The sequence below is a fragment of the Diceros bicornis genome, chromosome 17, assembly GCF_020826845.1.
Source record: "Diceros bicornis minor isolate mBicDic1 chromosome 17, mDicBic1.mat.cur, whole genome shotgun sequence".
NCBI classification, from domain to species: domain Eukaryota; kingdom Metazoa; phylum Chordata; class Mammalia; order Perissodactyla; family Rhinocerotidae; genus Diceros; species Diceros bicornis.
This window is the reverse complement of record NC_080756.1, coordinates 16,279,145-16,348,205: the sequence shown is the minus strand read 5'-3', so window position 1 is coordinate 16,348,205 and position 69,061 is coordinate 16,279,145. Positions and strand designations below refer to the sequence as shown.

The window sequence follows — 69,061 nt, the reverse complement described above, 5'->3', positions numbered from 1 at the left end:
ACCTAGCCATCCCATGGTCACTCGGGCCCCTGCCTTCCGCCCTTTCGCTGTCTGATTTCTGTCCTTGGGCCCAGCTTCCTCTGAGCTGCATCAGTGCTTAGCGCTCAGAACTCACCATAATCATGAAAATAATGATAATAATAATAAATCTTTAACATACTACCTAAAGGGAACCTGCAATAATCTTGAAAAAATAAAGAGAGAAATTTTTAAAAATCCTAATATGGGAGAAAAAAAGAGAAAAAATTAAAAAAAAAAAAAAAGAAAGAAACCTCCAACGTATTTTATCACTACCTATAGAAAGAAATCCTGCTTTGAGAGTATTCGTAATGCGGTTTTGTTGTCGTTTCTTGCTGCTTATTTCACTAAGAAAAACCCAACAACTGAGACTGCCTAGCCCGCCGGTCCTGTGCGCTTTTATTGTGCTTCTAACCCCAGTAGAGTAGAACTAAATTGCACTGAATGTATAGTTAACTCTGTCTTGAATTCTCTGTTTATGCAATGTGCTCGAAAGAAAAAAACGTTAAAAATATATCTATAATAATAATTTTTGGTCATTTGTCTTTATGTCCAGCTATGAATGTAGATTTTGTGTCCCGGCAGCCCTGTTCCTGGTCCAAGTACTTTGTATTGTATACGTGAGTCATAATAAAAAAGAAAGGAGAAAAAAATATTTGAAGCTGGAATGACTTGCTCTTTCTCCAGTGCCCCCCTTCCTTCTCTACCCCCTTTCAACATCCTTATCTTTCCTTCCCAACACTCTGGAAAGGTCTCCACTGATGTGACTTTGGGGTAGGGGGAACTCACATGGAGAGGAGCCTGGGAGTTGAGAGGACAGGCTGGGCTGGCAGGGCAGGTGAAAGGGAGGGAGGCGCAGAGGAGGAGGAGGAGGAAGAGCAGTATGGTCTTAGGAGAACCTTGGCTCCAAACAAAGTTTGGGTTTCTGGATGCCAGGACCCCAGTGGGAAGAAAGCATCTCCCCGCTTATCCACCTTCCTCCTCCTCAGCCCTGGGCTGGGCCCAGACAAAAAACCTGCCCCCATGCCCCTCCCGCAGCTAGGCCTTTTCCTTCCAGGGCTGGGGCTGCAGATGAGGCAGTGGGGTTCTTTCTGATCTCCACATGCCCCTCGTGACAAACCCTTGGCCCCCAGCACCCAGCACTAGAACAGGCGGCCTAGAGGACTTGGCTGGAAGATGCCTAAGGGTGGGGGCTGAGGAAGCTTAAGCCTGGGGGAAAGGAGAGAAGGGGAAGGTGAGTGAGCTGGTACATCAAGCGGCCTGGGTCCACATTCTGAAATTCCAATTTGGCCAGCACAGAGCCACCTCTGTCACCCAGCCCACTTGCATCTGCTCCAACCTCTGTTCTGGCTGTTTCAAGCTCACTCCCGGCTTCACCTTGGCAATTGGGCAGCCTGCCCTGCCCTCACAGTGCTGGCCATTGGCCTGGGGGGGATGGGCCTGCTGAGTGGACAATCCCCACCCCAGCCACAGCAGGGTAAGAAGAGTCTTCATTGGACTCCTCATTCCCCAAAATAAGGGGTGGAAACCTAAGGGACACAGGGGTTAAGGGGTCTCTTATTCACCCCTAGAGGGTCCTACACTGTTTATGCCAGGAAGATTCTGGTCAAATAATACCAAATTCCAGAGATACAAGTCATCTGACTCAGTCAGGAGAAGGGGAAAGGGGAGGGGATGGGATCTTCTGGTCTTAAAAACCAGACCAGACCCCCAAAGACTGAAATGTTTTTGAGGCCAGATCTTTCTCTCTCTCCTGGTCACTGATTTTCCCAGACTTAGGCCCAGGCCGACTCTTGTGTAATTTCACCAGTGTCTGGGTCCCTGGCTCACACGCAAAGTGGTCCTGAACACAGGACTGGGTCAGGCATCGTTGATCGGAGACTCCTGCAGCCCGAGGGAGGCTGCCGGTGGGAAGCACAGGCTGCGGGCCGCCGGAACGGCGTTGAGCAGCTTTGGGGGAAATCTTTACGAACCCGGGGTCCCTGCTGCGAGCCGCGGCACCAGCCAGGTAACGCAGTTTGCTGCGGGAGACACCAGCTACCCGCCGGGGAGGCCCGAAAAGAGAGCATTTCACTCCGACCTCCGGCCTTCCCACGGGCATCCCCTCCAGACTCCGAGGGCCGGCTGAGGGCGTTTCATTTTTAAATGGGGAATTATGATTGCTATTAATAAAAATCGCTGGCACAGTAGCAGAGTGGGTTGAATCCTACACTAAGTGTTTCTGTAGGACCTCACCGAATTTTCCCCACACCGAATATGCCATTCATCCCTGGCCCTACTCAGCAATGCCCGTGGCCCCAAGCCTGGCGTCGGAGGGCGGGGTGCGTCTGGCGCCCGGCATCGCTTGAGATGCGAAGCATCGGGTGGGCCAGACCAAGGGAGCTCCAGCCGCCCCCTCTTGCAGCACCCACTCCCCCATCCTTTCCGCCCACCGCCTCTGTTTTCTCGTTTGGAGAGAAAAGGAGGTAAAACCGGTTTTATGGGGGAACTTAATTGCGAGCGGGATGCGCTGTCTTTAGAAACGCGTCCTCCCAAATGCTCCCGCCGTCCCATTACCGGAATGGGGACCATTCGGCTGCAGCAGATAGGACTTTCTCCCATTCTTTACTTTTTTATTAGCCAATCAAAGTGGCTTCCGAAAGCTATTTGTGATTTGTGAAAAATAGTATCTTTCAAAATGCTGAGTTGAAGCATCTCGCTCATTTCGCCTTGAATTTATTATTCTAATCTCAACCGCGGAGACGGGATAATACAGCTATTAAGTTGGGGGGCAAATTCGTTTCCTGGAGTTTTTTTTTTTTTAATTCTCGGCATTTTCTCTCCCTCCCCACTTCACTGCAGAGGCCAAGGGAGGTGCGGGCCTGCAGGGGTTCTGGGGGGTGAGGGAGGTAGTGAGTGCCCTAAATGGCTCCTTGGGAGACCCTAGGATAGGAGAGTGGATTGGCCTCCCCAGCCTCACCTTCCCCAAATGAGATGACCCAGCGGCTTGGTGCCGCTGGAGGGTTACCCCACCCCAATTAGAGCAAACTCAGGACAGGCTGTGCCACAGACTAGAAGTAAAATTTCCGGTGAGCTGCCCGCAGCGCTGTCCCATTCTCCCTGAGGCCCATTGTGAAAAGCTGGGCCAGCGCTTCCTTGTCGTAATTTTTAACTACCTGTTATAAAATTTATGGGTGGGTTTGTAAAAGAAACGAGGTCCCTGCATCCGGCTGATGGAACTGCTTCGCTTACTGTGGAGGAAGTTTGGGGAGGGGATGAGGGACCCCCTGTTGGTTGGGGTGGGGCACCCAGCCATGGAAGTCCCCATCCCAGCTCCATGCGGGACCTAAGGGAGAGCTTTGGGCCTTCACATCTCCAGCTGGCGGGGAGAGTGGCTGAGCTTCTACTGGTTGGCAAATAGTCTCTAAGGGGGAACTTATTCTGGAACCCACTGGACTCATTGCCAAAATTAGGGGTCTGGAGAAAAGGGGCACCTCGGTGCTCAGAATTTAGCACTGAAGGTGGAATTTAGGGACAGATAAGGTTCTTTTTTCAGGGGCCTCCAGGGTGTATCCCAGCTGCCAGGACACTGGAATTTTTCTGAAAAAGGCAGGCGGGTGTGGGCCACCTGACAAGACAGAAAAGGCTTCAGATCGCCTTGCACCCAAAAGAAAAAGAAATGGGAACCAAGATCTTGGGCTTTAAGTTTATTTTTAATTTTAAAATGATTGGGAGTAAGCTGCCACCTGAACCTAAGAATTGAGGAGACCTGGCACTAGGGATGGACTATGGGAAAATGTCATTTTCTCTGAGAAAGGAACCTGGGGCTGAGGGGCACTCTGAGGGTTCTGGAGGCTGCTCTCAGTTCTCACCCCTCCTCCTGCCTCCGCAGGACTGCCCAGGGCCGGTCTAAGCCCTCTCCGCTCTTCAGACCACGGCCAGGTCAGGCTTTGCTAGGAGGCTTCCAGCGGCCTGCCCCTCCCGTTCTGTCTGGCGTGGAGTGGGGGGCTGCTGGTGGCACCCCATTGGGAAAGATGTCCTCTTCCCAGAAAAACACGTAGGGGTAGGGAGCGCATCCCTTCTCAGTCCGTCCACCCTGCCAGCCGTCACTGCCCCAATGCCACAAACCTTTGCAAAGCTTCGTTTCCCCAGATCCAACCTTAATACCCCATTTATTAAGGAAAATATATAAAATTCGGTATGGCAAAGGGAGGCAGCCGACTCAGTGCCAGAATCCTTCCTTCTCTCTTCTCTCGTCCTCCCTTTGCCCTTTCCGCGCTAGCCTGGAGCAGCCCGGCCCATGGGGAGTGGGCGGTGGGTGGGGGTGGGGTGGGGGTCGGGGGATGCTCCCTCTTCGAGAGAATTGGGTAAACATGGCGACCGCGGCGCCCATTTGCACACGCTACACAAATGCATCGCATTCCCGGTTGTTTGCAGAAAATTTACAGCTGAGTAATAAAAGTTTACGATCGACTCACAAGTTGGATTGGCCACAAGAAGTCATGTGGATTCCATCCATGAACGTGAACTTTTTATTGTGGTTTGTCCGTTCGGAGCGCTCCGCAGAACAGTCCTCTCTGTAAGAGCCTAACCATTGCCAGGGAAACCTGCGCTGGGCGCTCTCTTCATTACCAGTATTTTTTTTTAATTAATCTGATTAATAATTATTTTCTCCCCCTATTTAATTTTTTTCCTCCCAGGTGGAGTTGCCGGAAGCTGGGGGCACCTGGGGAGGGGGGATGGGCGGGGAGAGGCAGGAGTTGAGGGCGCCTCTCTCTCCCTTCCCGACCCTCTAGCCCCCCAAGGGGCAGGAGGAATGCGGGAGCAGGAGTTGAGATAGGGAGCCGCAGATGCCTCCGCCCCTCCCCTCTCCCAGGCTCTCCCTCCTGCCCCTTCTTGCAACTCTCCTTAATTTTATTTGGCTTTTTGATTATTGAGACTATTCTTTTTTATTTTTAAATTTATCTAAAGTATATATGTGTGTGTGGAGCTGAGACAGGCTCGGCAGCGGCACAGAATGAGGGAAGACGAGAAAGAGAGAGAGTGGGAGAGAGAGAGAGGCAGAGAGAGAGGGAGAGGGAGAGTGACAGCAGCGCCCGGTAAGTGTTTCCTTATTGGTTCAAATATGTAACTAATGGTCCGTAGCTGGGTGGCGGTTTCAAGATAAGGACAGCAGCGGCTTGTCTTGGTTAGGGAGGAGAGGGGGCTGGCGAGAGGGTGGGCGCGTGGGCAATTATGGGGAGGAAAAGTGGGTGGGGGGAGAAATTGCGTTAAACCGGAATATGGTAGTGGGGGAAGTGTGCAGTCTGTCCTGATATCACTGTACGCCGAAGTTGGGGTCGGGGGTCAACAGGACTGCGCCTGTGGGGCTCAAGGCCGGGGTCTAGTGCGCTGACCCGCTGCCTGAGCCCGCCCCCCCGCCGTGTCCTTACCTGTTATAGATCTGCGGCCTCTTGGCTAATGGGACCGGGACCGAGGGGGCCCGGAAGCTCAAACTCCAGGGCAGGAGAGAGAACCTGTAGGCTATAACCATTGCCCCCTGAGCAAAGTCAGCCCCCCAACCCCCAAACAAACTTCCCAGCACCCCCTCCCTGCTCCGCAGCCCCCTCCCTCGCGGACGGCGCGACCGCTAGAGTGACACATGCGCAGTGCCGGCCCAGGGCCGGGCCGCGGAGCAGGAAGAGAGCGCAGCTAGGCGGGCGGTGGGGCCTGTTAATTGGCAATTAGAGGGGAGGCTGGTGGCTGGTGCGCGTCAGCGGAGGGGAGAGCGTCTGCCCACCCCCTGCTCCCGCCCCCACTCGAGCGGATGGAAAGATGGGAGGCGCCCTGCACTGCGGGTGGGTGGGGGTGAGAGTGGGGGTGGGGGACGCGGTACTCAAAAGCCATCTTGTGCTGGCAGAAAAGGGGGCAGTCTGCCTTCTCGCCCCCAGCCTGGTGTTCCTCACCCCCAACCGCGGCCACCCCACCCAGGATACCCACTGGGCTGCTTCGCCCGCCTCGCCTGGCTGCTCTGGGCTAGAATCTGCCGTGTCTGGGGCGGAGGTGGGAATTGGGGAGGGCCTAGGCCTCGCTGGCGGGGCCTCTTGGGTGAATGGAGGCAGTGAAGACTCGAGGCGCGGCTGGCTCATGGGGTAGGAACCCCAGAATTGGGCGCCCCGGAGGGTCCTGGGCGTTCGGGATCTTCTTAATAATTGGTGCTAATGACGTGTTGTATAGTCTTACCCGACACATATGGTTTCATAACACAGTGGCTTAATTTTTTCCAAATGTACGTGGCCCTGAATGTGTTGCAGTTTGATATATGACCCCGCCCTGCTCCCTGGCCTGGGTCCGAGGCGGCCCCTATACGTGTGAGCTGCTGTTTATAAAGGGCAACGCACACACAAACGCGTACACACCCAGGCAGACACACCCCAGAGCTGGGGGGGGTGCATATTCCTGGAAAGGTCTGAGAGTCTAGGGGCCAGACTCTCCTTCAGTCCGAGTCCAGAGCCCCCGCCCCCCCATCCTCTGCCACCAGCGCGACTGGGCTTCTCCGCCAAGCCTGAGTGGGGGAGGGGATCGCTCCTCGATTTCCTGTTTAAACCCTGACCCGTCTCCTGGGGTGGGTGGGGGAACCTGTTTTTATCAAATTCTTGAAAATATAGTTCGACTGCATTCAAATCAAAGCCCTTGGGCCTGAGTTGACGGTGCATCTTCCCTCCCCTCCTCCTACAACCCCCTTCCCTTCCTCTTCTGCCCCCCTAAAAGTCCCCTTTCGCAGCCGACATAAAGGCCTCCGAGGTATTCTCCCGGGGGAAGAAATGGCATTTTCTCTCCCCCTTCCCCCCCCCCCCCATAGGACTGGTGTGTCGGCAGAGGCGTCTGCCGAGGGGCTAATTTCGCGTTCCTTGTTTACGATCGAGAAAAGCGCTTGGCTCTCCCCAAATGGGCCCAGCCCGCCGCCGGCTGCGGCTGCGGCTGCCGCGCGCTCTGCCGCCGCTCGGAGCGGCCCGGGCGCTGACGCCCCGGGGAGCCAGGCCGCGGCCGCCGAGCCCCTGGCCTGCGAAGGGCCCGGGGAGTCCGGTGGGCCGCTGGAGGGGCCCCGGAGGCCTGAAAATGGGAGCCTTTCTCCTGGCGTAATGTGGGAACCGCCGACTGGTGAGGCCTCTATTTCTCTCTTTCGCCTGTATTTTGTTTGCGCCCGCTGTCTGCCCTCACCCCTGCAGATGGCCGCACTGATTTGGGGGGGAGCACAAGTCTCCTTTGTTTGCCCCCGAGGAAAACAGTTTCCGGAGAAGGCCAGTTGGGATTCACCTGGGACATTGGAGGGACCCCCTCTGTTCGGAGGGGTGGGCCCCGCAAGGCTGAGGTGTTTCTCTTGGCCTTCAGGGATCTACTCGAATGTGCTGTTGGCGGAGATTTCAGGGTGCTAGGGTTCGTGGTTGACGGGTTAACAGCACCATCCTGAGATGTCCTTATATAATATTTTTATCAATTGATTTTCTGTCCCTTCCTGGCTAGGGTCCTGCAGACCCCCACACCCTTCACCCCTAGACTCCTCATAGACAGAGGCACTTAGAGACAGCACAGCAGCAGTGACTGGCCCTGGTTTTCCAGTTTCCTAGTCTGGCCCCAGACGCCGGCCCCCTCCTTCCCTCCTTACTTTCGATTTTCTTTCTCTCCCTCTCTGGCTTGGAACAGAAGCACAAGAGGGGCAACCCTCAGCCTCCTTGCAGGCCAGACTCCCTGTAGACATGGTCCTTAGAGCAGGAGGGCACTGCTGTGATTATCTAATAATAGCCAGGGCTGCTGAGAATAGAATTGGGCTCAAGGACTCCGCACACGCAGGGCTGAGGCTGGGCAGAGGCACTGAATCTGTGGGTCAGGGTCTGGCAACACTCCCTAGAGCCCCCGGCCCCTAGCATTCCTGTCATCGAGCCCCTCAGGCCTGCCCCTTACGGGCTTTGTCAGCCCTGCCATCGGCTGTATTTCATGTGCCAGTTCCTAGCTAAGGAGAAATGGGCAGAGCAAACCCTTTCTCTCTCTGGTCTGACAGTTCTGATCCCCACGAAGACTGCGACCTTGTTTGGAGAAGGCGGCCTTGTTGGGTTGGCTGTTGCGTTCCAAACCCGGGCTTGATAGCTTTATACATTTATTATGTACAGGCTCAAATGTACAAAGTCGGACTTATGCGTGAATATATACGGACTCATATTTCCTCGGTGGTTAATTGTATATTACCATGCCTTTATTCGCTCAAACACCGTTTTATGTGCATGCAAAATTTTGTTAGCCCTCACTGGATGTGAATGGGCTCAAGGAGGCACTGGGTGCACCAAGAAGGCCCGCTGCATGCTCTGCTGGAAGTGTGTGCGTGCTGGAATCGGAGTATGCGGGTTCCAGTAACCAACAGATGCCACAAAGGCTTTCTCAGACCTTATTGCCTTTGCTGTCCAAGCAGCTGGGCTGGGGAAATACTGAATTCCTTCCACTTTCTCTGCACACCTCCCCCTAGACTTCCCCAACTCAGAGACTGTTTTACCGTTGGAACCCAGTTGTGTTGAAAGTGAGATCTGTGGGAAACTCTTCCATGGGTGCAGTGGGCCTACGGGCAGCTCTGAGCAGTCGGTTGGGCCCTGGTGCCCGAAGTCTTGCTGGGGCGCTGAAGGGTATTGGAGTGGAGATTAAGGTGGCCTCTGGGCAGTGGTCTGAGGTGGCTTCTAGCTGGGGTGCTTGGAGGGGCTGGTGGAGAAGGCGAGCTAGAATAGGTAGGAGTGCGGTGAACATCTGTCCCCCACCGCTGCTCGCCCTGGGCGCTCATCGGGCCCCAGATTTGCCTGCGTCTGTGGGGCAGATTAGGAACTAAATTCCCCAAATACTTAGATCTGGTTACTGGTGGGACTGCACTTAATCCTCTCCACTACGTAAACCAGGGAGCAGGCTGGCCAGGCAGTGCCAGAGAAGAAGCTGGGTCTGGCTGCCTGTGGGCCTGGAGCACTGAGTATGGGCCAGGGCTGGGAATTAACCAGCCTCTTTTCCTGGCCTTTCTCCCTTCTGGAGCCAGAAAAAGTCAGAGCAGGGGGAGATATAAATGTCTGTGAAAAACCCCATGAAAGAAGGAACAGGAGAGGGGCTGGTGGGTTTTCCTCCACTCCCTAGGCAATCAGGTTCCTCCCAGGACTCTCCTGCCCAGACACGCTGCGGGGCCTGAGGCGCATCGCTTTCTTCCACCTTCTCTCCGCTGGCATCAAGGGCGGCCTCGGGCTTTTGGGCCTCGGCCACCCTGGGGTGCTATTACCCCCAAATTGTGCCCCTCACCCAGCCCACGGCCTCTGCCATGGCGCCCGCAGCCACCCCTGTTTATTGTGTCTGTGAGTTGTTTACTTGTTTTGTCTGCTGCCACCCTGCGTCAGAAACCCGCCAAACCAGCAAACTAACCCAGGAGAACAAAGTGCAGCGCTCTCCTGAACTCCCTCCCCTTTCCAGCACCCAGCTCCCGCCATTACCTCCACCCTCGTTCTCCCTTTCCGAGGAGAGGAAGCAGAAATCCTCCTAAAATAGGGCAGCTGTTTGTAGGGTTGGGGGAATTATGGGGACACCATAAACCTCCGTGTGTCCTGGTGGCAGAGAGACAGAGCAGCCCTCCCCTGGCTTTTCTTTTCTTCCTTCTGCTCGGCCAGTGCTCCGTTAAGGGGGCCACAGTCATTGAGCAAGTCAAGCCCCTCACCCCACTCCCCCACTCCTTTCTGCAGGAGTTTTCCCTGAGACACAGGTTGTTGGGTTTTAAATCAGGGTAGTGTTGGCGGATTCATAAAGCTAGATAAAGCGTGTCACTCTCCCCTCACCCTCCCTTCTCCTCAGCCCCCCAAAATAGCGGTGAATTTAAGCAAACCCTACAAAATTAAATTGCCCCTTTGCTAAAGATCCTATAAATCTCCAATCCCGCCAGGTGTAGAGTCGGAGAGGCTGGTGTTCGCCTCTAATTTTGCTCCTGGCTATCAAATCTAAAAGAGTATCATCGAAATAAGTAATATTCTCATTTCTGAAATTAATTTCCCCCTCCCCGTCTCTCTCCTTTTTTCCACCAGCGCAGATGAAATTGTTCTTTTAGATCTGCAAACAAGAAAGGATAAAATTATTTATAGGGAAATGAGGATGATGTTTCATTGTTGGCTTATTGTTCCAGAACATAATAACATTTTATGTTCAAGCGGGAGAACTTAGACCAGGAGATGAAGAAGAAAAGGCAAAAAAAGTGAGGTGAGGCAGGGCACCCACACACAAAACTCCTGCTATATATAACTTTTGTGACATTTACAGTTTCCTCATGACAACTCACTGTGACGTCATAAATGCCGAGTTCTTGAATTTTACAATTCTTGTAAACCTCCAGAGTGGGTCCAAGCAGTGCTCTGTGTGGAGGGGCATAAGAGAAGCCAGGAAATTGGGGATCCTTTGGGCCAGCACAGAGCAGCACACCCACTATTGCCCCTCCTTCCTCATCTGACATCCTCTAGAGGACTCATTCTGGGTACCAAAAACATTTTCAATATTCTGGATTTTGATTTTTCCTCCTGGGCCAAGCAGGGCCACTTGCTTGGCCTCCCTAAAATGTCACTCAGCGTCTGGGTTCCGTCCTCATTCCCCATGGGGATGAGATACTGTGTCTGAAGGCTCTCTGCATGCCCCTCCTCAGGCCCCCAAAAGCCAGAAATGATTTCTTCCAGAGGGAGCCAAAAGGGGCTCAGGGCTGAGTGGATGGGACAGAGATACTTGGGATCTATTTTACTTTTAACCTTCAGCCATAGAAGTGAATTGAGGAGCCAAATAAACGCAGATGTAGGAGTTTGTGTCTGCAGACGTTGGCAGCATTACGTGGGGTGTCGTAAGGAAAGGTCAGGCAGGTATCTGGAAAGAGAGAGGGAAGGAGGAGAGAAAATATGACAAGAGGTAGCAGAGCCCCTCCATCTACCTTTCTTCCCTGTATAATTGCAAATAAAGCAAAAGCAGCTCGGGCTCAAAAGAGGAGTCGCCAGCCCAGGCCTCCGAGGTGTTTGGGGCAGTTCTTAGGTGCTTGACGTGCCCCATCTGGCCTCTTCCGCTTCCTCCCTCCCTGCGGACCCCCAACTCCATTCAGCTGGCCAGCCTGGCCCCTGTCCCCAGAATATCAGCACCCCCAAATGGGATCCATTTCCCGGTTGGGTGTGTCAAATTTCACTTTTCTCCAAGTGACTCCATGCCTGAAGTGTGAAAGGAGAAGGAGCGTTCTTTTTTGGAATGCAATATGTACGTGGGGTGGTATGGGCTCGGACAACTTCCTCACCAGATCTATGAGAAACTGGGGGCTCCTTGGGGGAGTTGTGCTTTGCTGTCCCCAGGTTCTCTGCGGTCAGGTTCTCTGGCGGACTGGGAGACTCTCTTTGCAATCCTTTTACTCCGGATTCTGTGGAGATCAAAGGAGCTCGGACACAAAACACTAGGCATTTGAAGTAGGGTTTATTTTTGTAATTTTTAAATTACAAAATCTAATCATAAGCCAGTCAAGCCAACCGAGCCGTTGCTCCAGGACAGCAAAGCCTTAATCAAACAGTGCAATTGTGAGGTGAGCTGAGCAATTATTGAAACTCGGCTTTCTCTGCAAGAGGGATTTCAGTCCTCGCCCAGTGGCACAAAAGGGGCCAGTGGGGCAACCGCTCCTCTCCCGCTCTGGAAATAGAGAATTGGAGGGTGGGTCGGGCAGCTGCAGTGGTTTCCAGGCAGCCAAGCGCCCAGGCCAAGCGCTGCTGAGTCCTGCGGCTCCGGTGCCCGGATCCCTGAGCAGCCTCCGGAGGCGCCGAGCTGTAGTTGGTGGCGCCGGCAGCCAGGAATGGAGTGTGTGTATCTGTGTGCGAGGCCGGGTGAGTCACAGACATCCTCGCAGAGTTGGGGGATCTGGGGAGAGAAGATTGGCAGAACACAGACTAAGCGGAACCTCTGGAAAAGATTGTCCCCAAATAAAAATTCCAGATTCTCCTCCCCAAGAAATTAATATATTTTCCAGAGCAGAGTGGAAAGCAAAGGCAGGCAAGGTGAGGCCTGCCCACGGACCCCTTCAGGGCCAGAGTCCAGTCCCACCCACCCTCTCCGCAGTTCAGAGCTGCACAGGCCCCCAGCCCCTGGCCTGGAGCGGGTAAGGCTGGCGTAGGAGCTCATTACTCACCCTGGGAAACCCCCAAGTGCCCACCCTCCAGTGCAACCCTTAGCCTTGGGGACTCCAGGCCGGTGACTGGCCCCCACGCAGGCCCATGGCGCCTGCAGTAAGTTCCTCTCCTATAATTAGCGCTCATGAAAAGCATGTGTTTTGGGTTGGGGGGGCACTGGAGCAGCGAGCGGCAACTTTCCCCCTTTATTCCTTTTCTGTGTTTTTTGAATTCTGTCTTTGAATCCACTAATTACAGCTGTGAAAGCAAAAATCTGCTCTCGAGCAGCCAAACCCCCTCGGAATGCCGATTCCGGAGGCCGAAGGGGCAGAACAACTCGGAGACCTGCGGGCCTGATGGGGGTGTACTCTGATTTCTCTAGGCTTGTTTTATAGAAACAAAGAACAAGTTCTCCCTCCCTTCCCAGGACTTGTGCATATTTACAGAGCTCAACTGCAGTTTTAATAAAACATCTGTTCTTGCTTCTGCTGATGAGTTTCCATAATTGTTTTCAGACAAATTTAACAGGAAAATAGAAATATATTTAGTAAAACCCAAGTCCCAGCTTTTCCCCCATAGACAGTCGTTCTTTCGCCAAAAAAAAAAAATTAACATGAAATGAGAAAAGGAAAATATAATCCGATGGAGGGAAGATCGGGCTCGTCTTACCTGCTCTCCCCCCTTGGAGCGAATCCTTCCAGTAAATTTCAGCTGCATAATTAAAGATCTGACTGAAAGAAGGAAGATTCTTTCCTCAGGAACGGAAAGTGATGGGGGAGAGTGTGTTGGAAATTAATTTTACCGAAAATCTTTAAGCTGTGGGGGAACTTATTTGTATTTCTGCTTCCCCTTCTCTCCCCCTTCCAGCATTTCTGCCTTTCTCCCCCAGCAGCTGGTTTCTGTTCATTATAAATCGGCGAGACCTTTCAGTCTCTGCCCTCTGTTTAGGGACGTAATAAAACACTTAACTTTCCGGGGCTGAGACTTACATTCTGCTCCTCAGGTCGCCCACCCCCGCGCCCACCGCCTTTAGGCCCCCAAGGAGACTCTTCCCAACTTTGGGGCCCCTTTCCCCTCCAGACTTGGTTTAGGAGGGGCTCAGGGAAACCCAGGCGTCCTTGCTGGGGAGCTGCAGCACATGCTGCCCCAGAAGCCCCTTCTTTCTTCCAAGGTCCTTCCTCCCCCCACCCACCCATAAAAGAGATTTTAAAATACATAGAAAATCAACACTCATTGAAAGCGAAACCTCATTAAGACATCCTATCTTCCATCATTCAATTTGTTGTACATTGCAACAATTTAATATCTTGAAGGAAATATCACTGACATGATTTATCCCTCTAGCAATCTCTCTGAAATGGGGGGGAGGGAATTTACTCTCTCTTCCGGCCTGTTCTGCGTGTTACACCACTACCCTTAGGGCAGAAGGGAGGCTGGGAATGCTGAGAGCGGCTACTTGTGTCCAGGGATGCACTGACTTGTTCCTCTGCTCAGCCCCCTGGGTCTGCCCACCCCCAGTTCTCTCTCCCGCTCCCTTTTGCCCTCCAGGGGGCCTGGAGCCCCAGCCAGCTGTTGGAAACCTCTGTCCAGGCATGCCATGAATTTGAGGACAGCTGGATTCTAGAGCGGAAAGCAACTCAGGCTGGTGTCTGTGTACCTGCCATGTTACCCCAAAATGAGACAACTCATCTCAAATTTTTTTTTCTTAATTTAAGAACGCTCCTCTGTTCTTTCCCCTTTATCTCCTTGGGGAGAAGAAAGTATGGTCCAAGAGGGGGAACCGTTATAACTATAGGGGTCTTTCTCCTACCCTTCTAAATATCAACAAATTTCCCTCCTTTCTGAAGGATTGGGGCTGTATTTTTAAAACCCAACACACATTGTCTGGCAGGAAGACTCTTCAATCCCATAACGAGGTTCATGTATTAACTAACATGTTGTCTCCACCAGTGCCTACACACTGTCTGCTTTTGGGTTTGAAACTTTATTTTTCCCCCCTAGCGACACTCCAGGGAAACCTTAACGTTACAGAAGATGAATAAACGAGTTTTTTCCCAGCGTAGTCCCGTTTATGGCTTTATTGCTACCCATTGATTACTCTGCTTTGTTACACAGAAGGAAAAGATCATAAAATCCGGCGACATCCGGGTTCCTGTTATAGCCAGTTCCCCACCACCACCAAAAAAAATGGTGAGGATGAAAATATGAGCTTTCCCTGCTCCTTTCGCTTGCCCCACCGCCCCTTCTTTGTCAACTCAAAGCATTTTCAGCCTATGTCATGATATCAAATTAAGTTTGGATTAATCAGGAGAAAAACCCCATCTGCACACCTTCCGCTGTTTCAGTTTGCCCACTGCGGCTCCCTCAGAAGCCTCAGACTCAGCTGCCTTTTCCTAACCTTTTCCTTTCCCTCAGCCCCAAGGTGGAAAGAAAATGGAGGTAGGGGCTGCTGAGAGGCCCGGCCCCACCAGGTGTGGCTGGCCCCTGGGCCAGCACTCCCCAGAAGCCCTTTGCTGGAATCTCCAAGCCCCAGAGCTCAGGTCCAGGGGCGCCTCCCTTGGCAGGGCAGAGAGTCCAGAGGGGGCAGGAGACTTCTGACCTGGGCAGGGGCTTGAGCCTGCAGGGTGATAACTGTCCATCAGAGCCCCACCAGCCTTCTCTTTCTGGCTGGATCCTATGTGAGTTACCCCACTGGCCCTCGCTGGCTCCAAATCATAAATTCTCACCAACATAAACAGGAGTTGATGTGTCTAGAAAGACTCGCAGAGTTCTTTCTTCTTCCTTTCTTCCTTCCTTTCCCTCTCTCTCTCTCTCTCTCTCTCTCTCTCTCTCACCTTTTACTTCTTTCTCGCTCTTTTCTATTATATTTTTATACATTTTCCCTTTGGGCCAAAAATTCTGCAAGAGTTCCCCAAAAAGGGGGTCCTGACAAGGCAGGGGGGGCTGGGAGGAAGAGGGAAGCAGATGTGTGGCCCTTCGCCTACTTCAGCTCTGCCACTGTCCCCTGAAGTCTCACCCTTAGCCCTTTAGACCTAGTGGCTCCCCACATCCTTCCTACACCCAAGACTCGCAGCCACACTCTCCTTCCTCTGAGTACCATGATTTATGCAATTTATTTCTACTTTTGATTTTTTTTAATTATTGGGAAAAATATATACTGGTTTAGTGATGAGAACTCACTCCTGGAGCGTCAAACCAGGATTTCCTGTAGGATTTCTGGGGATCCCCCTGAGCTGGGAAGGAGCCCCTCCCCTGGAGAAATCAGGGTGTAATTTTAGAATGGGGCAGATATAAAAGATGAAATCAGATTGAAAGTACAGGGATTTCTCCAGCCCTGGCTCTGGCCACAGCACAGCAAAGTTGGCTGGGGCTGAGAGATTTTCCCGGAGTGCAGCTCTGCTTCCCTGGGCCCCAAGGCCCTGCTCGTGGACATTCACCCTTCCTTCACCTCCAAATCAGTTCCCCCCCCATATATATATTTTTAAAGAAATCCAAGTCTTACTTTCAAAGCACACACTTAGTCTCAACTAGGGAATCAACAGAAGCAGAAGCGATTTTTTTCCCCCTTCTTGACATCTGGCTTGCGATTGGCTGGAAGGGCATCAGCTGACTTTGTCATTTTGTCTGTCCTGGATTGGAGCCGTCCCTATAACCATCTAGTTCCGAGTACAAACTGGAGACAGAAATAAATATTAAAGAAATCATAGCCCGACCAGGTAAAGGCAAAGGGATGAATTCCTACTTCACTAACCCTTCCTTATCCTGCCACCTCGCCGGGGGCCAGGACGTCCTCCCCAACGTCGCCCTCAATTCCACCGCCTATGATCCAGTGAGGCATTTCTCGACCTATGGAGCGGCCGTTGCCCAGAACCGGATCTACTCGACTCCCTTTTATTCGCCACAGGAGAATGTCGTGTTCAGTTCCAGCCGGGGGCCGTATGACTATGGATCTAATTCCTTTTACCAGGAGAAAGACATGCTCTCAAACTGCAGACAAAACACCTTAGGACATAACACACAGACCTCAATCGCTCAGGATTTTAGTTCTGAGCAGGGCAGGACTGCGCCCCAGGACCAGAAAGCCAGTATCCAGATTTACCCCTGGATGCAGCGAATGAATTCGCACAGTGGTGAGTTTTACAGCTCCGAGATATAAATTAAATAAACTGAACTGGCTTTATGACCGGCTTCCCTAGAAGAACGGGCGGAGAGAGTTTTTTATGGCCCCATAAAAACAATCACGCTCGTCTCCTCGCCGACGCCGAGACAGGGCCCCCTCTTCTGCCCCCTCTGCTCGCCTCCCGCTTGCTCACAGGGGCCTGGCCCCCTCGGCCCCTGACGGATTGGAGGGCTCCAGGACGAGCTGAGGGGGCAGGAACAGGGCAGGGGAGGAGGGGAGGGGTAGGGGTGGGGGAGCCCCCCAAAGTCGAGGAGTCAGGATGAGGAGAAGGGAGGGGGAGAGGAGCGGGCAGAGAAGTGGGGAGAAGTTTCCAAGGAGCTAGGGTGCTTGGGGAGGTGGGGGAGCCCAGTCGTTGAGAAATGGGGCCCTCATCCCCAGTGTTTGGGATTTCTCGAAAACCAGCTTTTAGACTTACAGCTTTCTGCTTGGTTCTGCCCGCCCCCCCCCCCCCCGTTCTTTGGGGACGCACACCTACCAACCTATGGAGGAGACTGAATGAAGTTGGGATCCTGGCTGTACCCCCAGTGGGGGTGGGGTAGGGCAAAGGGGAGAAGGCTGGAGCCCGAGGGGGCCCTTGAGCTGCTGTCCAAGTTGGAAGGGTCAGGACTTGGCTAGGCTACCTCATCTATGGAGGATGCCTTGCTGATTGTTTTTAGTGTGTTTTGTGCCCGGATCTCTAGGGGTCGGCTATGGAGCGGACCGGAGGCGCGGTCGCCAGATCTACTCGCGGTACCAGACCCTGGAACTGGAGAAGGAATTTCACTTCAACCGCTACCTAACGCGGCGCCGGCGCATCGAGATCGCCAATGCGCTCTGCCTGACCGAGCGACAGATCAAAATATGGTTCCAGAATCGCCGGATGAAGTGGAAAAAAGAATCTAATCTCACGTCCACGCTCTCAGGGGGCGGCGGAGGGGCCGCGGCCGACAGCCTGGGCGGAAAAGAGGAAAAGCGGGAAGAGACAGAAGAGGAGAAGCAGAAAGAGTGACCAGGACTGTCCCTGCCTCCCCTCTCTCTCCTTCTCCCTCGCTCCCCCAACTCCCTCCTAATCACACACTCTGTATTTATCACTGACACAATTGATGTGTTTTGACTCCCTAAAACAAAATTAGGGAGTCAGATATGGACCTGCAAGTCAACTCTGGACCCTCTCCCTACCGCACAAACTCTCTCACCACGCGTCTTCTCTCCTTGCTCCCTGCTAGCTCCTTCTCGGCTTGTCCGCAGGCCCCTTCCCCCGCCCAGGCCTTGGGGGCTCCGTCCCTGAACCTCGCCTCAGACTCCAGGGATCTCCCTCCAAGTGAGGACTTGGCCTCCCACCCCCTCGGCGCCCCCCCCCCCCGCCCCCGCGCAGAGAGCCGGCTCCCGGGCCCGGGCCTCCGCTCCGGGGCCTCAGGGCCCGGCCTGGCAGCCGGGGAGGGCGGGAGGCCCAAGGATGGCGCATCGTGGCCCCACAGCAACCCCCAGGGCCTCCCCGCAGCCCCTGCCCGGCCCCTCTGCCCCAGCAAATGCCCAGCCCAGGCGAATTGTATTTAAAGAATCCTGGGGGTCATTATGGCATATTACAAACTGTGACCGTTTCTGTGTGAATATTTTTAGATGTATTTGTGGTCTCTGTATTTATATTTATGTTTAGCACCGTCCGTGTTCCAATCCCATCTTAAAAAGGAAAAAAAAAATGAGGGAAAATTACAAAAAAGAGAAAAAAAGTGAATGACGTTTGTTTAGCCAGTAGAAGAAAAAAAAATAAATTAAAAAAATCCCCTCGTGTTACCCTTCTGTATAAATCCGACCTCTGGATCCGTTCTCGAATATTTAATAAAACTGATATTATTTTTAAAAGTTTATATCGGGATTTCTGTTAATTCGCTCGCCCCCCGGCCTGGGGTGGAAGTTGGAGCCGGCTCAAGCGCTCCGCGTCGGCCCGCCGCCTGCAAGCCCCCGGCCCCCTGCGCTCGCCTTTCCCTTTCCCGGGAGCCGGCAGAGCCCCGGCCTCCCCATTCTGCGGGCGATCGCGCTGGGGGGCTGGGAGGCCTCTCGGGGTTCCCTGCGCGGAGCAACACACTCACCCCGCAAAAAAAGCCGCAAAGGATTTCGGTGGGGGTTGGGGGAAGAGCCCGGGTGAGTCCTGTTGGTCTCCACCCCACACAGGCCTTTCTTCCTGCCTGTGGCAGTCTGGGGTCCTCGGCTTCTGAACCCTGAGCCCCCAAGGCCAGAAAAGAAGCATTATCCAGGCCCCGGGGTCACCCCCGCGCACCGCCCGGAGTGAGGAGGGGGCCCCTCATGAGCAGCCCCCGGGCGGCGCCAGGCCGGCTGTTGCGAAACGTGGCAGAGGCGGAGAGCCGAGGGAAGAGAGAAGACCGCGGGACGGAGCCCTTCGGGACCGCCCGAGCGATTCAAGGACATCGCGAAAAAGCAAGCCTGGAAACTGAGCTCTCGCCTGCTCTGGGACTCCTGACGTGGCTGGGACAAAATTCCTTCTTCCTTTCAGCCCCAGCCCCAGTCTGGCCCCTGACTCTTTCTTCTCCCCTTCAACTCGGCGGGTGAGGATCGCAGCAGACCCTAGCCCTTCTCCAGCTCAGGCCTTGTCTCCCTGAGCCCAGCCAGAGAAACCTGAGTGGACCTAGGAGGTGAGGTAGTGAGGGGGTCTCCCGGAGGGAAAAAAATCCGCCAGAGTTTTCCAGACCTTCCAGATCCCCGCCAGCGCCCCCGCCAGCGCCTCCGCCTGCGGGGGGGGGGGCAGGAGGGGGGGCCTCTCTTGGCAGGGGCGGAGATTTCCTGGGGAGAGGCAGGCAGGAAAGAATAAGACTTGGGGCTAGGGCAGGGGGGTCGGAAAGGGCCGAATGGCTGCGGAGCCCCTGGCCACAGGCTGTGAAGGTTGCCCAGGCGCCTGCCCAGCCCACCTCCTCCATCCCCCCACCCCCAGCCAGGTCCTTTCTGCACCTCCAAATAGCTCAGAAATTGTTCTCCTGTGGACCTTCTGGATCCAGGTCCCTGGAAAGCCTGGTGCAGAGAGGCCTTTTCCCCAAAGGGCACAAAATAGGCCTTTCCCTCTGCCCTGCTCTGTAAGATTTGTGGAGGCTTGAATCTTGCTTCTCCATGCCCTCAATTAACATCTATGTTCTATCCAAAATATCTGACATAGGTACCACATGAGGGTCATACACAGGGATGCAGAGCGGTCCTCCAGCCGGTTGTGTCTGGTTCTACACACACACACACACACACACACACACACACACACTTGAAAATTGCCTTGTTGCCACTCTGGGGTCCCTGGCATGGTGAGGAGGTCTACTCAACTCCCCCTGGCTCCTCATCTCCAGGCTCATCCCAGAGTTCCCAGCACTCTCAACCTCATGACCCCCCCAACTACTTCTGTCCACCCAGGACCCCTCCTCCTGGGCATCCTGTCTACCTCTCCAGAGGCTGGGTTCACTTTCCCATGCTGACAGGCACCTCCTCAGCAGTAGCAGGGCCTTGGGGCCTCCGAGGAGAGGGACCTGGAACCTTGGTTTAAAAAACCTGAGATAAACCCCCTAGGATCTCCAACCTGGGCAGGCGTCCCCCTGCCTAAATCTCCTGCCTTCAGCCATTTTTGAAGATTGGAAGGCCTTGGGGGTGGGAAGGACAGAACTATCCGTTACAAAAAACCACTCTGTGCATCCTAAATGAGGCCTCATCTTTTCTTAAAGTTAAAAGCAATTCAAAAGGCTGTGTGTTGCAGCAACAACCAGCTTCTCCTCTATAGCGTGGAAAATCCAGCAGCCTGAAGGCGAGCCGGCGCGCCAGGCTGCAATTCCTCCAAGTAGACACCAGGTGTCGCTGTGGGCTCGTTGTCCCGGCTACCCCCCAATTCCAAGAACCATTTTTTTTTTCTCCCCCTTCTCTTTCTCTCTCTCTCTCCCTCTCCCCCTTGGTTGGGCTTTGCCAACATATCAAGACGCGTTTCGCCGGCTTCCATCACTAACCTCCCGGAGGTCATCAAGCCAAATTTATGAGTGGCCGCTCGAGTCACGTGACTCTATTTAAGGCTCCCTTATTTGGGAAGAGCGCATAGGATAAAGAAAGAGATATCTCCACCTATAAATTGTGCACTTTGGAGAACAAAAAACCCCTCAACTTCAAAGAGTCACAAATCACCCTTAATCAAAAAGGGTGCAGAAATTTTTTTTGGGCCCTCCCCGCCATGAGCTCCTACGTAGCCAATTCATTCTATAAGCAGAGCCCCAATATCCCTGCCTATAACATGCAAACTTGTGGGAACTATGGATCGGCCTCAGAGGTGCAGGCATCCAGGTACTGCTACGGCGGATTGGACTTAAGCATCACTTTCCCACCGCCTGCGCCTTCCAACTCTCTCCACGGGGTAGACATGGCTGCCAACCCCCGGGCTCACCCCGACCGCCCCGCCTGCAGCGCCGCGGCCGCTCCGGGACACGCTCTGGGCAGAGATGAAGCGGCTCCTCTGAACCCCGGGATGTACAGTCAGAAGGCGGCTCGCCCAGCGCTGGAGGAGCGAGCTAAGAGCAGTGGGGAGATCAAAGAGGAGCAGGCGCAGACAGGGCAGCCCGCCGGACTGAGCCAGCCACCGGCCCCGCCACAGATTTACCCGTGGATGACCAAACTGCACATGAGCCACGGTAAACTTTAGGACTTCATTTTGCGCGCTCGGGTCCGCCTGGGTTTTATAGGCCATGCGGGGCAAATAAAGAAAAAAAACCTGCGGCCATAAATTTTACGATCCAGGCATCAATGGCTCGTAAAACTGTCCACTAAAAGGCTTAGAGGCTGTGTGCGCCCAAATTTACGACGACATAATTGGATCATAGGAACAAAACGTGTATAAAAGGCAATATTCAATTTTTGGGGGAGAGGGAGGGAGTTAAAAAAATAGAGGGATCTGAAGGGTAAGGAGCGCGGGGCTCCAGAGCGGGGATCCCCCCGCGGCTCCCTCCCTCCCTCCCCTGCGGAGCCGGCTCGGCCGGCGCTTGCTGCTCCGGAGGATTCCAGCGACTCGGGAGAGGCGGGAGGGGGGTCCCCGGTGCTCGGATCTCGAGGGTGCTTATTGTTCGGTCCGAGCCTGGGTCTCCCTCTCCCCCTCTCCTCAGCCCCTCCGGCTGCTGAGTGAAGGCTGCGGCGGAAAGTTTCCTGCCTGGGCGGAGGCGTCTCTCCGGGGCTGGGCTGGGCCGGGCCCGCCTGCGGCCCGCCGGGCCTGCGCTGCCCCGCTCGCCTCCTCTCCGTCCGGCCGCGGGTGGGGGCCTGGGGCTGGGGTGGGGACGCTGGGGCGCTGCACGCTATTCACCCCTTCCCGGCTTGGGGGGCTTATATTCCAGAGACGGACGGCAAGCGGTCCCGAACCAGTTACACGCGCTACCAGACTCTGGAATTGGAAAAAGAATTCCACTTTAACCGATACCTCACTCGCCGCAGGCGCATAGAGATCGCCAACAACTTGTGTCTCAACGAGAGACAGATCAAGATCTGGTTCCAGAACCGCAGGATGAAGTGGAAGAAAGATTCCAAAATGAAAAGCAAAGAGGCTCTTTAGAGGCAGCGCGGAGGCCCGCAGAGAGCACCCCAGCCCGCTCGGGTCCTGCGCCTTTCCTTTTCGGTTTTCCTCTCTGTATATCTTGGGGCACGGGCGGGGCCGGAGCACAGGCTCCCAGGCCGCACAGACAAAAGCGCTTCCCCTTGACATTCCGCATCCCCTCGACCCCAGGTCCCCAGAGGGCTGCCCGCGCTGCCCGGACGCCCCTCAGTTCTGCTCAGCACCCAAGTCCCAGGGCAAGCTCCGCAGGGGTTCCCCAGAGGGCTGTGGCCTACGGGCGGGCTGGTGCTGAACGAACCTGGCCTGGGCCGCCTCTCAGGCTCCCGGCCCCAGTGTGGTCGCGGGAATTAAGGTGGGCCCTGCGGGTGCCGCAGACCCGGCGCCCCGACACTTCGGCCTCGCCCTCTCCCTCTCCTTTGTTCCCCGGCTTAGGCTGGCCAGGCAGCTGCGGGCTGGCGAGAGAGCGGTTGTGCCTGGTGGAGTCCCGCGCCAGACTTGGGGTGCTTCGTTGTAGGGACTAAACTCTATGTTCATTTTTTAATGATTTGCATATGAAAGGGGGGATGACTGAACCGCGGCCTAGGGCCCCCTCCGTTGCCCTAGCTCTCCAACCTTCTCCCTCCACCCCAAAGCCTGGGAACCTCTCCAGCCTGCACCCTCTGCATGCCCACTCAGGCCCCCAGCCTCAGAACACTAACTAGCTCAACTATTGAGCTCAACTATCCCAACGGTGGTCCCCTGCCACTGGACCCCAGCAAATGGTCCTAGAGGCTCCTGGCTGCCCACTAGTCCCTGCCATGACTTTCTGTGCCCTCCTGCCCCATCGCTGTTATCCAACTATTTATTGACTCCAGGGCTTTCCTGAAACTATATTTTGTCATATCAAATAAAGACAGAGAACAGGACTACCGATGCAGTGGCTCCTCTCTGTTTGGGGCATATGTTGGGTAAAAGTGTCTATGTGGGCTATAGGGTGTAGGGGGAGACCCACAGTCTTTCAGCCTCTCCTTTAAAAGAATTTTTAGGAGCTTCTAGAGGTTACTGAGAAGAGGGAGGTGAAATTGAGCTCCTTTCCTCATCCCTGGCTCTGAGACGGGCTTCTGGGGGAAGGGGAAGGCACTCTGGCAGTCTGTACTGGCTTTTCCCATGCTGTGGCTGTCCAAAGCCTTCAGGCCCCTCACCCTGTTCCCACCTTGGCTGTGGATCTGAGGCCCCTGACTGGCAACGGCCCCCACTGCATGCCAGAGCTAATCTGCAGTGACCGGTGGCTCTGCAGTGCTCAGACTCAGGCCCTTCTGGGCCTCTGAAGATCTCTCCCAGGGTTAGGTGGTCCCTAAGGGGCCTTGCTGGACGTAGAGGGAAGGCTGAGCCCTCAGCGTAGGGGCCCATTTGGTCCCAGAAGTTTCCTCAGAAAGGGTGGTACTGCTTGGTTGAAGGGGTGCGGCGGGGAATTGGAGGAGGTGTGTCTCAGCTTTCTAAGATATTGGGGGAGAGGGGAGCAGAGAGGGCAGTCTGCAGTGTGTACCTGCCTGGCAGGAAATGTTCAGACTGTCTCCCCCACGTTCTAGGGCCTAGGGCTATGCAGGACAATTAGCTGGGAAAGGAGCTGCGTAGACCAGGGCCTGAGTCGTGTGTCTGTTTGCCATCATTTATCTCAGTCTCTGGGATTTTGTGTGGAGGAGGAGGGTGGGTAAAGAGAAGGAGAAAAGGCAGATAATTCAGGTGGTGCCTGAGGCTGGCTTGGGCCCACGCTCTGCTCAGCTCCAGGCTCCTGGGATGGGATGGGGGAGGAAGTACTTTCTAGGAGAAACAAATGTGGGAAGGGTCCATAAAACTTTACTGCATTTCCTCTCCCGCCTCCCACAACGGGGTGATTTCCTGGAGCCAAGCCTAGGCCCCCCACACTGGGGGGGTGGGGTTCAGGAGCTGGGCTAGAAGGCTGCTCCAGCAGCCATGAGGGAAATTATTAATGCTGATGCTCCTTGGATTTATTATAAGGACTGACTTCTCTGCATCCCAGCCTAAGCTACCCGTCTGTCACTTTTTAAGACCCAAGAGCCTTTCCTCGCCCCCTGCCTAGCACGTAGGAGGTCTCAACAAATGTTTATTGAACTGCGCGCGCCCATTGCTACACCCTTCCCCTTCACACTGCACTCGGGCCAGGTTACGTGTAATGTCTCCTCGACTAGCACACAGCAGTCAGCCAGCCCAGCATCGACTCATCTCCTCTCTCCATCCCCCTCTCTCTCAAACCCTCTCTCTCAAATAAAATGTGTAGTTTTCTTCAGGGAGTTATTTTAATTTTTTCTCCATGCTGAGTAAAACTATTGGGCGAGCGGTGAAGCGTGGAGAAGCACTGGCGTCTCCGACGGGTAACAGTTAACTAAGAAAGAGGCCGTGGTGCCGCCATCACCCACCCAGCCTCCCTGGCTGGCTGCAGAGGCCCGTGCTTCGTCCCCAGGGGACACACTGCCCCAGGGGGAACACCGAAAACCGATGGCTTTGCCGGGGGGGGGGGGGGGGGGGGGGGGGGGGGTGTTCTGTGTTGCTCAGACCCGAGGGCAGGGCAGCGCAGGGCGCACCAGCCCCGCCGTGCACTCACTGCCTCCTCCCTGCAGGGTTTGGGCCTCTCTTTCCCTGGAGGAGCTGGATACCGACTCAAGTTGGCCAGGCTTGGGTAGATTCAGCCGCAGCCTGTTTTCCCCCCTCCTGTCACAGTCTGCAAGCCTGCGCCCAGGCCCCAGCCTGTTGCAGTGGCATCAGTGGCCACAACCTAGCCAGAGACCTATGACCTACTCCCCTGCAGGCGTGGGTAAGGCCCAGCCCCTTGCTTTCTCCTTGAGCAGAGGCTATGCTTTGGAGTCTGGGGTGGCTCCCCCACCCGTCAGCTTCCTCCAACAATCTCCAAGTACCAGGGTTTGGTGTTGCTCTGGGGGAGTTAGTGGAGGGGCTTCTGAGTCCCAAACAGAGACCATGGAGCCAGCCTCTCCACTTTGCCCTGAAACCCACCCCCTCTGGCAGCGAGAAAGAAGGGGAAGAAGCGTGACTTACCTTCCCGGGGGAGTGGGAAGAGAGGGACACGGCCCACTCTGAGCAATTAGAGGAGAGAGGAGGAAAAAAAATAGGAGGAAAAAAATAGCAACACGACCTCGAAGGCGACAAGTCCTTCTGGAAATAGTAAGTAAATAAATAAATAAATAAGGATCCACCCTCTCCCCCCTCCCCACCCTGCAAGGGGGGTGTGGGGGTGGGGCAAAGGAGCAGCACAAGGGCTTTTTAGTGTAACTGAGCATTAGAGAAATACGCACAGCTTCTATGTGAATTTAGGAGTTTGAAACTTTTGGAGGTTATTTATGTGAATGGCCCGAAGGCAAGCCCGTGAGTGGCTCTTGGGGGACCACGTGATGTCATTAAACCAAGTTTTATGGTGTAGGGAGAGCTGACAAACCCACAATATATTTACATCATATATAATCTTAACTGTCCAGCCACGCAGCTGCTGGTGAGGTTTAATGCTAGGACAGAGGGCCTGGCAGTTAGAGGGGATTACGGCGCTGGGGATGATGGTGAGAGAGGTTACATCTTCGCAAATGAATCCCAGGCGGACGCTGTAAGTTAATTTTCTCTCTCTCTGACCCTTTCTCCCGTTTACCTAATCCCCCCCTCCATGACAGAAGGCAGTTCCCACTCATTAAGGGGAGGGGAAGAAGGCCTCCCCAAGCCTCTCCAGGCTAGGGTGGGAGAAAAAGAGAAGAAGCCGCTGGGAGGTAGGAGGATGGGGGAGCTTGTCTCCCCAGACCAGCCCTCCACTCCCTGCCCCTCATTCCCTCCAGCTGCAAGTCAACTGGGATAAAGAGAGGCCTGGGTTCTTTAGAGCTTTGCCAGGTCTCCCTCACCCCCTCTCCCTCCTCAGTTTGGAAGAAATACAGCGGTAGACACGTGGGTATTTGGTGTTTGCAGGAGCCTGTAAACTCTAGGTGCAAGCACAAAGCGCCTCTGGGGCCCCCTGGTCCAGGGAGGGGCCAGTTCAGTCCTTGGCCAGTGGCCCAGAGTCCAGGCACGGCTGGCAGCTGGGGAGAGAGGCAGGGAAGCAGGGCTTTAGGACTTCTGAGCCCACAGGCTGACATCTGAAATGTCAGAAGCATCTTCAAGGTGGCTGGTTGAACCCAGGGGGCCCCAAAGCATTCTCTCTCTCCTCACCACCAGGCCTGGGTAGTCTGGGGCCTCAGTCTGTCTAGGGCCAGTGTGGTTTCATGCCTCCCTCTCCCTCTAGCTGTTGAGGTCTTTCGTGGCATCTCTAGACCTTGCCTGAGGTAAAACTAGGCCCCGGAGGCCTAAAGATTCCTGCTGTGAGTGGAGTGTAAATGAGTGGGAGAGTGGAGGCAACATCTTGACTAGGCTGGCCAGGAAAACCCCCCAGCCCTGAGGAGAGCGGCCTCTGGAGGATGGAGCCATCAGGGCCCAATAGGGGCATGGCGCCCTGGGGCCAATCTCAGGCTGAGGCTCCCTTTAGATTTCTAGGAAGGAGCAGCAGAGGCCTCAGGCATGGGAGGCACGTGCCCTCCACACCTGCAGTGTGTACTCCTCCCAGCGCGTCCCCCAGATCTAAGCCAGGAAAGCTACAACACACGAACTCAGGCTCCTTGAAGGGGCCGCCCGAATCCCGAGGGATTCTGAAGCAGGATGGAAGGCGGGCGTGCAGGGCGACTCTTCTAGGCCACAGGGAAGGGGAGCGTGCAGAGGGGCGAGCCAGGTCTGCGCCTTCCAGAGGGGGAGGGGCTGACTGTGTCCGGGCGCGAGGGGATCTGGGCACCCGTTTCGTGGAGAGCCGCGGTTGGGGGACGGGGAGAGGACGCGGTTAGCGGGCCCCTGCCGCCCGAGGGACGAGGAAGAGGCAGGCATCAAGCAGAGACGGAGAGCCCAGGCAGACCAGGAGCGTGAAGGACGACAGAGACCCAAAGACCCTGGGCGGGCGTCTGAGCAGACGGAGCCCACCCCTCGCTCCAGGTCTGCTGCCTGCGGGCGGGCGGAGCGGGGACGTGGAGGACCCTCCGGACTTCCCCTGGCGCCCCCCTCCCCCGCTCCTTCCCACCCTCCTCCCCACCCCTATATTTCCTGGGGAAGCGTTAGGATCCTAGAGGATTCTCCCCAGAGCCCTTGGAAAAGTTAACTCTCTGGGCCTCCCTTCCTCATTACCGGCCCCCCGCGACTCTCTCCTCCCCACCAGACTGTGATTTTGAGGGTTTCTGGACAATTTCCATCCAGGCAACAGGGAAATGGGAGTCTCCCTTGGTCTCCAACTTGACTCTTCCCCTCCCTCCGGCTTCCCCAGGGCCCTAAGGAGAAAATCTAATGGTCTTTAACCAAGAATTTAGCCCGGGCCAAAGTCCCACACCCAGGCACGACTCGCTGCCGTCCGGACTCCTGGCCACCTCTCAGTCCTGTTCCCTTCCGCTCCGCGCAGACGGGTGTGTGAGGGCGTTTCTGCTTTACAGATTTACACAGCATCTCTTGAGGCTTCTATGACTTCCTCGTCCCCTTTTTTGCCATTTAAATATCACCCCCTCTTCCCACCCCGGTAAGATGTCCGTCCTCTCAAATAATTTGCCTCAGCCAGTTTTTTACTGTTGTTTGTTTTGTTTTGAGGACAAACACAAATGGAAGTAGGACAAATACAAACAAGCCCTGAGATTCTTGGTTTTCCCACCCCCTCCCCCGCACCCCAATTTCGGGTCTCTGTGGAGCGGGGGATGGGCTGTCAATCAGGTGCCAAGGTGCCCCAGCCAACCCGGAAAGCTTTTAATTTTGTTCCTAGGTCTTTAACCCTAGAGGAGGTCAAGCAACCAATCAGGAACGCGCTAAGCAGGGTCACATGGCCCCCACCAACCAATCAGTCAAAAAAATACTTGGATCACTGTTTCGCCCTTCCCCTGGACTCCTCTTCCTTCCTTCCGCTCCACCTCCGCTTTTACCTACTGGGTCCGCCCTCAGATTCGAAGGGGATAAGTGATACTGAGAATATTCTAGCCCCCACCCTCTCTGTCCCTGAACCAGCTCTGGGGAGTCTTTGGCTTGTGTCTCCTAGTTCTAACAAAGTTGTATTCGAAGTCAATCTCTATTGTGCAGGGATCTGAAGTTATGGGGGTGTCCTCTGGATTATTCTCATTTTCACTTTTGTGATCCTACCCAATTCTCTGGGCTTTATAGACTAGGACTCTGGACTAGGCTGTCCAGCAGGTGTGGATATAAAACTCCAGCCCTGAATTCAAATTCTGCCTGTGATTATTCCCTATACACTCACCTCTTACAAGTTTCCATTCTCTTCTAATCCTCCTGGGGGCAGGTAGGGTGATTAGAAGAGACTTCTGACTTATCTTTCTGGAAGTGCTCCAGGAGCCATTAGCTTTATCAGACTCCTTTAGGCATGGTTGGGGAAGGGAGCAAAAGTGGAGACTTTTTGAAAGTTGTGTTTGGTACTTTAGTTTTTTGAGTAACTTGGAGCCTGTTTAAAGAAAGGTTCTGGAACAGGGAGTCAGCACAGAAAAGCAGGACCTCCCCCCCCACCATATTAAACAGGTGAAAGATTTAAGTCATTTTCCTTTCTATTTTCTAAATAAGATATAATAATAATAATAGTAATAATAAGTGATGATCCTCTGTCCTGGCCCATTGCTATCAAAGGACACAGTGGCTGAAGGTGTGGATTTCAGTGATTGTGTTTACATGGGTCAGGTCAGAACAAGCAATGGGTGAGAAACTATTTTTGAGCAAGAGCATCTGATGGCACAGAGAGTGTGCATGTGTGGTGGAAGTGCTTGTGTTTTCTGAACACTTGGGCTGGGCCCGGAGCCAACCCACTCATGGGTCCAGACTCAGGCATTGGTCCCCCTACCCCCCAGTCTCCAGGGCTTTGTTCCGGGGTTAATTTTCTGGTTGAGTTCCCCTCCCCTCCTCTTCTCCTCCTGATGTCCTGCCCTCTTTGAGCTGACTGAGGCGCAGGAGTTCTGGTGGGCTGTGCCACCCAGACCTCTAAGCCCTTCCCTGGGGGCCTCAAGGGTGCAGTGGTGGGAGGGAGAGCCCAGTTTGAGCTGAGTTTTGTCAGCAAGCCCCTGCTTGTTTGTCTTCTGGGTGGGACTGATCTGGGGACAATGCCACAGGCCAGGTGGGAAGGATTAGGATGAGAAGCCAGAGGGAGGCCAGCTCTTCGCAGAAACCAGAGTCCCCACTTCCCAAGTCACCTTCAACCACACTGCTCCATTTACCTCTTTCATGAGCTGGAATTAAAGCACACACACTTATTTTTCCCAGGTAGATGATGTGGTAGTCTTATCTGAGACCAACCTTCACCTCCAGTGTAGATTTCTCACGCTGGAGTTTCCAGATCCCATGAAAGGTGGGGAAAGACAGACAGAGGAGATCGGCTCTTTCTAAGCAGACACTGGGAAGAGAGACTTTATCACCCCAATCCCTCCTAATATCCACGTAAACTTCATCTCTTTGACTCTCCCTCTTGGTGTGTAATTGCTTTGGGCTGAGGTTTTGAGCTGAAATACCATCACCCTCGGCTTCAATTCTGTGTTTTCTTTTGCTGGGGAGAGAAGCACCCCTCTGAGCCTCCTCCTCGGTGGGACCTGGAGACCCTGGCGCCCTTTGAGGTATAGAAGGGAGAGAATCTGCATTCAGGACCCCCAGCTAAGGCTTTTGGGGTTAGAGATTCAATTTAAGGAAGAGACTAGGCTGCTAGAAGGCAAAGAAAATCACATCCCATTTTATTGGGTCCTTGTAACCCAGAACGGTGTCTTTTCTGATAACATCTCCCTTGGCTGCTTTGATGGGGCTGCAGGAACCCAAGGAGTCTGGACTGAGGGACTGGGGTGATAGAGATCTCTTTGTCCTTGAGTCCTATGGAACCCTGGGATCTGTCTCTCTCTCCCATTCCTAAGGCTCACTGAAGGGCAAAAGGGGAACAGAGCCACCCAGGAGGATTCACTGTGTGTGTGGTGGTGGTGGTGGTGGTGGTGGTGGGATGCAATTTGGGACTTGGGAAAGTTGGGCTAGCTTATCCAGGACCTTATTCAGGCTCTGATGACCAGGCCATAGAAGTTACAATGCAAGGTTGGATATAAGGCTCTGGGCATGCTAGGGAGCCAGTGCAGGGAGGAGGCTACTTCTCTACACCTGACACAGGTACAGAGAAAGTTCTACCATGATCTGCAGCCCCATGTGGGCTGGGTGGCATGTGTGGGCTCAGTTACCTGGTATCCCTCCAGTAATGAAGGGGCCACAGCCCTCAGAGAGGTCTAGCAGGCTGAGTTCTGCCCTTGAAAGATCCCTGCTTCTCCCAGTGGCCCGAACACCACACCTGAACATGCAGAAATATAGTATGTGCCCAAGTGTGGTATGAAAGAGGTCAGAAGCCCAGGCTGGACACAGTAAACTAGCCTTGAACAACTTCCCACTCCTTGTCCTGCCCCATTTTTCCCATTTGTCCTCCTCTCCCTACCCCTGCCCTCAAGCCCTGGGCAACTGTTGAGTTTCCTCCCTTGTGCCTCCCTGGAAAACCAAAACCCTGGAGGAGCCCCACAGATGGTGGCAGTCAGGCTCTGGGTGACCTTTATTGTCCTGTTGGCCTGTTGGATTGTGGCGGGTTGGAAAGCAATGCAGGACTATGGGGCCAGACCCTTATGTGATCAAATTCCCCTTTACCCACTGTTCTGGGCTCAAACTCCAAATCTCTCAGGGCTGCTTCTTTGCTCAGACAGTGGAGAAAAATCTTGTCTAGTAAATACTTCTTTAAAAAAGTCAACTTTCTGGCTGGAAAACTCAGTGTGTGTGTGTGTGTGTGTGTGTAAATGAAGGGAGTAAGGGTCAGGTCCCTCATCTTAGATTGTGTCTCTCCCCTTCCTCTGGGTGGAGGATGGGGGGCGTGGGCCAAGATTTTATTGAGGGTGCCTTTCCTGCTGGGAGTAGAGACAGGGTCATAAAAGCCGAAGAGGCTGTTTTGATCTGGAGACTTCTCAGGAAGTAGCATCTGAGGTTTTGCTTTGTAAATCACTCTCCCCTAGGCTGGCCAGCTAGATTGGATTGCACTTCCCCAAGCCCACCTGGGGCCCCTCCTTACCTCCCTTTCCCCAGTAAACCAAAGGAGAAAAACAAAAGGGAGTCCAGGGCTGCCCCAATCCTCTGCCTCCTATAAGAAAAGGGCTCTTTGGTGATTTTTCCCCTCTCAAAATTCCAGATTTAAAAACTGTGGCAATCTTTCATTTTCTTTTGCCCACACAGACCTTGGTCCCCCAACCCCTTAATTAAAAAAGAACTAACACCGAAGGCAATCAGCTTCTGAGCCTGGCAGTAGATACCATGACTCCTGGGGGCTCTACTCTCTTCTGGGGCTGCTGTCTCTCTGTGACCCCTTTCCTGACCCCAAGCCCCTCTTGACAAGGTGGGACTTGAGTTGTATAAGAGAGAGCTCATGAAGAAAGGGGACGGGAGAGAGGCATATAAAAGACCCCACCCAGCACCCAGTGAAAGAAGGACATGCTCTTTGCAATCTGTGCTTGGGCTTTATGTAATTAAGATAGGTGCAGGGGGTGTGTGTGAAAGCCCACAGGCTTCTCACATCTCTCTCAAACCGAGCTGTCTCCAAACAAAATCATATTTTACCTGAATGGCTCCATTTTGTAGTGTTAATGAGCCTTTCCTTCCTAAAGACACCCCAACCTCTCATGGGTCCCTCCCCTGAGCCTTGGGCTAGGGAGCTGAAGGGAAAAGATGTAAAGAGCCCTCTACCTCCGTCTCAGTTCCGGCTACATCAAGTCAGGATGCTTTCAGGACCAGGCATCTGGGCTCCTATCCATCGCCAGAGAAATCTCCCATACCCTGGAGATTAGGCCACAGATTATGTGAGTTCCTGGGCCCTCTTTGCACTTTCACAAGCTCTAGTTTACCCTCATTTATTTCCCAGAGAAGTCTGGGCTGGCGCATCCTAAACCCACAAGCACTCAAAAATCTCCCTCATTCCTAGGACTCCATGCAAATGCACGTGTATTTACAGAGAGCTGAGCAGTCCTATAGCTGTATATGTGAAAATGTCTGTATACGTGAAAATGTATTTATAGGTGGCTCTCTGTCTATATAACAGCATGTATGTTTCACATCCCTCTCTACCCCACATTTAAATGCAGATTTATAGATCTTTAGATTTATAGATCCACAGTGAACATAACATTCCTCTGTCAAATTCCTGTGTGCACATTACCAATCTTTCTATAGTGTTGGATGTATATGTTGGGATGTATTGGTACAGCTCTCTCTGAACATCTAGATGAATATTTGGTGGTTTTTTTCCTCGGTGGGAAAGAACTATGCATGTATTGCTCAGTCTCTATTTTGAAATTTTTATCCACGTTTATGCAAGGGTCTCAACTCATAAAATAGCTACATATTGAAGCTACACATTTGGAGATCTTTATAGTCTTTGCAGTTTTGCTGCAAACTAAAATATTTGAAAATATGTTTAGAGATGGTTCTATAATGCATGTATCTACATGTAGGGGTATAGATCTCCCTCTAGACGGATTTAAATTTACTGCCTCTCTATCTCTGTGATCAATAAAGACATCAGGTGAGTGGCGATAGGGAACAAATAACTTTTGGATGTTTTTCTAATTAAAGCCAGTGATTCCATTGCTATCTCCAAGGCTATCTTCAAATCTAGTCCGAGTTATCTGCCCCCTGAAAACCCACTCTAGGGACTACAGCCTCTCTCCAGGTTGTCCCTGTCCCCTGAAGTCCCAGCCCAGCCTTCTCAACCTGCAGTACCTCCCAAGACAGCCACTAAGAAGGGAGAGAGAAGAAAGGGGGGAGTCCTCCAGACCAGCTCCTCTCGGCTCCCAGGGTAGAGAGGCTGACAGAGGCATGAGAGCACCTACTCCCCCCACTCCAGCTGGGCCTTTGAAATTTAGGGAAAAGGGTGTTCATGTCCCTGGACTATTTTCGTAGGGTGCCCAAATGGTGCCGGGGTCACTGCCCGATCCATAAGTGCCCCCTCCGCAATTGTTCTCCGTGCCCAGGGCCCAATTAAGCAGCCGCCTCGCTCCCGGCAGCCGCGCTCTTATCGGCGGCGATTGATGCCTCCGCGGCTCCTGTATATCATTTCCAAGATTTTTTCTGTCCAACTCCTCGGCTCCTTTGGCTTCCGCGGCTTTGACTAATGATTGCTACAGATGCCAACGTCTCCAGAATCCTAATAGCCAGGCAGGCGGACTCTTATTTATCCGGCAACATCGCTGCGGGGGAAGAGGGTTCGGGGAGCAGAGGTTGGGGGTGCTGTAGGTTGGGGGACAGGGAGAAGGTTGTGACCAACTCAAGTTTCACTGAACTTTTTTCCCAGTGAGAAAGACATTCCTGGCTCCCTCCTCCCCCTGAGGGAAAAAATAGAATCATAAAATCCTGCTAATAGTAACTCATTGCTTGCCTCATTGGAAAGGATCAAAGAATGAACAGGATTTGGGAGAATCATCAGAGAAATGTTTATTAGTTGTAAATAGATGAGAGATTAAGCGGAAAACCAGAGGTCTGGGGAGGAAAAAAGTTTCTTCCTCCGGAGGAGAGAAAGGGAAAGAGCTCGGCCACGATGAGACAAGGGGCTCCTTTTCTTTATTTCATGTCTTTCCCTTCCTTTCCTCACCCCAAATCTACACTTCTCATAAATTAAAATTCCGCCCTTCTTTCTCTTCCTTGCCTCACCTTCAGTCCCTCCGGAGCAGGGCAGCGCTGACCAGCGTGTTCCTGGAGGGAGGTGTCCGCAGCACCTCCAGGAGGCTGCTGCCTCGCCTTCTGGGGCTGCCAGGGTGCGGGGCCGCTGTCTGGGGCTGGGGAGCAAAAATACCCCCCAACCGTCCCCGCGGGGTGAGGGCCGCGGCCAGGCCCCCAGTCCTGCAGTCCCACTCGCACTTGGTGGCGGAAAGTTGTGGCCGAATTTGCTTCTCCGGGCGCTTCTGGGCCGCAGGCGCGGGGCCCGGGTCTTGGAGGAGGCGGCTCGAGCTCCCAGCCGAGCCTGGACCAGGCGTCTTGCTTCCTTAGGTCTCAATCCAGACCTAACACCTCATTCCAGTGAAGAGAAAACACAGAATCGCGGAGCGGCCAGCTCCGAGCCCAGGCATGGAGTGATAACTCAAACATGGAACATTTCTCTAGCAGAGAATAATGGAGCACAAAATAATTCAGAAAGGAGAATGGGCAGGCCCACAGTGTCAGAGCCCGCGCCGTGGGGCGGCTGCAGCCCGGCCGCGCCGACAGCCGCGGGAGGACCATTTCGTTGGAGTGTAGGGCGAGGCAGCAGCCCCGGACCTGGACTGAGGCCGCCGAGGGGCAATCTCTAAATTACAGCCCGTCAGGAGGACTCGGAAATACAAAAAGGGAGCCGAAAGATTTAAACAGAGGCAGAGGCGTCCCGACGCGGCCAAAGCGAAAATCAATCACGTAATTAAAACGGGGTGAGGGCGAGGCCTGAGGCTGGGGGACCTGGGTTCGGAGGAGGCGGCCAAGGTGTGGACCGAGGCGGCGAGCGGCCCGGGATGGGGCCCGCCTGCCGCAGCCGAGCGCGGAGGGGCTTGGGGAAGTTTACAGCAGATGGCTGTTGATTCCCGCTGGCTGGGAAGGGCAGGCTGTGTGTCTCTCCCAGGCCGGATCCTGGAGCCGTGGATGACCCCTTCTCGGACTCCTATTTTCATGGGGTTGTGGCACTCAGTTGAGGGCTGGTCCCCAGATCCCAGTGGTACCACGGCTGTGTCTAGACAAGTTTGTCTGAGAGCCCAGGTGGCACCAAGATGTTCCCCCTGGGTCTGAGGGGAAAGAGAGAAGTGGCACCCTAGTTTCAGGCACTTGCATATTGCCCTCAGCCTCGATCCCCCCAACCCAGGAATCAAGACGTGTCTTTGGAATGACTCCCATCTATGGGCTGAGGCTTGGAAGGGGAGTAGGAGGCGAGTGGGCTTATTAAATGGGAAACTTGGGGCTGAGCAAACTGGACCCCTTTGGGCAGGGAAGGAGAAGGAACAGTTCCTGAAAGAAGAAAATAAGGCACACAAGGAGCTCTGTTTTGTGAGGGGACGATGTTCTTGTTATTATTGAGGTTAATAATGGTAATGATCTGGTATGGCCAGGTCAGCCCCGGGAGACTGAGCTCTGCACGGTCCTTTATCACAGAGGCTTCTCTGGAGAAGTCACGGGCTCCCCAGCTTGGCTGTGGTAGGGGAGAATAAAATAAAGATCTTTCCTCCCTTCTTCTGCCCTTTTCTCTCCCACTCTTTGAGAACTCCAGAAAAAGGGGAACTCGTAAAATCTCTGTCATCCCCATCATTTCCCTCTGCTCTCTCCAGTTCACTAAAATGCACTTCTTTGGGCACTGGGCTTTCAAGGGGCGCCCTTATGATTTGTTCGGCAAGCTGACCGAGTCCCCATGAATTCTGTCTCCGATCCTGGAGGAGACCCAGAATTTTCTTGCCCGCTCTATGGAATTCTCCCTCTATCCTTAGCGTTTCCCAGTCTCTGCTTTTCTTGGTCCCGGGGGCCTCATCCCATGGGTCCCTGGTGCCTCATCCCATGGGTCCCTGGTGCCTCATCCCATGGGTCCCTGGCAGCTCAGAGGCCAAGAACAGATTAGGGCATCTTGAGATGCCCTCATCAACCTCCCCAAAGGGTTCTCAGCTTCCTATCATCTCTTTAATTCTGGGAGCACCAGTCCAGGGAGCGCTCCATAGATTACCCTAAAGCCAGCCTAATTCTTGGATCTTTCAAACTCGCATTTAGGCTCCTTTAAAAGTCCTTTCCTTTCTAACAGGAAAGTTCAGATTACAAATCTCCAGCAGTGCAAGCTTCCTGCAGCCAGGAGTCAGAATTTTCAACAAAAACAACAACAATATTCATAATAATAAGAATTAAAGCTTTTATCAAAGGGAAAAAGGGATGCCCCACCCCCAATTTTAAAGGGGATATAATCCAGCAGCCTCGGATGGGAGTGGGGGTCAGTGAACCCAGGATGAGCAAGGAAGAGGGTGGGGACCCAACCTCTAACTAACAATTTCTCCAGCATAAAAATGAAACATCAAATTCGTTAGCCCAGGGCCTTCATTTTTCCCCTTCCACATTATAACTAGTTATTGAACTCGCTGGAAGATCTAAAGGCCATTTGCGAAGAGACAAATTTCAATGGAGTTTCCCCATCAATAACCCCATGGCAGTGACCTATTGGAACAAGTCAAACACCCGAGGTGAAATGCAGGTCACTCTGTCTAACCAATATTAAAATGCGGCCACTTTTTAAAAAGCCACTTTAAACGAGATTTGAGGAAAATTGAATTCCAAGGAAGGCAAGGCAAGGAGGGAGCACCAGTCCAGGGAGCGCTCACAAGAAGACCTTGCCTATGGTCTCGGAACAAACAAGAGAAATTCATCTTTAATATTTTAAAGGGGGGCAAATTAACATTCCATGATTGCTTTTTTTTTTTTCTTTTTGAGACTATAAGCGATTCCAGGAGGAAAAAAAAAGTTGAGTATTTTCTGGTGACACGTCTGGGTTATTAAAATCATTTTAGACCAATTCATTACTTTTACTGACAAGAGATTTAAGAAAAAATCAATTAAGCATTTGCATATTCTTTTGCATACATTAGCACTGCCTGCTGGCATTAGAAAGGGACAAAAACACACATATATACAGGCACACACACACACACACACACACACACACACGAAAAAATGAGATAAGAGTCTTGCTTCAGTTTGGGGTTTTCAAGTTGCTTGGAGAAAAAATAAAAATGAAATGAATTACTTGATTGCATACCATCTAAAAGTCAATTTATTTGAAGAGGAAAGAGACATGTTGCAATTTTTAATCTCTAAAACAACAGCAACAAAACCGCGTGCACACACACACAAAAATCCTGCACTTCCGAGAGTGGGGAAAGGCATGACCCTTATTTTCCTTCTCTTTGCCCTCCAAATCCTGAGTTGGTTCTCCCATTTATTTTTCTCCCCAGGAAAATCCAGGGAGTCTGAGAGGTGAGATTTTAATGCAGCACAGAATCTGCAGAGCCGCTGAGGTCTCCTGGCCGGCAGCTTGTTACTGGGGAGGGGGGAATATGGGTTAGCCACCGGTCAGTATGGTAATCTGGGCACAATAAGGCCTCGCACACAATGGACACATATTTTTCTTCAGCAGTGTCAGAAGGGAAGCGCTTTGTACTGAAACATGTTTCCGAAAGAGAAACCAGATCCAGATCCAGATTAGAAAGGAGATGGGGAGGGAGCATTTGGAGAGCATTTGGAAGCTGGCAAAAGGTGGTCAGAAAAAATAAAATCAGGGCAGAGAGAGGTGGAGGCAGAGCGAGGATGGAGATCCTTGGGCTGGCAAGGCAGGAGGGCGAAGCACAAAAGGAGGACCTTTTACAGGACCAGATACAAGGATTCATCACAGGCAAGAGCCGCTTTAGTGCCCCCCCCCATTAAGCCAGTGCAGGAGCCCTCTGAAGGGAGTTTATTTCTGTGCTTGTAATAATTTCCAGGTGAAAATGTTTGTATGTATGTGTGTGGTGGAGTCTGGCTTGCTATTTTCCATGTGATAGGTGACTTCCTTGCTATTAAGCTATAGGAGCCCAAAGAGAGTTTTTTTGGTAAATGATGTAGATGAGTGTGGGTATATTTGGGGGAATCTCCCAGATTTCACTTTCTGGACGTGCATGTTAAATTAGCTGTGCAAACCTGGAACGAGAACCCTACATACTTATGACTGCATAAGGAGGCATTCAGTATATTAATAACTATTAATAGTACGTATGCATATATATTTATTAGCCATAATAACCAAAGACAGACTTGACATTCGGTTGGAGGCATTAATCTGAACTCTCTGTATCTGCTTACACATACTGGCCCGAAGTGGGTTTCCTGCTCCTGCTCTCTCGACCCACCTGCAGGAGCTCAGAATCCTGGGGAATGGGGGTGTAGGGTGGGCAATGCCTTGGGAAGAACTCCCTAACAAGCCCCAGAGGGTGAAGAGATTGAAGAGAGTCAAAGCGGGGGCGGGCTGGTAGAAGGAGAGTGTGAGGGCTGGGAGGAGGGAGCCAGGCCGAGACCTCACCTCTCCAGGTGGAGAAGAGAATATTCGGGGCCAGGATGGGGTGGGGCAGCCTGATCCAGGTGCAGGCCTGGAAGGGAGGTTGGAGGTGGAGCTGGAAGGCTCTCTCCTCCATCAGCAACCCTCCCCTCACCCTACCTGAGCTCTCAGGAGCTTTGGCTCTCCCCACGGGGCAGCGTAGGGCTTTGGTTCAGACTTTTTATGTAGGTCAGCATTCAACATTGGTTTTCCTTTGCTCTGTTCCAGCAGCTTATAATTAACCCACCCCACCACCAAAAATTACAAAAATAAAACCCTCACACACTCCAAACCACTATCAACCTCACAGTCTCAAGTTCCTCTTCCAACCAAACCAGCCAGTCCTCAAAGGTGAGGGTCCCGGACAGGAGTGGGCAGGGGCTCTCAACCAGCTTTGGAAATTTGGGCATCTCCTCCAAGAGATGGTCGACCTCCAGAGAACTTCTGTTCCCTCACCCGCCTGGTGGCGGGGGGGGGGGGGGGGGGGGGGTGGGCAGCACTGTCCTCTTGGGGACAGTGTATCCAGGGACTCCCAAGCACCAGCTCCTCCCTGGTGAACCTGGAGAGAGGGTGGGAGCCTGGGCATCGGAGGGGAAGGCGGCCAGGGGCCCAGGCAGAGAATCAGCACCTTTGGGCACAGGCTGTGGTCCAGCGTCTCTCCCCTCCCAGCCCTCAGGGCAAGCCCTCATTTGGAAGGGGGGCCCCTCTCCTGCATCCCAAAGGTGGTGAGAGACAGGTTGGGAATCTCCCGCCTTCAGTCTCCCTCTCACAAGGGCTTTATTTTTTTTTCTTTCCCCTCCTCATTCCCTTAATTGCAGATGTTCTAATTAAACCCTCAAATAGTTGTTATGCCGTTTTAAAAGGTACTTATTCAAGTGTCAACCAGGCTGGGCTGGGAGGAGGCAGCGTAGGGCGGCGAATTAAAGGTAGATTGACTAATCACGGCGGCGATCATAATAATAAAATCAGAGGGAAAAGAATCACATTACGACTTTTCGTGGAAAGGAGGGAGCAGGCAGCCAGCGGCCGCCAGCCCTGCCGCCGACACAAAGAGTGCGGGCGATTCTGCGAGACTGATTTATGACGTTTTACAGCCCTATAAAAGCTGTAGCGACGAGGCAAGCGCTCCTACCACCGCTGGCAGATTTAGTCTAATAAATAAAACATAAACAGTTAACTTTATGTGTCACTTTTATTGTTATCAAGTAAAATATAGCCGAGCCCCGGCAAGCTATGATTTTAAACTATAATTGTTATCAAGTACAACAAGGGGACCCAGCTCCCTCCCTGGGCTCTCCCTTCTGCCGCACCCCCAACTCTGAGTTATGGGATCAGTTAATTGGAATTGGTGGCATGACGTGGCCACCCCAGTTGAGGGGGGGTCGGAAAGCAGCCCTTCCTTGCCCCCTCCCTCCCCCATGGCCCTGCCAGCCCTCCATCAGGATATTCCTGTGGGTGGGTGGCAGAGAGAGGGGAAGGGGCAGCAATGGACTGGAGCCCCTCAAGGCCCGCCCAGCCTCCCCAGCTTGGTGAGCTCACCCCTCAGCCTTTGGAAGGCAGCCTGGAGCTGGCCCTGGGGAATGTGTGTTTACACGTAAACACATGTGTTACATGGACACAATCCCTAGCCGGAAGCAGGCTTTAGCCACACAGGCCTCTCTCTTAGCTAGGTCTGCCGTCTGTGGGGATGGAGAAAGAAGAGCTCCCAGGACCTTGGCCGGGCACCATCACAGGGCACTGACTGCTGGCAGAGCGTTCTCTTCCTCGCCTCAGCTCCTTAGGAATCAGCCTTGGAGGTAGTTGTCAGAAAAGCAGCAGGCCGGCCAGAATGGAGAGTGGAAACAGCAGCCAGTAGGCGAAGAGATCCTCTGCTCTGGGGCTGGGGCAGGGAGGGTCAGTGGGTACTAGGGGAGGGCAAGGCTTCTGAACTCTGCTTTTGCCAACCACTTCCTGTCTCTCTTCAGCGGGGGGCTCAACCCCCAGACCTCCAGAAATGACGTCAGAATCATTTGCATCCCGCTGTCTCTACCTGCCTGGTCCAGCTGGGACCCTGCCTCGCCGACCCAGTGGCCAGAGGGTTGGGTGAGTGTATATGGAGAAGGGGGCTGGACTCTGGTATCCTTGGATGGGGGGCGCCCCAGGCTCTCCAGCCTCCTGGGCTCAGCCTGGGCCCCTCCCCATCCAACCTCCACTCCAGTCCTCATTCAACTTCCTCTTCCTGCGAAAGAGGGGCGCTGCCCGGTGACCTACACAGACTGAGACAGGATCGCCATGAATGGAGACCTCTGGAAAAGCTCAGGAGCCCAGGCCCAAGGGGCCCACCGGAGGCCCAAGCGGAGACCCTGGAAGGGGGCTGAATCACAGCCTCGCGACAGCCCCTCAATGCCCAGCCTTTGGAGGGGAGCTGGGGGCTTCCCATGTCCTTTTGCAGGGGAGGGTTGTCAGTCGGCGGGGTGTGCACTGGGGGCACCCCAGCCCCTGCCAGCTAACCCCACATCACCACCACCACGACCCCCAGCACCACCACCACCACCACACACAAAAAAAATTGGATACATTTTGAATAAAGCGATTCGGTTCCTTATCCGGGGACTGGGTTGCTCCGTGTGATTGGCCGGCGGAGTCACATGGTGAAAGTAACTTTACAGGGTCGCTAGCTAGTAGGAGGGCTTTATGGAGCAGAAAAACGACAAAGCGAGAAAAATTATTTTCCACTCCAGAAATTAATGATCATGAGCTCGTATTTGATGGACTCTAACTACATCGATCCGAAATTTCCTCCATGCGAAGAATATTCGCAAAATAGCTACATCCCTGAACACAGTCCGGAATATTACGGCCGGACCAGGGAATCGGGATTCCAGCATCACCACCAGGAGCTGTACCCACCACCGCCTCCGCGCCCTAGCTACCCTGAGCGCCAGTATAGCTGCACCAGTCTCCAGGGGCCGGGCAATTCGCGAGGCCACGGGCCGGCCCAGGCGGGCCACCACCACCCCGAGAAATCACAGCCGCTCTGCGAGCCGGCGCCTCTCTCAGGCGCCTCCGCCTCCCCGTCCCCAGCCCCGCCAGCCTGCAGCCAGCCAGCCCCTGACCATCCCTCCAGCGCCGCCAGCAAGCAACCCATAGTCTACCCATGGATGAAAAAAATCCACGTTAGCACGGGTAGGCAACTTTGCTTTTTGCTCTCCCCCTCCCTCCCTTCTTCCCCTGCGCTCCCCACCCTCCTCGGCCCCCTCCGGCCCCCGTCCTCCTTTCTCTCCTTCCCCCTCTCCCTCCAGGAGCGACTCTGGGTTAGCACAATTGAACTGGATTTACGAGCGAGAATGGGTAATTACATCCCCCATAAATTTTATGGCTTAGCTACTCTGGGCAGTCCGAGCCATGTGCTACGATCTGTTATGTATGTGTGAAAACTATGCTCGCTTTCTAAGGGCGCATAAATAATTCAGTGTCGTTACAATGAGGATTCCCCTCTTATTACACTACAAAGTCTCCAGCTTCCTTCAACTTCTTTATAACCCATTTAGCTTGATGACTTTATTTCCACCACCCCCTCCTCCAGCTCCACCGAGCTGAGGATGGGGTGAGGGTTGGGGGCGGGGAGCCTGCTGCCTCTGAACCCCACTATTTGCTTTTCCCCTCCCCCCCCAGTGAACCCCAATTATAACGGAGGGGAACCCAAGCGCTCGAGGACAGCCTACACCCGGCAGCAAGTCCTGGAATTAGAGAAAGAGTTTCATTACAATCGCTACCTGACCAGAAGGAGAAGGATCGAGATCGCCCACTCGCTGTGCCTCTCTGAGAGGCAGATCAAAATCTGGTTCCAAAACCGTCGCATGAAATGGAAGAAGGACCACCGACTCCCCAACACCAAAGTCAGGTCAGCGCCCCCGGCCGGCGCTGCGCCCAGCACCCTCTCGGCAGCCACCCCGGGCACTTCTGAAGACCACTCCCAGAGCGCCACGCCGCCGGAGCAGCAGCGGGCAGAGGACATTACCAGGTTATAAAACATAACTCACACCCTGCCCCCACCCCGCGCCCCCATCCACCCTCACACACAAATTGACTCTTATTTATAGAATTTAATATATATATATATTTTTTGGTTTTTTTCTCTCTTCTTCCCACCTTATCCCTCGTCAATTCCAAACAGACAAAACAGATAAACAAACAAGCCCCCTGCCCTTCTCTCCCTTCCACTGTTAAGGACCCTTTTAAGCATGTGATGTTGTCTTAGCATGGTACCTGCTGGGTTTTCTTTTTTTTAAGGCCGTTTTGGGGGGTTATTTATTTTTTAAGGAAAAAAGCTGCAAAAATTATATATTGCAAGGTGCGATGGTCTGGTTTGGGTGAATTTCAGGGGAAATGAGGAAAAGAAAAAAAGAAAGAGAGATTTTTAAGCCAATTCTCATCCTTCTTCTACTCCTCCTCCTTCCCCCCCTTTTCCTTAGGCCTTTTGCATTGAAAATGCACCAGGGGAGGTTAGTGAGGGGGAAGTCATTTTAAGGAGAACAAAGCTATGAAGTTCTTTTGTATTATTGTTGGGGGGGTGCTGGGAGGAGAGGGGGGAAGACAACAGACAAAGCTAGATGCATCTGGAGAGCCTCTCAGAGCTGTTCAGTTTGAGGAGCCAAAAGAAAATAAAAATAAACTTTCAGTTCAGAGAGGCAGTCTATAGGTAGAATCCCCTCCCGTCTATCGTGGTTATTGTGTTTTTGGACTGAATTTACTTGATTATTGTAAAACTTGCAATAAAGAATTTTAGTGTCGATGTGAAATGCCCCGTGATCAATAATAAACCAGTTGATGTGAATTAGTTTTACGTCAATGTCTGATGGTTTCTTTTATCCCCCTCCTCCTTCTGGCCTGGTAACATCCCACCTTCTCTATAGTTGACTAAGTTTACTCAAAGCAAACACACAAACCTTAACTCTCCACTCCAGTTTTCCAATGTCCTTAGAAGAACCAGCAAGGGGGTTGGGGCAGGGGATCCTCAGAAGAGGGGAGGTGGAAGATGAGGGCTGATTTTTCCTGTGCCTTCCCTGAGTCTGCCGAGGGGCCAGACTCTCCTAGGGGCACTTACAGTGGAGCTGGGGGGTCTCACTTTTCTATGGTTAGCCACAGTGCCTTCTTTTTCTCTATTTCCTTCTCCTCTCTTCTCTCTTCTGAGTAGGCCTGCCTAATTTGCAGACAAGAAGGCAAGTTTAGGGAGTGGGAGAGAGAGGAGTTTTCATCTTTCAGGGCTCTTTTGGGAGGAGGGATTAAGGAAGATGCCCCCTCAACACGCGTGTTCTCCTTAAAAGAAGAAAGAGTTGAGCTGGTGATTTTGAAGCAGCAAAGTGACCTGTCAGGGTGGCTTTTCTGTTTGTTTAGACTTGGAAAGAAGGGTGAAGTGGAGGCCAGAGGCCTGGGAGGCCCCCTTGCATGGGTAGGCCTCAAAGCCTGATGCCTGGAGATAATGAAGAAGTTTTATTTTTTTCCCTAACTTTTATCATGGACCTGCCAGGTGTTGAGAAAAGACACAGGGAGAGGCAGGGACCACCCCTCTTCCTACCACCTCCCAAGTCCCGGCAGGGCTTGGGGATAGCCTGGGGGATAGCTGGAACAAGGCTCTCTGGCTGGAAAAAAAATTTTTTTTGATTGTTTCCGTGGGGCTAAGAAAAAGGAAGATCAAAAGAAGAAAACTGGCCTGGATTATTTTAATAATTAATTTAGGCCAAAGGCTCCCAAATAATTCTAGTCCTGAAGACCAGGCTGTAATCAAGACCTGCTCAAATTTTTGCTTTTTTGTCAGGAGAAGGATGCAGGGAGCAGTTGGTGAGCTTCTCAGGCAGTTTATCCAAATTTCAGGCTAGAGGACTGTCAGAATTAGAAGAGAGAGGGAGAAGAGATCTGGGGTGAGTCGGGGAGCCACAGATACCCATTCCTCTCTCCCCAAATTCTGAAGTGAAAGGCAACCACAGGGCCAAGTTGTGAAAATCTGTTGGCTGTGCTTTGGATTTATTTCCTCTTAAACCACTTGCTGGCTGCTACTTGGAGTGAAGTGTGTGTGTGTGTGTGTGTGTGTGTGTGTGTGTGTGTTAGGGGAATCACTTGTCCTGTAGGTCTACTTTCTCCTCCCTCAATGGTGCCCTGGAGACAGCACAACACGCTGCCCACAGTGTGAGGAAGCAAGGCCAACAATTATCTGGAGTTATTTTCTGTAATCAAGTGAATTAGGGGCCAAATCTGACTGTAGCTTCTATCATCTTGAGACTGTTGCCTTTGCAGCAGGAGAAGGGGGTCTAGCTGTGCTTGGGAAAAGGGAAGGAAGATCTGAGGGGTGGACTTGGGTGTCTTTCCAAGCCTGTGAGGAAGCTAAGATGGAAAGAGAGGGGAAAGAAAAGGAAATTAAGATTCCTAACTTTGCTCATTTGGTTTTAGGGGAATTCACCCCCTCTCCTCCAGACAGTGGAAGAGATGAGAGAAAGGAGGGGAAGAATCACTCTCTTTTATTTCTTAAGCTTCTCCCTGAACTTGCTGAAGGGACGCTCTTCAGCTCAGGAAAAGCAGCGTAAAAGATGGGCAGTTCCTTCATTTCCCCTTCTGGAGGAGCTTCGGGGTTTCTCCGTCCTGCTCTCGCGAACACACACATGGTCCTTCTCTGTGTGTCTCTGTCCCTCTTGGTCTGTAAAGGGGAAACATCAGAAATCCATAATTCTTGACAAATAAAACAAAACTAAACCCTCTTGCATTTGAGTTTTTGAAGATTTTGGCCTCTGGCCTTCCCTCCAGTGGGCTCCATTCTCTCCTCTTTCCCCAGAGCTCTTCTTGGCTTGGACCTGACCATCCAGAATGGGATCCGGCTGCCGGGAAGGGGTGGGGTGTGAGGAGTGGGGCGTGGGGGACCAACGTGGGCCGGGGCCCCCACTCCAGCAGTCTTGGTCCCCCACTGCTGCTGCTCCGCCCGGTGCTGCTCCAGCCTCACTGGGAAGCCGAGGCCAGGGCTTTTATTGAAGTTGGGTTGAGCAGTGAGGAAGGCTGGGGGGGCGGGTGGGGAGGACGCAGCCCAGGTTCACGGGGAGGACACAGCATTTTCTCTCCCATTGCCTTTATATTCGGCAGCGCAGCGCCTCTGACCTCTCCCCCACCCCCATCTCCGCCGACCCTCCCAAGCCAGCCCTGGCTCAGCCCCTGGTCTCCAGATAGGATGCCACTGCTTTTGTAGGGCTGGGGATTTCTTGCCCAGAGTAATGGGAGAGGCAAGTGCTTGAATGCCTGCTAGCGCGTTGTATCTCTCCCTCCAATGGCTAAGTAAAAAGAAGACGGGTGAAAACGGCGACACCAATCTTCCAAGGTCCTCCTCTCCAAGCACCAGGAGACCCCCACAGGTCAAAAATCCCCTTGACATGTAAGTAGTTAGAACTCGATCTGCTGGGGGTGAGGAGCACAGCAGTTTCTACTCTGTCTCTGTTGCCATTTCGTTTTTATCTCCACTCCTGCTCTTGGGGAGGGAAGGTGGGAAATCCGATCATGAGATCATGCACGGAGAGTTCTGCTTGGGGAAAATGGAGTTTCTGTGCAGACCCGTACCTGAGGAGTGAAGAAACTTGGCTCCAAAAGGAGAGAGAGAGCCAAGAAAGTGAGCCTGGGGGGAAGGACTGGGGAACTTTGTTTCTCTGAGGGCCGCTGGCTGCTGCTTGTGGGAAGTTTGCTACAAAGTTTCCTCCGCAATCTGTGCATCAGCTTTTTTCCTGCGGGGACTTGGCGACTGCAATCCACAGACATCTTCCTGCTGTTAGATGTATGTGTGTGTCTGTGTATTTGGGGGGGGGGGTTGAAGGGAAGATAAAACAAAGGGCTCCCCAGAGCGTGGGGCCAGGGTACCCTCTGCAAGGCATGGTTTGTCTGCTTTTCTAAGATTAGGGGAGACAGACTCCGAAGGGGGCCCTTGAGATGGAGGGGCTATGATGGGAAGGAGCAGCGTTCTGGGGCTATTCCACCATCTTTTTCTCTGCTTTTTGCCCAGTCCTGGGGGAGTGTGCCCTCACGAAGCCACTTCTCGTGGTTTTCCATAGCACCCCATCTTTAGAGAGCTAATTCTAATTAAAATATTTCCCTTTCAAGATCCCAGGCTTGGAAAAGGGGAAGGAGGCTCCCCCAACTCCAGCGGCCACCAGAGCAGAGGGAATATTTATTACCTCTCTGGATATCATTACCTAAGAATACAATTTTATGAACTTCCTAATCTGTTAGCTTGATTTATCTGGATGGGCAGGGGCCCAAAATAAACATTTGGGGGATTTGGTAGGGGGAAAAAAGTCTTTGCCTCTGACCAATCTTTCTGATAGAACTGACCACTCCTTCGGCCTGCATTTACTGCACCCGGTATCACTTAGCCCCATTTTAATTTTTCTCCTGCAGTGTGTGGCTGCTTCAGGTATCCAAGTTTGAGCTGCCTCTTGAGAGTTAAAAATGGTCGAGTGCACTGTTTGAACCAGGAGACCCGAAGGGATCCCTCAGCCACTTTAAAATCCGTGCAGCCTGAGCGGCTCGGATCCCCTTTGGATTTGGGGAGCAAAGAGAAACGAAGGTTTGCTCATTGCTGTCCAGGTCCAGGAGCCCCTTCTCAGACCTGGCTCTCCCTCCACTCCTCAGGATTTTTCTGTTCTTCTCTCTGGTGTCAGCTCTGTAGCTTCTTTGAACAGAGGGTCCATCCAGAAGCCAAGCCCACATCCATGCGAGCAGGGGTGAGGGCCTCTGCAGCTCCATCTTCCTGCTTGGCGGTTCCTGCAGGCCCAGCTAGCTAATAAATTAGGAGGCAGCGAAGACAAGGATGGGTGGGCAGGGTCTCTGAGTGTGTTTGAGGGTAAATAGGGTTGCAGAGTCTAATAAATGGAAAGGAACTATTTTAAATTTCCAGTCCCCATCAGCAATTGCCAGATTCCCTAAGATGTAGGGTCCTCTAAGTTCTGTTCTGCCAGCTGTGACGGCAGTGTGAGTCAAGCCCAAAGTGTCACTTCTCCTCACTCCTTTCTGACCCTCTCTTCTCAGCATCGGAGATTGGGAGAGGGAAGTATATCTGAACTTTCGGGGAGAAACCCTAAAACCTAGCGTGTAGGAGGCACTGCCAAATAGCCCAACCCTAGGTTCGGGCTCCTGGCCTCGGGCTTCCCAGGAAGCCGGACACAACGCGGCTGCCTTCATGGGGGTCCCAAGTGCCCTTCTGGGAGCGTCCAGGGTCTTGAGGATCGCTAAATGGGGCCGGCCGGGCAAAGGCGAGATGAAAGAGGCTGGTGGCCGCCCGGCTCCTCCTCCGGGTTCCACGCCGCGGCCGCTGCTGGCGCGGTGTCGCCTTCAGCTGGGTCACGACCCCAGGCTCGGACCGCGGACAATAGGGCGCGGGGCGGGGGCGCAGGCTGCGTGGCCGGCCGGGCGGGTTCACCGCGCCCTGAACTCCGCTCCACCCCCCGGGTCTCGCCCTTTAGAGCCCAGGATCCCTTTTCTTTCTCCTCTTCCACCTTCCATTTTTGCGTGGAAAATTGAGTGGACTCGCAGTTGCCCCTCGACCTACCAGTACCCCAGCGGCACTGCCACCAAATATGGAGACCTCATTTTCTTTAGAAATGAGAGGACAGTTTTCTCAGAGTTACAAGAGCAGGAAATGGGACCCTCTCAAGATTTTGGTGGGGACAGAGAGGGGAGATCTAGTTGGTAGTAGGGCATCCCAAAAATCCGGACTTGGCGGCTCTGAAGAATCCCAGGCCCTCAAACCAACAGTCTCCTCCACCAGAGGAATTCCAGGCCAAGAACCGGTCCTCCCCCGGCCTCCACCCCAAGTCATAGGAAGAATTGCCTCCCTCTTCCCCTGGCCTTTGTCGCCAGATGCCAGGTTAGGATTAGGGCTCTTATAAAAGGGGAAACATTCTCAGATCTGCTGGGCAGGGACAGGGCTGGGCTATCCATGTGTGTGGGGGGGGTGAGTCACCTGGGAGATGTCCCCCAACCAGTTTGTTCTTGTTTGGGCTCTCTCCCCACCCCAATGATGGCCTGGCTCTTGTTTGTGACTCTGTCCCTTTGGGCGGTAGCACAGTGTTTGTAACTTTGTACATGTGGAGTCTTTCCACTCAGCTGGAACAGACTTCGGAAAATAAGGTTACAGGATAGGGGTTGAGTTCTAGCTGGAGGAAAAAAAGGCAGTTTGGGGAGAGGAGAAAATGGGGGAGGTATGGAATATTCCCCATGCACATTTGCTCCTGTCTTTAGCTGCCTTTCTGCAGCCCCCCACCTCACCCCTATCCTGCCTGACAGGCACAAAGGCGGCATGGGGAGATGTGGGCCTCCCAGCTGGAAACCTCTCCTCTTGGACTCAGTCTCTCTGATGATTTTGAACGATTTTGGAATGTGACTGCCTCCAGCTCTGTCTGTCTGTCTTTGCTCGGCTGTTTCAAGGTCTCTGCCTAGCCTTTCTGCTGCTTTCTGTGCTCCCTATTTCCTCACATCCTTGCTCCTCAGCCCCTCTCATCCTGCAGTAATCCTCTGGCACAATCCCCAGCCCCAGTGCTCCTCCTCGAACTCCCTCCAACTGAGAAAGCAGAGGAAGGGGGACCAAAAGGTGGGGGTGGCAATCTGGGAGTGACAGCTGAGGTTCAAAGGTTCCTGGCTGAGCCTCCAGTCCAGGCCACCTCAGGGGCCCATCTGACTGCTCCAGAGTGGCCCCTGGGCCAGCAGCAAATAGAACAAGGTTTTATAGCCCCGGGGCAGATGTTAGCTTAGCCATCTCACCCAGATTCCCCTTTATCTCTCCTCTGCCAAAGAGGCTCATCCCCACTACACCTTTGTTCTCTTTCCTTTTTCCCTTCCTCCCCCTCCTCCTCCTCTTTCTCCGTTTGATCCTGCCTTTCCCCCTCAAATTATTTCTTTAGATCTGAAAGCATCTGTTCCAGCCTGCCCCTCCCCCTCACACCCTCCTTCCCTCCTTTTTCCCCCTCCCTCCACCTCCAGCAGTCAAAGAAGCCCCCAAATGGAGGGCCTCTGGCCTCTAGCCTGTCTGCTACCCGAGGGCCCAGAGACCTTTGAGCCCAAACTTTGAGACCCCTCCCCAACCCCCAGTCACTTTCATTTCATTTTCTCAGCTGGAGAGGGTCCTGGAATTGCACACTTTGAGTCTTGGCCCCCAGAGACCAGTCTCTTCTCTCACTGGGACAGTTGTCTGTTAAATTCAGGTAAAAGCAAGGAATGTAAGGTGGAAGGGTTCAGTGCTGAATTATTTACATAATTGCCCCAGTTCTCTGCTGGGCTCCTTTGGGCTCCAGATTTTGAACGTATCTTCATATTCTGACCATAGACGGGAGACGGCCTTTTCTAGCCTCTCTGCTTGGTTGTGCTTTCTCACCCTCTCCTGCCCCTTCCGTTGGTTGCAAAGTCATTTTCTGAGCAATTACAAAGTCCTTCAATCCCTCTTAGAATTCCATAACCTAAATTGAGGAGACCAGGGCAGTGTCTGCACTGGGCATGTTGGAGGGCCTCTTTTCCCTGTCTTCCAAAAAAATAAAAAGAAACAAAAAACGACTGCTTCCCATCCTCCTTCCCTCCACACATATCCAGGAATATGTGGTCTCCATAGTTTGAGGGAGAGGGTGGTACGCTCAATCAGGGTAGACAATCTAGTTGGGTCTGAGTCCAGATAATTCAGGCCCAAGACTCCTGAACTCTGCCTGGTAGACCTGTATCTGGCAAGAATCCACCTTATATCCCAAAGTCCTAGACTGGAATAATCCCAAGGTCCTTGCCGTAGTGCCCACAGTTGAAAACTGGTAGAAAAGAGTAAATCCTCCTCCCTCCCTTCCCTCTAGTTCCATCCTGAGATTCAGCCCTGCCTGGGATCCTGCCCCCTATTCTCTCCTTGAGGCCTGGTGGTTGGCCAAGAGCCCCAGATTCATGCTTTCCATGGCTCTGCCACTCAGTTTCCATGGTGATGAGAGGCAACTAAACTACCCCCTCCCCCCCACTGGCCACTGATTGGATAGACCTAGACCAGTCAGGATGTTCTCTGGGGGAACCTGACCTAAGAAAGATACAGGAGATGGGAGCCTGTTTTTTGTTACAGATCTCTGCTAATTAGTCAGGATGGAAGAGGGAATACTGGGGAGAGAGTCCCTCCCTCCAATCTATAATTTCACAGTTCTTTCTCTCTGCACATGTTTATCTAGAGACACACCTTCAAAACACACGTGACACATACATGTAAGGACCTCAACACATTCATTTCTTCTGTTCATGTATGCATAGGTAGGTGACTTTGCTGACAGCATGTGTAAGTGTGTGTGTAGGCGATGAGGGACAGAGAATAACATCCCAACCAGAGTGCCTATGAAGTAGATTCTCTGACTTATCACTGATGTCACTAGTGACAGAGGCTTTTCCTGTCCCCCCTTCCCCATACACTGCTATAAAAGGCCTGCCCCTTTGCTGAAGACCGTGCAGCCTTCGAGGACTCACCCTTGATCCTGCACTTGGCTCCTTAGGCCTAGGGCAGCTATAGAAGAAGGTGGTGGGAGTCAGAGGCCTCTGGAAGATCAGATTCCTCAGCTAATACTCTCACTTCTATGTCAAAGTTAAATCAAAACCACAGACATTTATCTAGACCTCCATTCTACACTATAGTACCCATAGGCAGGGCCTAGAAAACCACCACCACCACCACAATAGCAGCAACACGTGCAGACTAACTATCTCCTAGGGTTGTTGACTGCCTTACAGTGGGATTGGAGGATTCAGTGGATTAATGTATGGAAAGCACTTAGATGAGTGCTTACTATGTACCAGAGACTGTGCTAAATCGTTTGAGCCTTACAATAACAGCGTAAGGAAGTTGTCATATCCTCATTTAGATAAGGGGAATCTGAGTGAGGCCTGGGAGGCCAATGATATGCCCCACTGGCAGAGCCAGGACTCCAGTCTTGCCTGACCCCAGAGTGGGTGTTCTGAACCACTCCAGTTCTTTGCTCATGATAGACATGGGCACTGGCTGTTAGGACAGGACTGAGTTTGGCAGGAAGCACTGATGAGGATGTGGGGCAGTGCCAGCCTGAGGGCCAGCAGGACCTAGAGGAACCTGCGTTTTGCCACTTGGCTTGGTCTTGTTGTGGTGGGTTCTTGTCCTCATCAACAGCAGGCTCTAACCCAGTGCTGCTCAAATATTTTGGTCTCAGGACCCTTTACACTCTTAAAAATTAATAGAATCTCAAAAAGCTTTCTCAATATTTACCTTATTAAATATTAAAACTGAAACTTTTAAAAAATATTTTAAAATAATAATAATAAATCTATTACATGTTAACATAACTAACTTTTTATGAAAAATAACTATATTTTCCAAAAACAATTTGGTGGGAAGAATGTCATTGTTTTACATTTAGGCAAATCTCTTTAATGTCTAGCTTAATAGAAGGCAATTGGATTCTCATATCTGTTTCTGCATTCAATTTGTTGTGATATGTTGTTTTGGTTGAAATATGTGAATACATTGCCACATGCAGATATCTAGTTGGAAGAGAAGGACCTCAAAGAGCTCCTGAAAGGGTTTCTAGGACCCGTAGGGATCCTTGGACCACACTTTAAAAACCGCTGATCTAACCAGCAGCAGCCACTCCATAATAACTATATTGGACACAATTTTAGCTCTTTCATGGTGCTTCTAACTCCAAAACCCATCATTACTTCACTATTCCATGCTGTATTCAAATTGTGTTATCTTAGGAAAGTTATTCAATTTTTCTATCCCATAGATAGATTAGATAGACAGATAGACAGATAGACAGATAGACAGATAGATAGATAGATAGATAGGTAGGTAGGTAGATAGATAGATAGATAGATAGATAGATAGATAGATGAGACAGAGAGATACATACATACATACATATATGCTATGCATGTCATAGGTGCATATTCATTATTTTTTAGTATGAACATGCAAAGTAAAATATAGATTTATAGATAAAATAGCTTTCCTATGTTTAGTGTTGTTTGAGATGGGCAACTTAGCTATTAATATCAATCTTGTTGTTCAGAAGGGGAAACTGAGCCAGAGAGGGGTAATATGACTTGCTGAGGATGAAATGCTCAGCAAGTGGTAGACAGTAGACTAGAACTCCTGTCCTCTAACTCCTAGACCTGTGCTCACCTGCTCAGAATCTCTCTTTCTAGAGACATGGCTACATAACGTGCATATGGAATATACCATGTATATACCATGGTTGTATTTATCTGAATATATCTATGTATGAGAGGAAAAACCTATCTTGGACCTGCATGCAAAGTTACAGTTTTGTTGAGAGGCACAAGGCACCAGCCTGCCAGTGTTTTTCCTTCCTTACCAAACTCTCCATGTGTCTGTGATGCTGGGCTTGATCTGTTCATTGTCAGGGACATCTCTTCCGTCCAGGTCCCCTGTTGGTACATTCTCACCAAGGGTATGTACATTGCTCAGATCTTCACATATAGCACACAGAACAGGGTAACAGTCTGATCCCCTTCTTTTTTTTCTATACGTCATGTCTAACATACCTTTTCAAAATAAGCGATCTACAAGTGTACAACCAAGAAAAGCATGACTGTGTAAACTGAGGTGTGCATTGTCTCTGCAAATGCAAATGTGGAACCCTTGGGCGTCCACATACTTGTCTAGGTAAGCCCCATGCAAATGTATGAGCACCTGGAGTCTCAGTTCTTTCATTAATTGGATAGGTATTTATTCACAAATTCTATATTGTATGGCTGTATAAGGCTTGTGTTTATGCACAATCCAATGAGAAGAACCCTCTGTGGGATGTCAGGCTGCCTGAATTCTAGTCATAGCTTTCTGCTCCCAGTTGCCTTAAGCAGATCATTTACCCAGTGAGAGCCTCCACTTCCTCATCCACACAATGGGGGGAAATAATTACAATCTCAGCCACATCTCTGGATGGGGAGTGTAATGGGGAAATAGTAGGAGATGCCTGAGTGAACGTTATTCTTTTTCTACTATGGAAAAGTCCAAACAAAATAGTAAAGGCAATAATATAATCAAACACTCACATACCCATCACCTCCCTTTAACAATGGTGAACCCACGGCCAATCTAGTTTCATCTAGATTGAACCCAACACTACCTCATATATTTTGAAGCAAATCCCAGAGATCATATCATTTCTTCTGTGAACAATACAATGAATATCACTGAAAGATAAAAAACATTTTTTACAACATAACCACAATATGACTATCATATCTACTTAAAAAATGTTAGCAAAATTGGTGCTGGCCCGGTGGCGCAAGCGGTTAAGTGCGCGTGCTCCGCTGCGGCGGCCCGGGGTTCGCTGGTTCGGATCCCGGGCACGCACCGACGCACTGCTTGGCAAGCCATGCTGTGGCGGCGTCCCATATAAAGTAGGAGGAAGATGGGCACAGATGTTAGCCCAGGGCCGTCTTCCTCAGCAAAAAAAGAGGAGGATTGGCGGATGTTAGCACAGGGCTGATCTCCTCACAAAAAAAAAAAAAAAAAGCAAAATTTTTTAGCTTTTAAAGAGTGAAAAAAGTCTTAAAAAATGCAGAGCAGCTGACTCCCCTGTGCTTCATGTTCAGGGTTGATGACTGTCAATAAGGGAAAATGAGAATGGGGAGGAAAGGATGAAGTTTCCTTTTTTATTTCCACCTTAAAATCCCAATTCACCTCCAGAAACTCCCCTCTACTCATTAGGTCCATTAAAAATGGGCTGAGAGGGGACCCAGGAGGTCTAGATGTGGTGTAGGCAGCCAGAAGGGGCCTTTGGAAGATACTGCAGACCTCATCTTGGAAGAAAATAGATGTCGAGCCAGAGGGAATCTGAGCAGAGGGCCTGCCCATCCATTCTCCAACATCAGATTTCACCCTTGGCTTGCCAGGCACTTGAGAGATATCGGAAGTATCATTGGAGTTACTAATCTCCAAAGACATGCAGATACATGTAACAGCATCCTCATACAGAAACCCAAAAGGAGATGTGCACAGAGGCACAGGCAAATCCACCTGCTCGTACACAGGCCGTGTACAAACACATGCAAACACTCAGAGGCAGGTGCAAATGTACAAGTACAGATCAGCCAACTCAGGCATGTGGGAAAACACAGAGACACAAATCCAAACACTCAGACATATCTGAATATGCAGCGATACAAACATGCAAGTCCTGGAACAAAAATACAAAAAGCCAAATATGAAAGCCCAGAGGCCTGCAAGTATATGTTGGGCCATTTTTATTCGTGACCAGTTAATACGGCCAAGCCCCATTCTAGCTGGCTTCTTCCCTCTCATCCCACCACATGGACCAAGTATCAACCAAAGCTACAATTTCTGTCACATTCATGCAAATGCACCCCTGAGATAAGTCATCCCAAGGTCTTCCCACTGCCTCTGCCAGCACAAGTTCTCTATCCCCCACTCCTCTCTCTCCTCAAAAGAGAAGACTGAGAGTAGTGTGGCATGGTGTGTATGTATGCATGTGTCCGTATGTAGACGTATTTCTTCGTCTTACCAAGCTGGCTTGGTGAGAAGGAGGAAGGACACTGGCCACGTACAGACTTCAAGTCCCCTCAGGCTGACAAGGGAATATTGCTTTGCCTATCCTGTGCCACAGCTGTAGGTTGGACTGATTTTTCACTGAATTGATTGACCCAAGTGGGTGTTTTGGCATCTTACAGACACGACTAGAGAGCTTTCTCTGGGCCTGAGTGAGGCTGTCTCATTTGTCTGGATTTGACTCTCTTGAGTAAACTTACCAATCAATTCAAAGAATAAAGGTGATGGAACTAAGTGGGTCGTGTGGTGGACCAGGCCTTGCGTGGCCGCAGAGTGAGTCTGAGTCAAAAAGGATGGACAGAACCTGACAGTTTAAAAACAAGATCCATCAGTTAAGTGGAGATAAACCAGTGGGGCTATTTGGCACTATGTTCACCAAAACTAGTCAACTGACTAAAATGTTCTCATTTCAACAATTTTTTTTTTTTTGCTGAGGAAAATTTGCCCTGAGCTAACATCTGTTGCCAATCTTCCTCTTTTTTTTTTTTAAATATGTGAGCCACCACCACAGCATGGCCACTGACAGATGAGTGGTGTAGGTCCGCGCCAGGGAACCAAACCTGGGCCACCAAAGCGGAGTGCGCCAAACTTAACCACTAGGCCACTGGGCCTGACCCTCAACCAATTTTTGTGAGACACAGCAGCAGCAACACCATCTGAGTCAGGGGACCCAAGTGTGTTTGCACTGAAAGCTGGGTCTACACTGGCGTTTAGGGTAGCGAAAAGGCTGTGTAAGTGACTGTACATTTGGAGGGATAAAGTAGTGATGCAAGGCTGTGTATGTGATTACATGAGTACACGGATCTGGAACTTACAACTAACATCATTGGCAGAAAGGTAAAAATTGTGTAGTATAACCAGGGCTTTCCTTTTAATGTAAAATCAGAGAATGTTAGATATTGAGGGGACCATAGAACCCATGTGGCAACTGAGGCTTGGAGAGTTTTAAATGACTTGTCCAAGGTCACACAGCAAGTAAATGGCGGATATACATTTAGACACCATATGAGTTTGCTAGGGCTGCCATAACAAAGTACCACAGATTAGGTATCTTAAACAACAGAAATTTATTTTTTCACCGTTCTAGAGGCTACTAGTCCAAGATCAAGGTGTTGGTAGGGTTGATTTCTTTCGAGGCCTCTCTCTTTGGCTTGTAGACAGTCTTCTTCACGTGGTCTTGGCTTCACATGGTCTTTCCTCTGTGTTTGTCTGTGTCATAATCTCTTCCTCTTATAGGACACCATTCGTATTGGATTAGGGCCCACTCATATGACTTCTTTTTAGCTTAATTACCTCTTTAAAGACCCTATTTCTAAACACAGTCACATTCTGCAGTACTGGAGGTTAGGACTTTAACATATGAATTTTGAGAGGAACATAATTCAACCTATAACAGACACCAAGGCTCCGGACCCCCAGTCTACTGTGCCCACATCAGACTGATAAGTGATCTCATGGATTTTGTTCCTGAATTGGTTCAATTTTGTTTTGTTTCCTAGGGATGGGGAAGTTGTTGTTTAGGGCCAACATAAGATTAAAAAATATTTTCCGGAGCTAAGGCCTGATGGGAAACTGAGTGACCACTGTCCGAGGAATCTGGGATTAGACAGACCACCAAACACAGGGTAATGGAAGTTTCTAACCAGAACCTTTGGACTGGAAGGAACCCTGTGAAGTTAACTTGACCATCTCAGGGGGATGAGAACTTACCTGGTGTATTCAGAGAACACAGGTGTCCAACTTTCATGACTGGCAAGTTCTTTCTTATGTATAAGCAGCATTCCTCATGCTAAGCTCAACCCCCTTCCGTTGCCTCCAGTCCTCAGAATTGGACAATAAGGGAGTTTTTTTCTTTTGAAGCTTGAAGAAGGCTTGACAACATATTAAGGAAAACTTTCTATTCAAGATAGCCTCTTTCTCTCCTCGTCTGAGGCTGGGGGTTGGGAAGTCAGAGGTAAAAAAGCTGTGCTTACCCCTCTGCTCTCTACCCTGAGACCTTCAGCCCCTCTCCAGGCCCTGGCCAGCTCTAGAAACAGAGGGAGGGGAGAGGCTGTCTAATTTCACAGAAATCACAGATGGGCTCTAGTGGGGTTATGGAGTGTGGTGTGGGTACGACGACGCATGTGCCAAAAAGGCCACAACCACGCAGGAGGGCTCACATTATTATGATGGTTGGCCACCTACGTTCTCTGCCATGGAAAGCAAGCTTGGATCCTGGGGTTTGGAGGGAACAGTTCCGAAAAGTATCCAGCTGAAATGCAAAGAGAGCCAGATGCAGCATGGTGTTGGGAAGAGTACTGGCTTGGGGATCTGAACAGCTGGGTTCTGGTCTCTGTCTGAGCCTCAGTTTCCCTTCCTTCACAGTGCGGTGGTTTGATTAGGTTATCACTAAGATCCTTCCAGCTCTGAGACTCTAAGCAAAAACTAGAGGATCCTGGGGGGCAGGGAAGGAATACTCTTTGTAGCAAATCAAATGATGGACTATGTGTCTCCGTGAACCAAACCAGGCACAGAAAACTCTCCATCTTCATTCCAGAGTTGGTGGGGGGTGGGGGAGAGGGGGTGTTAGCTGTGGTGTCTCTTCATCTGACAACTCAACCTTTTCCACAGGGTCCCTGCAGACACACCATGGGGAGCTGTTTCCCTTAGGGATCCTGCCCCTGAGGGGAGGGAGGCAAAGACGAGATGGGGCAAGACGATGGGAGGGTGTCTGCATGATGCCAGCAGCCAGGTAACAACAGAACTCAGCCCACTATCTGCTTAGTTTCAAATAGCAGAATAAAGAGATCCAATTTTATAGCTTTCATCTGAAGTTAATGGATAATGAGATGCAGGATCAGCCTTATGCAATGCTGCAGTTTAAAGCCCCCGGGGAAGGCTCTGTTTCCCCCTCCCCGATTATCCTGCCACTGAAACGCCTTAAGTTCCACCATTAGAGCACATGGTGTTAAGTGCAGTCCTCTGCAGATCGCATCCTTTAAAATACAAAAGCACCACTGGGATACTTTATCAAACGAGGATAGAACCAGAAAAGTAGTGCTTAGGGCGGATGCTCAGGGAGATGAGGGGCTCTGAAGATTAATCTCTAGATACTTCTCAGTTTCACATTGGCTGACCCTTGTGAGAAAGCTAGACTCTGCCTGGGGGAGGGAGTGAGAACTCAAGGACTCCCCTATAAACCAGATGCCTTACTGTAGGTATATTTCTAGTCTTGGGGAAGGAGTGGACTCTAAATGGTGAGGGTAGTCATCATGCTGAAAAATCACAGGGGCTGCCAGTAAAACTGAATTCAGAGAGATGAAAATTCTGACAGTGTACATGCACTTGGATCGGCCACTGTAGAGGCCAGTGTAGAAGTGCCTCGTGGAGCCCCCTCTATATGGCCAGAGGATGTAAAGCTATTTCAGAAAAAATGGGTTTTTTTATTTCCATGATTTTTTTATTTCTGGTTTTGTTTCCATGATTATTTGCTGTTTATCTAACCCAGGAGGCATGATTTGGAAGTGTTAAAACCTAGCAGATGGGGAAACACACAGCCAGGGTTCAAACCTGGCTATGTGACCTTGAGCAGGTGACTTAACCTTTCTGAGATTACATTTCCTCATCAAATTCAGAATAAAGCACCTGGCATATAGTAATCCTCTATAAATGGAAGCTATTATGGTTATGAGTATTGAGGGGGCTTCAAGACACTACCCATGAATTGGAACTAAGTCATGGAATGAATGACCACTGTGTTCAGAACAAATCAGAAGCCCAGACCCTAATAATTCATACATAATCTTCTTACCTGGATGAATCCAGTTTCTTTCCAACTTAATTTTACCTCTCAAGATCTGGTGATAAAAGAAGGAGAAAGAATTCTGAACCCCTCTAAGCAGCCTGGAAACCTTAGGTTTGGGGCAAGGATGACCTTACCCACAGACGGATGGGTGGCTGCCTCCACGATATGGGTTAAGAAAAATCATAAACCACCCTTACACAAATTTTCATTGTGCCATCTGCCGTGGGTCTGAAATTCCATCATTATAGCTATTTCCTTCCATTTGGGCAATGGCTCCTGAAGACCCCTACCAAAAAGCACACAGCTTCCTGGGAGAATGTACATGTCAACACATTGGTGGCTTCCTAATCTGGTGATGTGTCTGTTACCCAGTAGAGACTGGGCTAGGACTCAAGACAAGTGAGTTTTGATAGGACTGGGTATATGAAAGGGCCAGAGCCAGACAGTGGAAAGTCTGGGTAGCAGAAAGACATGAGGACTACAGAAAGAGGAAAAGACACCAAAAGGGCCATGGGACCCACCAAAAATGTCAACTATGCCATCTATGGTTTAGAGAGCTTAGAAGTGGATTCAATTCTAACTTTCCCAGTTCTTCTTGGTATTGACTTGACCTAACACTTATATGCTGCAGTCCAGACTTGCTTCTTCCCAGGAGCAGTTGTGTACTTGGGCAGAGAGATGGAGAGCTGACCTCAGTGTCTGGGTAGCTTGAAAAGCAACACCCAGGATCTGGATGACAGGCCAAGCAGCTCTGTCTCTGACTAAGATGATCATGACACCGGCTACAGTTCTCCACCCTGGGATGGGGCGAAGAAATGAGTAACTAAGAGTGTGCTCTGCAGATCACTGGGACTCCAGGGGCCTTTTAGGTGGTCCAAGAGTCCATCAAGAATCTATCACCCAAAAATGTGTCTAGTTTGTGTTTTAATTACAGTCTCTAAGAAGATATGAATTTATATTTAAAAGTGCAAAGAAATGAATATTTTAAGAAGCATAACCATTGTCATGGTTATTCACTCAGGAAAAATGTGTGAATACGCATGTATATATAAATTTATATATATACACACACATACACACATATGTCCTCCTTCCTTCCCTCCTTTATTCCTCCCTCTCCCCCCCATCCCTTCTCTGTCCATTGCCAAAAGAGGCCAATGAAATATGTGGGGCCTGGCATCTCTGAGATCTGGACTGAAGGCCACTGGGGTGGATGTTCCATTTGCAGGACTGGCCACACTCCTCCACTTGACTCAGACGTCCTGGCATCATGGACGCACAAGTTCTCTCTCTAACCTGATCTGCCTCTAAACCCTATGCAGCAGTTTCTGCCCCAAAAAGAGCAATCAGAGAAGTAAGAACTGGTTCCTACCACATTATCCTAAATATTGCTGTGATATTAGGGAAACAATATTAATACCTACAACTCCCTGGGCCTCAGCTACTCCCCTTCCCAACATTTCCTCCTCCACATTGTGGGGAAACTTCCTTAACAGGGATGGAAAAAACTGGGAACTGGGAGAGGAGAATTGGGAATGGGGAGAGTGTGCTAAGCAGGTGTAAACACAGGGAGGGGTTCTTTAAACGCTCCGTCTCTGAGAGGGCGACTTTGTGGATGGAGGAGGGGAAGGAGCTGAAGGGTGGTAATTGGCTTATTATTGTTTCCCCTGGGTGTTGTGAGAATTCCTTAAGAGACACTTGTAGAAAAACAGAGAGAAGACAGTAAATACACATCTAATGATATGCTAAATAAATTATTATTGTTATTATTATGACTATTATAGCAATTGCAACTTGCTCCTTGCATCCAAGTTTCCGCTAGAGATAGGAATTGGTCCCCTTTCAGCCAGGCCTCCACTACTGCCAGTGTATCCCCAGACTCCCCCCACCCTCAGGAATTAGTGGAGTAATCGGGCAGTGTGGACCAGGCTTCAGTTAACAGCCAGTCTCCTCGTTTCTGCAAGAGAGCAGATCAGGAGCTCGGCATCAGCAAGCAGGGCCTCTGCCTGGTCCCTGCTCTAGTAAAGGAAAGAAAGAAGAGGGCTTTTCCAGGGCTGGCAGGGCTTATACCTGGGGAAGAACTTCCTGACTCGCGAGCAAGGGGACTCAGGAAGGGCAAAAGCAAAGGCAGACAACTGGGGATGGGTCACAGAAAGAAAGGGAAAATATACAAATTAGGGATACTCAACCCAGAGAGCTCGGGTTTGCTGTGCTCCTCGTAATCCCAGCAACTCCCAACGACACTGTGTTTGTGCACTTTGCTGGGGAGAGGGCAGATTGCTTTTATCGGCTTCTCAAAGGGGTCTGGGACTCAGAAACAGAGAAGAGCCTTTCCAGCCCAGGTAAAGGGGCTCAGGACTCTCTAGGCCCACAACGCATGGCCAGTGTCTCTTCACTTCCTGCCCTTTAGCAGAGGACAGTCGTGATCTGAACCCCACAGGTTGTGAGGTTTACAGCCACTGTACCCTGCCTCCTGGCCTGAGCCCAGACACCTGCCCGGAGTCCTGCTCAGGCAAACATATGTAAATGCAGGCCCCTCCATTCTCCCTCTCTGCCTGTCTTTAGGGAAAGCACCCACCAGCCCCACGGGCATTAGGTATTGGGGGCAGGGGAGGGCTGGGGGTTTGAGGAGGAAATTGTCAAAAGCTGGGCGACTAGAAATGAGATTCCAGGTTTAACTTAGCCCCTCTCTGGACCTCGGTCCCTCACCCAGACACAGAGCAGACTGCCTCTAAAGATCCTTAGGGGAAAAAGGAACCAAGTGTGGGAGAGTTCTCCCCCATCCAAGCCTTGATGGGAGAGGGGAAGACCGCCCCTTCCCTGCAGACCAGGATCCTCACCAGAGGGGGAAACTCCGAACCTGCCCACCTTACCGCATTCCCTGACGGTGACCTGCCTGTCCACACACTCCAGGAAGGAACTCTTTTACAGGGACCGAATGGAGGGAATGATGACAATAAAGAAAATAACTATATGAGACAACCTGATTAGGTGGTATTACTGGACCAGAAAATTTGTGAGCTTTTTCAAGTTAAAAATTTTTTTGAACGTGAATTCTGATTCATTTGGTAGTATCCCTGGAGCAGGGCTGAGGCATAGAGAGAGGCCTTTCCTTCAGCCAGGCTGGCTGTCTCCCGCTGATTTATTCTTGTTTTATTTGTGTATTTCTTAATGGACCAAGTGGTGGTTCCTCTTTGGGCCCCTCCGGCGGACGGGCAGCTCCTTCCCGGCTCAGGGCTCGGCTCTGGTTTGGTTTTCATATACTTGGGGGTCTGGGGAGCCAGGAGGCTGCGGTGGGGGGCAGAGGCACACGAGGGAGGCAGAGCCTGCCTAGCCTCCGCCCCCATTTCCTGGCTCTGGGTGCCTCGTTCCACCCCCACTCCCCGTATCCTGGGCTCAAGCTGCTCTCCCACCCCGCACTAACCACTGGCCCTGCCAGAGCCCGCTGCTGCCAGAAGCCACGTGATCCCGGCCTGGCTCCAGCCCGGGTACCCAGGTGCCTGCTAGCCAGAGGTGGCCATGGAAGGTGAGACTCCCTCTGCCAAAAGCTTTTGGATTGATTGCCATTCAGTTACCTCAACAAGTACGTATGGGGCGACCCCTCTGTGCCAGGCAGCAGAGTCCCTGCCCTGGAGCAGTTTCAATCTCCAGGGCAGAGGTGTGTGGAGGGTGGCGCTTGGCATTTAACCCCAGCCCAGGGGTCTCCACTCCCTTCCCAGCATCCTAGAGATCTTGGAAGCTGGGCTGGCCGCTGTGACTGAGCGCAGCGAAACTCCTCACACAAACCATTCAGCAAAGATGTCTGTGACTCCCTGGTTAAAAAAAAAAAAAAAGGAACTGGGGTTGGGGTGTCTTTTTCCCCTGGGATGGGTGGAGGCGGGGAAAGAATTGTGGAGTCTGGGCCTAGGGGCATGGGGAAGGGGGTTGGCGGGAGAACCGTGTAGATGTGAGTCGAAAAGTGCGGTCTAGAGGATCAGATCCATGTTCCCGCTCGGTAAAGTTAAATTCTCCCCGTAAAGGTCCAGGGCAGTGCTGTTAGGGAGCTGGAGGGACCCCTGTGTACCCCAACTTTGGAAGCAACAGAGAAAGGGCCCCTGTGTACCCCAATTTGGGAAGCATCAGAGGAGTGGCCCAAGGGAGCAGAATTAGCCCCTGAGGCCCAGGGCTCTGAGAGAAGGGGGTGGGAAAGGCCTCCTGAAACCCCCATCAGAATAGGCCCAACACTCTAAAATCCACCCCTCAATCCACCAGGCTCCCAGTCCAGACCAGACAGCCCCCGAAAGGCACAGGTGGCCCAAGTGAAAGCAAGGTTTATTTGGCCACATTCCCTCGCTTTCCTGGCCATATACCAGAGAGCAGCGGTAGGGAAAGTGCACCCCGCTCCCTGCCCTGTCCCTTCTAAATCTCTTCACCTCTAAAGCCCACTCTTTGAGACCCCAGAATTAGGGTTTAAGAGAAATGTGCCAGGAACGTGGGAGGGGCTGGGCGGTAGCTGACCTTTCCTGCACTAAAAGCCAAACTGAAGGCCGCTCCCTCCCTCGGTGGAGAGTATCTGGGTTGTAGGACTGTTCTCTGCCTCCCCTTCTGTAAGACCCACATCATCTGCACCAGCCCCTCACAAATCCAGTCCCTACCTTCGGGTGGGTGCCAGGGGTTTCCTCCTTTCCTCCCTGTCCATCTGTTCCTGCCAGCCCCAATCCCCTCCATCTGCCTCCTCCTCTCCTCCTCCAGGCTTCCTGTGCTCTGTTTACCCTTTTGTAACTCCATCCCTCCACAAGTCAAGGACTCTGCTAGCTGGTTTCCTAGATAGCCAGATACAGCTTTCCAGTGGGCCCTCGAAAAATTTCCCTGAATAAGTCTCTCTCAGCCCCCACATATAAATAAATATGTCTGTACAGAGATAGACTGGCCTCAGCCCCAATACACACACATCATGAGATAATTACACCCTTATATACATACAGATATCGCTATAGAGTTATATTCCCAAGTGTCTATAACTCTAGGGAGAGAGAGCAGCTTGTACATATAGGACTATAATTACTTATGTCTATTTTTATAACTATGTAGTTATAAATAGATATGCCTATATATAGTGATAATAATATAGAAATATCTCCATAGCCATATATGGTTCTAAGTGAATGCCCTAACTACCCTATATCACAATCAATAAGTATATATCTCCTGATACATAATTCCAACGATATACATTTATCTATATAGCTGCTAAGAGACATAAATCTGTCAGGATATCAAATGTCCATAAACCTGGATGGCTATAAGAGAGTCGTATATTTTCCCATATATAAATCTGCTCCTATAACTATTGTATACGCACAAATACAATGGAAATAATTATATTTTCCTCAAGCATAAATCTGTAAATACAACCACAGCACATTTAGGTATGGTTAGAGATAGAGCAATATTTCCTAGACATCAGTCTGTCAATAGAGCCACCAGTGCCTCCAAACAGAGAGAGTTATAGTGGGAGTTATAAATAAACTCTCCAGATGTGAAGGGATCAGTAGAACTAGATGTAAACACGGCTCTAAGCCGGCCTTTCTTTTTCTTCTTCTTTGTAAGATATTCCTCAAGCGAGCACGGTCACATACGATCGGGCGCAGAGGGGTGTGGGCACTGATATTTTCCCCTAAGGAGAGTGGGAGGTCGCTGGACTTTGGGAAACCATGTAGGAGTGGGTGGTGGGCAGCCCCGAAGCCCCTTCCGTGTAAGTCTCCCGGTGGCAGAGAGCTCGGGCGAGCGGAGAGGCCTAGGGGAGAAAAATGAAGAGTCTAGCTTGAGTCACTTTGCCCCCGTCTTAGGCCCAAAATCCTCCCACCAGGGAAACCGCGGCTGACTGAGCATCCTAGCCGAGAGAGCAGGAGGTGCGCCGAGGCTGGCTGGGGAGAGGGGGCTGCAGGCCAGGCTGGGGAGGCCGAGACTGGAGACGGAGCGGGGTCGCCAGCCGGTGCCTGGCCGCCCGGCGCCCCATCGCCCCGGGCAGCTGCCTCGCCCGGCGGCCGCCTGGAACCCAAGACCCGGGCCTTCTCGGCGCCCCTGCGCTCAGCGCTTCCACCGGTTTTATTTTATTATTTTGTCCGATTCGTTACCGCAGGGTCCTGCACCCCGTGTGGTTTTCAACGGCGAGGACGCCCAGGGTTCTTTTTCGCTCTCTGTTGTGCACACTGGTCTGGAAGAAGTGACTCAGTGGAGAGTGTATTTCTCCGTCTCTTTTCAAACCAGATGGGTCACCGACTGTTGAAAAAGAATCCAAACCTCTGAAAAGGTTTGTGACTTAAATCTTTTCAAAGTTCTCACGCTCATTTGTTATGGTCATTTTCTTTTAAAAAGTTGGCTAATTTATGTTTTTATATTTCCTCTTTGCTTTTTTTGGAATATAATTGTTTTTAGAGGGGGGGATTTCGTTAGACCCGAAACTGTGGGGCGGCTTCCTCTCCAGCAAGCGTCCTATCTCTACACCTCGGACTCCCTCCTCCCCCAAATAAATAAATTAATACGATTATCAGAAAATTGTACCTGGAGAGGATGAGGCGAACGAGGAAGGATCCGGGACCGTGGTCTTCTCTTCCTTTATGGAAATCCGCTCCGCTCCAAGCCTCCGAAGGAAAATTCTACGCGCCTCAACTCAACCCCTCCCTTTTCTCTCTTTTTTTAAGAAAATACCCCAGGAAGGGAACTTTCCCTGGGCCTCCTGGAGCCCCAGCCTTGCTCTCCCCTCGTTCAGGCGGCCATAAATGTTTTTCAGCTTCCGTCCCTGGCGGGCAGCTCAATCTCCAGGGCATCTCCGCCGCCCGGCGGGCCGGGACCCCGGCTATGGTCATCGCCTCATTCATCTCTGCCCCTTGGCCTCGGCACGCTTGCCATCCTCTTTAAAACGGGGGCTCCAGGGAGTCCCCAAAGTCACTCACCACCCCCGTGTGTCGGGCCCTTCCCCTGATAGCACAAAGCAAAAGCCGGAGAAAAAGAAGCCGGGCAGAGCGGCCTCCTGGCTCTCCCTCTCCTCCTCTGGCCGGAGGACCTTATGGGGGGAGGGGGGGGGTCCCAAACTCAGCCCCAAGGACATACGAAGACGCTAATTTCCTTCCTTCCTTCCTTGTCTTCTCCTCAGATGCTGTGATCCTGACTTCTTCCCCCGTCCCCTCCTCAAAATATCTCCTCTTGCATTTTATTGTTATCCTGCTAGGGAGGGACTGTTAACTACTGTTTTTATTGTTAGCTTTTATTGTTATTATGATTGTTGTTAGAGATTTGTTCACGGGGTTCAGGGGACAACAGCCGGGCCCACAGGGAGGCCTGCTTGTCACACATGCACGCACGCACACACACACACACACACCTAGCAGCGTGTGCACACAGTCCCAGGTACATGCCCACAAACGCCTGCTGCGCTCAGGCCCCTGCACAGCAATGCACCGGAGGAGGCAAGCGGCCGTCCTCCTACCCCAGCGCGCAAACACCACACTGCCCACGCACCCGGCGTTCAGGCGCAACCACCACCCCCAGACGATGCCCAAACCCACACACACGAGCCTGTAAGAAAAGGAAAATACATAAGAACCCGCTTGCAGAGATTCCTTCTCTCCCACAACCTGGAGGGGTGAGTCAGGCCTCTGTCTCTTTCCCCTAGTCTCTCTCTTTCTCTTTTTTTTCTCCTTGTTTACAGCTTCAGAGAGCTCAAGGCCCATAAATCTTGAGGGGCCTACAGAGCGCAGAGCACATTTGTATGCATCGTTAGGACTCGCTAATACCTAAGCCCATTAACGAGCGTGTATGCGCGTGGTTTCCGGTGTGTATTAACTTATAGTTAAATTCTGGAGGAAAGGGCATTGTGAATTAACATATACCAAATCCATCACGGGCTTTTGTCATATAGATTAGTCAGCCGTGGGTTTGGGGGAGCGGTTGCCTATGTCGGGGTGTACCTATCCTCCAAACTTTCTGGAGCAAGCGTTAGGGGTCTAGGGGACGACAGGACACTCCTACCCAGACCCGTCATTCAGATCTCCCAGGCCAGCGCCTTCACACCTGCGGGAGGGTGGAGGGGCAAGGGAGCCGGGTCTGGGAGGCCGCGGGCGGCGGAGGGAGGCGGGCAAGAGGAGGCCCCACCGGCGGCAGGCCGGGGCTGTGCTTGGGCGCTAGGCCCGTGGCTGCTGGGCCGTCTGCTTTCCCCTTTCCGCTTTCCGAGAGAACCGAGAGGAGAGGAAACGCAAGTGGAGTCGCTGAACTTTAATTAAACCGAAGAGAAGACGGTGGGGGGAGGAAAAAACGATCGGAGGAGGAGGCCGAAAGGCCGAGGAAAGGAAGCGAGGCCGGCTCGGGCGGGAAGCCTGGAGATCCTGCGAGGGGCTGAGGCCGGGCCTTGCAGGAAGGTTTTCCTTTTCCGTGCCCCGGCTTCTCCACCCCGGGCGAGGAGGCTGACTAAATTCTAGCCCTCTTAAAAATAATTTTTTTAAAAAAGAAAGAAAAGGTAAAGAAAAAGAGAATTCTAATTGTATGGCATGTTTCAGCCAGGTGTTCCTGGTTCCAATGACTCAGATCCTGTTGGAACCCCGAGGATCTGTATACTTGGGCCTGTACAGACAGAGATGAAGGATGCCAGTTCCAGAGGAGGAAAGAGAGTGGAAGGTCCATCTCTTGGGGTCCTGTAGAAAATGCCCAAGACAAAACAAGTTAATTATTGTGTGCGTCTAGATCTAGTTGCCTATTTAAATAGGCAGGGGTGTATTTAAATACAGGGGTGGGGGGGGTGGGCAGGGAGTAACCGGCCCGATTGGGGCGGTGGAGAAAATGCTCCCCTCCTTCATTTGCGCGAGCAGCTTCGGGGCCTCCTCGGCGAGGCTCGGGCGGCGCGCCGGGCCGGGGCCGGGGCCGGGGGCCGGGGCCGGGGCCGGGGCCAGGGCCGGGGCCGGGCCGGGGCTGGGGGAGGGGAGGCGGGGGCGGGCCCTCCCCGGGCGCTGTGAACTTTAGCTGGGCCGTCGCCTGTCAGCCCCAGAAAGCGTTAAAGGTGCAGCAGCCCGCGCCAGCCTCCGCAGCCGCCTTTGTACGCGTGATTTATGACTTCAATCTTGGTTCACCGAGAGTTCACACGGCTTTCGCTGCTGTTGAAGGTTAAAAGATGGTCTTCGCTTGACAAGTGGGACTATTGAAAATTCCTTCTTCTTAGTTTTTTTTTTTTTTTTAAAGAAGCGAAGAGCAGAGGCTCAGGAGAGAGAGAAAAAAATTTGGGGGGAGGGGACAAGGGTTGCAGGTGGGGGAAAATGGTAGATCAGGAAAGTTTGCCCCTCTACATTTAGGCTTTTTTGTAGCTAGGATTTGGGAGTGTATATTGGGGAGGTGGGTGGAGAGTAGGAGGAGCTAGGGAAGGATTTAAGGATCTCATCTTTGAGGAGGCCAAAGGAGTGGCATTTTTAAAAACAATTCGTGCTTCCACAGTTAATTTTCTGGATAACTTGGATCACACCTAACTGATCCTCCTTTCGAGACGGAAAGTGGGGCCAGGGAAGGAGAGAGCTTGGGGTGAAGGGCGGGTGTGTGGTCCCCAGGGCAGGAGGTGCCCACCCGGTGTGCCTGGCTGACCATCCACCTTGCCTGGTAGTGGCTTTTCAAGAGTGCTCCCATACCTACAGATTTGGAAAAGGGCTTTTAGGTCTCAATGTTTCAACTCCCTTCATCCTGTAGATTTAGCCTGACATGCATATTTGATGCAAATGACAAGGCTGATGGGAAAACTGTAGGACTGGAATTGGAAATCCTTTCTAATGCCAGATCCCCTTGGCCCATGATCCTCTAGCTCCTTTTCCTTTTAGCATTTTGAAGAAGATGGTTCATAGCAGAGATGGTGGTCAAGGATCTCCTGGTGGGCAGAAGATAAGGTCTGAGACCTCAATTTGGAAGGTCTTCCTTTTGAAGGTCTATTTGGAAGAACAAGAATCTCTCCTCCTTTTACGATTCCCTGAGAGAGAGAATGAGATCCCCTGGAGCTTTGAGGTTCTGAGCAGCACTTTGAGATTCCTTTAAAGTATCTTTAAATACCCTGAAATGGGAATTTGGGATTATGGGTTTTGGGGAGAAGAGCAGCGGAGTGCTGGGTCTGGTGTTGGGCATGCCTCCACAGCCCTAGTTAGGCCGTACCTCCGTTATTGATGCCATGTAGATGTCTTCTCAGGAGGTCAGAGTCAGGCCCTCAAACCCAGATCCTGGAACCAGCTGCGTCCACGCTAGAAAGGGTGCTCCCTGTTTCTCTTCCCGTGGAGAGTTGGAGAGGCCTTCAGCCGCAGTATAGGGCTCATAGGCAATCCCCATGAGAAGGGAGGAGGGAGAGGGAGAAGAGTCAGAAAGATGACCACACCTCCCTGGGACACCCAGCGCCAGCCCCTCCTGAGGGCACCCCATATATGAACAGAACAGGCAGCAGGGAACAGACCCCAGAAATCCAGAGTCCGGCTTCTGAAGTCACTTTGGCCGGGGTGGCCCTCTGGCCTCAGAAAGAACAGAGACAGTGTGGCACTGTATTTAGAAGCTTGGGGGGAGGAATCAGCCAAGGAAGCTGATGAAACTCTTCTAGGTTCTGGCTGGGAAGCAGAGCATGAACTTAGGGGCCTCTGGAAGTAATGGCTGCACTGA

At 51.8% G+C, this 69,061-nt stretch overlaps 4 protein-coding genes across 4 annotated transcripts in view; all 4 read left to right on the top strand.

The window, feature by feature from the left end:
* HOXC8 (homeobox C8) overlaps positions 1-110 on the top strand; it is a 2,937-nt gene extending 2,827 nt beyond the window's left edge. Inside the window, exon 2 of the mRNA XM_058558087.1 lies at positions 1-110. This exon is cut by the window's left edge and continues 1,005 nt beyond it. The gene's annotated coding sequence lies outside the window, so the exon portion shown is untranslated.
* Positions 111-15,705: 15,595 nt separating this feature from the next.
* On the top strand, positions 15,706-17,651 carry HOXC6 (homeobox C6). The gene is made up of 2 exons (XM_058558088.1): positions 15,706-16,288; positions 17,019-17,651. The coding sequence occupies exons 1-2, from the start codon at positions 15,889-15,891 to the stop codon at positions 17,324-17,326; spliced, it is 708 nt and encodes a 235-aa protein (XP_058414071.1). The 5' UTR covers positions 15,706-15,888; the 3' UTR covers positions 17,327-17,651.
* A 2,833-nt stretch (positions 17,652-20,484) lies between these two features.
* HOXC5 (homeobox C5) lies at positions 20,485-22,109 on the top strand. Its single transcript, XM_058558089.1, has 2 exons — positions 20,485-20,981; positions 21,675-22,109. The coding sequence occupies exons 1-2, from the start codon at positions 20,528-20,530 to the stop codon at positions 21,887-21,889; spliced, it is 669 nt and encodes a 222-aa protein (XP_058414072.1). The 5' UTR covers positions 20,485-20,527; the 3' UTR covers positions 21,890-22,109.
* An 18,541-nt stretch (positions 22,110-40,650) lies between these two features.
* HOXC4 (homeobox C4) lies at positions 40,651-42,570 on the top strand. Its single transcript, XM_058558091.1, has 2 exons — positions 40,651-41,210; positions 41,700-42,570. The coding sequence occupies exons 1-2, from the start codon at positions 40,772-40,774 to the stop codon at positions 42,053-42,055; spliced, it is 795 nt and encodes a 264-aa protein (XP_058414074.1). The 5' UTR covers positions 40,651-40,771; the 3' UTR covers positions 42,056-42,570.
* The last annotated feature ends 26,491 nt before the right edge of the window (positions 42,571-69,061 follow it).

What these genes read in the sequence shown, in the direction of transcription:
- HOXC6 (XM_058558088.1), top strand. Translation starts at nt 15,889, where the DNA reads ATGAATTCCTACTTCACTAACCCTTCCTTATCCTGCCACCTCGCCGGG. An exon ending in GCGAATGAATTCGCACAGTG is followed by an intron (nt 16,289 to 17,018) that starts GTGAGTTTTACA and finishes CCGGATCTCTAG; the next exon opens with GGGTCGGCTATGGAGCGGAC.
- HOXC5 (XM_058558089.1), top strand. Translation starts at nt 20,528, where the DNA reads ATGAGCTCCTACGTAGCCAATTCATTCTATAAGCAGAGCCCCAATATC. An exon ending in CAAACTGCACATGAGCCACG is followed by an intron (nt 20,982 to 21,674) that starts GTAAACTTTAGG and finishes CTTATATTCCAG; the next exon opens with AGACGGACGGCAAGCGGTCC.
- HOXC4 (XM_058558091.1), top strand. Translation starts at nt 40,772, where the DNA reads ATGATCATGAGCTCGTATTTGATGGACTCTAACTACATCGATCCGAAA. An exon ending in AAAAATCCACGTTAGCACGG is followed by an intron (nt 41,211 to 41,699) that starts GTAGGCAACTTT and finishes CTCCCCCCCCAG; the next exon opens with TGAACCCCAATTATAACGGA.